Source organism: Girardinichthys multiradiatus, chromosome 14, assembly GCF_021462225.1.
Source record: "Girardinichthys multiradiatus isolate DD_20200921_A chromosome 14, DD_fGirMul_XY1, whole genome shotgun sequence".
Taxonomy (NCBI): domain Eukaryota; kingdom Metazoa; phylum Chordata; class Actinopteri; order Cyprinodontiformes; family Goodeidae; genus Girardinichthys; species Girardinichthys multiradiatus.
The window spans coordinates 45,569,070-45,621,795 of NC_061807.1; the positions used below are offsets into that span (position 1 = coordinate 45,569,070).

At 42.5% G+C, this 52,726-nt stretch overlaps 1 protein-coding gene across 1 annotated transcript; it reads left to right on the forward strand.

The window, feature by feature from the left end:
• Window positions 1–23,978: 23,978 nt before the first annotated feature.
• cd248a (CD248 molecule, endosialin a) lies at window positions 23,979–28,126 on the forward strand. The gene has a single exon (XM_047384904.1). It carries the CDS (start codon window positions 24,122–24,124, stop codon window positions 26,399–26,401), a length of 2,280 nt encoding a protein of 759 aa, XP_047240860.1. The 5' UTR covers window positions 23,979–24,121; the 3' UTR covers window positions 26,402–28,126.
• The last annotated feature ends 24,600 nt before the right edge of the window (window positions 28,127–52,726 follow it).

Genomic DNA, 52,726 nt, shown 5'->3' on the forward strand with positions numbered 1-52,726 from the left:
TTCGAAAGAAAAATTAGGAACTTTCTATCCGGATGGTCACCAATATGTACTCGTTGTAAGGCTGCTAAGGGCAACTTGTTTCACTCCTTTTGGTCATGTGTGCAGCTTCACACATTCTGGAAGAAAGTTTTTCATTTCCTTTCCACAGCTTTTGGGAAACAGTGGGACCCGGATCCACTTGTTGCCATTTTTGGAACACCTAAGGTTTTGGCCTCAGCCAATAAATACGAAAAAGTTGCCATTTTGTTTGGTATGGTGATCGCTAAAAGGTTGATTTTGAAAGTTTGGAAGAAGGACTTTGTACCCACATTCGATCTGTGGCTGGGAGAACTGGCAAACACTTTACATCTGGAAAGACTGAGATATTGCAGTGAGGACAGAGTAAACGTGTTTGAGAAAATATGGAACACTGTACTAAAATCCCTCCAGTGATGTGATTGTAAATGATCAAAGAAAAATGCCTGGTATTGTGTGTGCCCTTGTTTCTTTGTGTGCTTTTGGAATGTTTTGTTTCAAACTGTGGTGAATTTATCTCATATTACTTTGACTGTGTAGCTTTTGTTATACGATGTGCGGTTTTTGTATAGGTGGGTAGGTAAGGGAGATGAATGATGTTGTGGAAGTCTATTATAGTACTAAAAAGCCAATAAATATATATATATAAAAAAAAATTGCATTAGTCCATTAATCTAATACTTAACTTCATACAAGACAAATCAGGATGATATGTGACTAATTTCAAAGTGAAATATTGATGAACTGAATAACCAAAGTTTGTGTTTTGTTGTTAATGGAACTGAGTTACAGTTAAAAACATCTGGATTTTATTTATGTTGCTTTCGTTAAATTCATAGACACATAGTTATGTCAGAATTCATTTCTTTGGTTCTATGTAATGTGATCTTGGGTACTAGAACATTCTTGTTCAAACTTTTTGCTGGATTGTCGCATGGGTTGGACCCTGCGCCAGGAGAGGGGAACGTCAGAATAAAGTAACATGGGGATATTGCCAAGATAAATTTTTTTCCGTGAAGATAGGATGTTGTTTTACTGTCAAAACCTGTCCACTGTGTTTTCTCAAGTTTCAGAGACGGTGAAGGCTGCATTACCAGGAACAGCCACTTGCACCCTCCAGTCCTTTATTCCTGGCGACTGGATTCTGCTCAGAGAATCTAGGAGGAAACACTGGAAGTCCAGGCGCGAATAGCCCATATCAGATCCTACTAGACACCCAGGAAAGCTCCTCCAGCTTCATCTGGCTTCCAGGACACAAGTCATCTTCCAACTGGATCATCCACGGCCTGAAAGGTGTGAGGACAGCGGACCACCACAAGACAAAGAACTGTAAGCTGATCACTGGCGAGTGATTGAAGAGGTGGTTGAAGAACACTGTTCTTACAAGGGCACAATAATCCCTTGGGCAGTGCAACGTTATTTCATAATCTACTTAAGGCCATCGCATTGCCTGAAAGTTAGAAATCATAAGGTCATTTGCCTCACTGCACACACACCACAGTGAGAGACACATTAGGGAAACATACAGGGAAGACCTCTATACATTGCACATAACCTTTCTCTGGATGATGGACTGGCGACGTCTGCAACAGAGAGACAGTCAAACATGCGCCATGATGCTTATTCTCCTTAATTTCTTAACATTTGGTGGCTACTAGGCGCTCCTTTGCCTGGTCAGCAAGGGTCAGCCAAATTCTTTTCTCCCACTTTGACAGCAAAACTGACTCTGAGGAGGAAATCTTGGCTGTTTTTATCTAACTTTCATGTTTATTGCTTGATATCTATCATTATTACAAATTTGAAATGTGTTCATTTCCGCCCTTGTTATAATTTGTTTTCAGTACCAGAAGAAAGGAGTTGTAATGGAAATTATTGTATTAAGTGTTGTATTAAGTGTTCCAAAGTGTATGACCTTTAGGTTACCTCTCTTTCTTCAAAACATCTGTATTAGAGGAGGAAGCTGTAAAACCAGTATCAGACGTTTAATGGCTATATCCCATTCCTTTTGGGTGATGTCTCAGGAACCAGCAGATGGTCTGTTATCCCTGACCTGAGGAGGGTTTAGGGTCGTAAAGCACAAACACTTTTTAGTTTAGATAACACCCACATACTCTTTAAATACTGTGTGTAAATGTTGACACCACACTGAATCCAAAGATAGATGACTATGAAGAGACAGAAAAGGTTTATTTCAGCGAGCTACAAAATAAAGACCACTACTCCTATGATGACATGTTGTAAATGAAAATATCTTTGACACCTGAGTATACTCATAATTGTACCTCATAAATTGACTTTATAGCAGAAAATCGAAAGAAGTTGCTATTTAAGTGAAATGAGACAGAGTACACTGATGACATGAACAAGGCTTGTTTTAATTATTTTACTTTTATTACATTTTGTTTTCTTTGATTTATTATATTGTTTTATTATTGTTATACTCTACCATGCCCCTTAGGGGGAGGGCCGTGTGAGTATTTTTCCCACAATATAATGTGCTCTCCGTCTGTGGGTTTGTGCTCACACAGAGTGTTTTCTTTTATTTGTATTTAATCATGACTATATTCGTGATAAAAGAAAAAGGGGGGACTGTTAGGGGTTTGAAAACGTTTGTATTGTTTATCACTCATGTCCTGCTCTGCCTCAGCTCCTGCTCACATCACTGAGGGTCTCGCCGACGCCTCAGCTCTTGCACACGTCACTGAGGGTCCGGTCGACGCCTCAGCTCCTGCTCACGTTACTGAGGGTCCGGTCGACGCCTCAGCTCCTGCTCACGTCACGGAGGGTCCTGTCGACGCCTCAGCTCCTGCTCACGTCACGGAGGATCCCGTTGACGCCTCAGCTCCTGTTCCTAGTCTGCAGGAGTTTAAGGAACGTTTTGTCCTCGTTCTGGCTTTTGAACCCAGAGCTGAGGGTTCGGCAGGCTCTGCTTCAGCCTCTGAGGGTTCGCAGGCTCTGCTTCAGCCTCTGAGGGTTCGCCAGGCTCCACGCCTCTGGAGTTCCACAGAGTGTCTGGGAAGTCCTCTACTCTGCTCAGTCGGCTTCCACGCCTTTGGTGCAGGCCTGGTCGCCCGCCTAAACTCTGTGCCTGCTCGGGACGACCTCCTGGTCGCCCGCCTGAACTCTGTTTGTTTTGTTCCTGCCTCCTGTAGTGAGTGAGTTTTCGTTATTAAATATTTTTTACTTACCATCACGCTGCCTGCTCGTCTGCATTGTGGGGTCCAATTCCAAGTTAACTATGACAGAAACGTGACAAGTGCTTTTTCCTCCTTACATGTCACAGAAAGGGAGATAGGTCAGAAGAGTGAGTTATGCTTTTATCAGCAACATCTAGGGACTGGTACGAGTCCTCACTCACTCTCTCGCTCTGCTTAAAATCAAGACACATGAACCCTAACCTTTCTGACCCCACACACACACCCTGAATGTTTGTTGAGCTGTGTGTGAACCGGCATGTATAAATAAAGAGACAGGGGTGCCAACACTTTGTAGTCTGTACTGCAGAGCTACCCTTGCAAGTAAATTGACTGTATCGTTCTTGCCTCTGAGTTGACTAAATAATACCTAACACACGGCCAGGACGAAAACCACACTGCTCCTCCTGAAACCGAGGTTCAACTATCGGCTGGACTCTCCAACTCACCACCAGGTGGTGATCAGTGGACAGCCCCTCTCTCAGCCCCTCTCTTCACCTGAGTGTCCAAAACATGCGGCTGAAGATCTGACAACATGACAACAAAGTCGATCATCGACCTCCTGCCTAGGGTGTCCTGGTGCCAAGTGCACTGATGGACACCCTCATGGTGTTCATTTTGGAGATGGCGTGACTAGCACAGAAGTCCAATAACGAAACACCACTCGGATTCAGGTTGGGGAGGCCATTCCTCCCATTCACGCCTCTCCAGGTGTCACTGTCTTTTCCCACGTGGGCGTTGAAGGCCCCCAGCAGAATAATGGGGGAGATCCGCCCTGAGTACCTCGAGTCTCTGGATGTTGTGGGGCTGTCATGGTTGAGACACCTCTTCAACATTGCGTGGCGGTCGGGGACAGTGCCTCTAGACTGGCACACTGGGGTGGTGGTCCCCCTTTATAAGAAGGGTGACCGGAGTGTGTGTTTCAACTACAGGGGGATCACACTCCCCCTGGCTTCAGGAGGAGAAGTGTGGTTTTCAGCCCAGCCGTGGAACACTGGACCAGCTCGATACCCTCTTCAGGGTACTCGAGGTTTCATGGGAGTTTGCCCAACCAGTCCACATGTGTTTTGTGGACCTGGAGAAGGCATTCGACTGTGTCCCTCATGGTGCCCTGTGGGGGGTGCTCCAGGAGTATGGAATCGGGGGCCCTTTATTAGGGGCTATCCGGTCTCTGTACAAGTGGAGCAGGAGTTTGGTCTGCAATGCAGGCACTAAGTCTGACCTGTTTCTGGTGCATGTTGGACTCCGGCAGGGCTGCCCTTTGTCACCGGTCCTGTTAATAACTTTTATGGACAGGATTTCTAGGCATAGCCAAGTTCCAGTGGGGGTCTGGTTTGGGGACCAGTGTATTTCGTCTCTTCTTTTTGCAGATGATGTGGTCCTGCTGGCCCCTCTAGCCAATACCTAAAGCATGCGCTGGGGCGGTTTGCAGCCAAGGTTGCAGTGGCTGGGATGAAGATCAGCTCCTCCAAGTCCGAGGCCATGGTTCTCGACCGGAAAAGGGTGGCTTGCCCTCTTCAGGTTGGAGGGGAGTTCCTGCCTCAAGTGGAGGAGTTCAAGAATCTCTGGGTCTTGTTCACGAGTGACGGAAGAATTGAGTGTGAGATCGACAGATGGAGCGGTGTGGCTGTCGCAGTAACGGGGGCACTGTGCTGGTCCATTGTGGTGAAGAGAGAGCTGAGCCAAAAAGCGAAGCTCTCGATTTACCGGTCGGTGTACGTTCCTACCCTCACCTATGGCCATGAACTTTGGGTCAAAGATCGAGATCCCGGATACAAGCGGCTGAAATGAGCTTCCTTCATAGGGTGGCCGGGCACTCCCTTAGAGATAGGGTGAGGAGCTCGGCCATCCGGGAAGGGTTCGGAGTAGAGCCGCTGCTCCTCCACATTGAGAGGAGCCAGTTGACGTGGCACGGACATCTATACCAGATGTCTCCTGCACCCCTTCTTCTGGAGCTATTCCAGGCACATCCCACCGGGAGGAGGCCCAGGACACAGCCCATGTCTCTCGGCTGGCCTGGGAACACCTTGGGCTCCCCCCATAGGAGCTGGAGGAGGTGTCTGGGGACAGGGACTCTGCTGAGTCTGCTGCCCCCGTAACCAGATAAAGCGGAAGACGACGACAACGACGGGTTGTCCTGTGAATACCAGCCTACTAAGATGATGTTATTAGGACAAAATGCAAAACACTGTACACACAGAGAATTAATTCACAATTTCTTAAAATACAAGAATTTATTAACAAAAATAAGTCAACTCAAAGTTAAACATATTTCAATCAACAAACTCTTTGCTATGCTAACACAACCCAACTAAACTACCAAGCAAGATGAAAGAATAAGGAAGACCAATGGGCTATGTACAATATAATCAAGTGAATCAAAATGGTTGAAAACCATGACTGAAACAGTGATGCAATATTACCAGACAATATTTATGTTTTAGAACCAAGGATTATCCTGAAGAATCTGAAAGTTAAGTTAAATTAGTCTTGGAACCAACTTAGGCAACAACTCTTATACCTTCAAACAACCATTCACAATGCAAGATCAAATAAAAGAACATTTTAAAGAATGATTTGCTTCTAGATGACTAATTGTTAACGGTGGTTAATTAGCTGCCTTTATTTATTAATATAATATTTAAGGAAATGTTATTTTGAATAACCACCAAACCTTTTAGATAAATGGATATTAATGGTTTTAACTAGTTATCAAGTTTAGTAAAATAATATTTAGGGAAATATTTTTTCCTAAATTGGAAACTAACAACCTTTCTGGGTAAATGATCTTCAGCTGACTCAGAGGTTGGAGCTAACAAAAGAAACTTATCGTTGGTTACCGGAATCAAAAACATACTTTTAAATTACCACTAACAAAAGGGTTAAAATGCAAAATGGTGGACGGCGCGTTATGGCCAATCTTCTGTGTTTAAAAACCACTCTTTAAATAAAGTTTGTCTTAACTTTAAAAACACAACACAGAGCACATCCTTAGCTGAGTGCTACTCTGCTAGCACTTACTGAAGCTGGGTTTCTCAACACAAACAAAAACAAACATCATTAAATGAACATTATATAGCTTGAACTAATCTTCTCTGCCCAAACACTACCTCTTACGTGAACCGTGCTGAGGAGAAGTTGCCCGGGGCGACGAAGTTGAGGAAAGCATCCATGGTGAACAAAGGGTTAACTTGCAGCTGTCCTCCGTAGCTGTGGGGTGGGTGGCTAGTTCTGCTTGCCCGGGCCGAACTGCATGCAGAGCGGTGTGCTGTGTTGCGGTACCTTTGTACTTCCTTCAGACTGGGAAAACTGCTCCTTTCGAAGTTGTAGAGACAGTGTTTCTGCTGGGAATTCTCTGGAACACAGTTTGCTTCTGTAGACCTCAGAAAGAAAACTCAAGCCATACTTGCACCTTAATTACCTCCGTTCATGAATGAATACCGGGTACACAAACAGCAATTCATTCCTACCTAACTTAGTGCATATGATCGCGTGATCGTATGACACTCTTGGATCCAGTTTAAAGAGTTAAGTCTGTTTGCCAGCAAAGAGACATTAGCACGCTGTGTCCCTCCGTCCAGTTCCGCTGGGGACCTGCGTGGAAGAGGTCTGTTTGTTGGCTGGGTTATTATTCAAACAATGACATCACTCCCATACACATCATCAAAGGAAGACATGAATGCTGAGAATGACAGGAGCTTGAATGAATGTCTTAGGCTTAGAATTAGATGAGTCCCCTTGGGATCCGATACTGGTGGTGGAGTGAAGGCCTAAGAAGGTAAGGGAGCCGGGAGGAATGCGGAACGGAGATGGTGGAAGTGGGGCGGAGGAGGGTCGAAGCTCAGCTGAAGAGCGGGGAATCCATGACTGGAAGTCCTTAAAAGCGAAGCCTCGGAGGATGATTGATTGAAGACACATGAGGATCTGACGCTGATTGGATGGAGGAGAGATGCACAGTCATAGGACGGTCGGGGGTGGAGGTGATTCTTTCAGCTTGAATTTTCATCAAAACTCCATTTTAGAAAATGAATGAAATAAATTTAACTTGGATTTTTTCGAAAACAGCATTAACAGAGATGTGGTGTTATCTAAATCCTCACTGTTTTCAACCCATAATTTGTGTTTCAATACAGATTCTTAAATGATCTCTTGAGGAGCATTCAGGATTCTTCTGAAAGCCTACATGCTACCATTGCCATTTATCACAGTGCTGTAATCAAGATCAATCACACCACACCCATGCCAAGTCTTCAAAATAGAAAAAATATATAGCTGTAGTATTGTGAAAAATGGCAATTTCTCCTTATATTACTTTGGGAATCATTCTCGGAATATTTGTTTGTTTTTGTTTGGATGTTAGCTGCTTTGAGTCTTGTTGCCAGTCCAGTACTTTACATACAACACATTCAAACATAAATTGGCTCACAAACTCAGGGGCTGGGACAGTGTTTCATCTAGGCAAAAAATGCAACTTGGCATAACCAATTTTAAATGTAATCTAAAACTTTATATGTGGTTAAAAAAACAGAGTTTGTTTACATTTCATACCTTTTTTTCTGATTTTGCTTTTCTTAGAGATGTTAATATTTAGTTCTAAAAAAATCTAACCTAAAGAACTAATAATCAGGACCACTATAAAATAGTACAACAAAGAATGACTCTTTGTAAACAACACATTTATGAGTTAGAAGTACAATATGTTAGCACTTTATGTGTGCTCCTCTTTGTTGAACCAAGTGTTCCCATGCTCCAACCATGCCCTTCCCCAAATAAAACAGGATGTTTGGGGTTAGACTACCAGATAGAAGCCAGAGAGAAAAGGGAAAAGGAGGAGTGGCCGAGCAAGTGAGTCCAACAAGAAGAATTTTAGGTGACATAATACAACTATGTCACCTAAAACATAACATTTGCAACAATTATATACAATAATATAACAATTATGTAACAATTGTTTGTATCAAACAACATGGGAGATGTCATTTCTCAGAACCAGTTTATCTTTAGGATTCTTTGACTGCAGCTGAGTTTTACTGTATGTACTACATATATAAATAACACCTAAATTAAACTTAATCTTAAACCTCTATACGTCGATCTACCAGAACAAAAAAGAAATCCTAAAAAAGTCAAAACTGTGAGCAGCCACATCTGGAGAAGCTCACACAGTTCAAATGTTAAATAACAGTTAAAGCAATAGACAGTGATTTATTAAACAAAGACCAAGCAAAACCAAATCTAGTCCAAACCAGTTTCTTGTCTGTTTATTTTTTGTTGGGGGTAATGGGTCTTTGGAGGTGTGTTTAAAAATGGCTTGGGTGGAAAGAAAGAGTGTTAAGCTTTCTTATTTTCCAGTGGTAAAGTGTCAGTTCCAAAAATTACAATATGGAACAAACCTGTATTTTACCTGCAACTTTTTTTTAAAACATAGAATCAAGTATTCTGAAACCTATAATTCACTATTTATATCTTTTACTTACGTTTTAGTTGTAGCCAAGTAAAAAAAAGGGATGGGGGAGATTAGGGTGGTAGAGGGGGCTTTGTGGCCCTATTTTGCTCCTGGGCACTGGCACCTCCGCCTGCTATGCCTTAAGGGGGTAAGACTAAGGCCATAGCCTTTTGCTGCTGGTGGTGCTAAGTGATCTGTGGTTTTTACTCTTCTCACCATTCTAACAACCCCTCACCTCCAAGTAACACATTAGAACACATTCCTACTGCTCACACACACATTCACTTATTATATAGATAAAGGCCCACCCAAATACCTACTCCCCCACTCACATTCACACTCCCATACATATCATCAAAATGGCTGCAAATACAGCTAGCTTCCTATTTCATTGATTTGTCTGGTCTTTGATGCCAGATGAAGTCGAAAATTAATAAGGTCAGTTGCACAATTATGATAAGATCAGGATGTGTCTTTTGTACGACAAAACACTTCTGGCAGATGTAGAAAACCTATCCTGACAGACACATGAAGAAAAAAAAAATTGCTGCAGACCAGATGAACTGAGGTTGTTGTGTATTGTATTAGCTTAAGGTTGGCGTTTATGGGTTTCCGCTCACACACGCAATTCGATTTGCATGTGATTTGTAGTTCAGCTTTGCGCACACAATCCAGTTTACTTCTGTTTTTGTCCATGCAGGTATTTTGAAGATCAGGACCTGTAATCCCCCTGCCCCAGCTACAGATAATAGCTGTAACGTTTCTTTGTTCCTGCCCATCATGTGGCAAGACCATGCCAACATCACTACCCAAACAAGCGCACATTGGCCCTCCCGTCCTCCTTCTTCAGAACGGTTCATGATTGAGGTAGTGTTTGGGCAGAGAAAATTAGTTTAGGATGAAATAATCTAAATGTAACTGCCACATCTCTATTTCTACAAGTTTCTGTGTATTTTAAGTTAATTTTGTGAAGCGGCACTAGAGGGCGCTGTGGTGTCAGAGTATACGTGTGTTGTATAGAGATATGTCAAGAAGAAAACAGTGATCTCAGGAAGAAAAGGGGAAAGAAAGCAGAAAGAAAAGAGCATGGACAGAATGGTTTAAGAAAGGAAGCAAAACCAAGAAGAAAATAGGTTTTTCCTAATTCCTTACTCGGTACTCAGCCAACGAGGTATTTTGTCTGTTTTTATGCTGTAAAGTAGTTTATTTGCTAATTGTTTTTATTTTTAATCAAGCTAATTATTGTCTTGTCTGTGTTTTAGTTTTCACGGTGTGTTTTGAATCTATACCAAGATGGCTTCAATAAATTCATCAGTTAAGAAAACCACTTGCGTCTGTCTGTACCTCGAGGAATTACAGTGAAAACTCGGACTGATCTGCGCGGGTGGAGAGCACGAGTGGGTCGGCATGATCAAAGGGGCAGCTGCCTCATCAGAGCGTGATCAGCAGTGGTCAGTGTGGAGCCGTGAAGGGACACTTGAGCCAGGAGCGCATGGGACCGAAGGCATGCGGTTGAGGAGCAACATTTAAGATAAGGCCATAAGTAACTTGGACGCTCAGAAGTTAAGAATTTGTCTAAGTAAAGGGTACAAGTTTAAAGGTTGACTAATTGAACAGTAAGTAAAGAAGGTACCTGTTTTCTGCTTTCAAGCTAATCCCAAGTTTTACGTTTAAAGGCACATACTGTAAGTTTATGTACTAATATTATTTTATTTCATATTTAGACTTTGCTAAGAGTCGAATTAATGCTGTATACTGTTAGAACGTTTTGAAATCTGATTAAGTAACATTTGGAAATATTTTGGGAATATTTAAGTTGACATAATAGTTCTTTAAGTTACTCTACTAAGCTACTCTTAAAGTTTATTCTTTATTAAGCTAATATGGTATTGTAGTTTATATTCTACTTCTATTACAAACCTTTATAAGATATTTACCTTATTTGTAGTTTGAAGATAACTTTCAGTTTACATTAGACGTAATTCACTTTATTGACAAGTTAAGTTAAAAGCCATTACTATGACTGAGCCAGGCGACTTCTCTGTTGAGCCTGAAGTTAGTGCAGACCCTCAGTTGCACTCTGAAGAAGAACAAGCTACTTTTCCTAATGAACAGCAAGAGCACAGACAACTAAGAAGAAGTCAGAGAGTGAAAACGCTCACAGAGAAAGGAAGAGAAATGCAGGATGAGACGGTTCAAGGACTCCAGCAAAGATTTAACTATAACTATGAAAGGTGGAGAACACGTGCCAAATCATCCAAGCAATCCCTGTCTCAATCAGACACATTAAGTGAAGACTTACTTAGGGACATTATTGGTGATGTTACAAGTCTTCGCGCAGATGTTACAAAGGTATATGAAGAATTACGTAAGCTTACTCCACCGGATCAAGCAACACGCCGCAGAGTAGACCTGTGCATGGAGATTTCAAACCTCATTGTCGAGAAAGCGACTGATCGATTAGACAGGAAGAAAGAAAAGGATCAAGATTGGCCAGATGCAGGCTCCTTCTTTCAGACAACAAACAGCAAGTTGAGCTTCTTTAACACAAGTAGGAAACAGTCTGAGCATTCAAGCAGATCCTCTGTTAAACTTCAAGAAGCAGCAGCAGAAGCAGCTGCAAGTCAAGCCGTTCTTACAGTGTTACAAGAACAAGAAAGGGAACAGCAAGAAATTGCTAAACCTGAAGCAGAGGTTAGGAAAAAGGCCGTAGAACGAGAAGCACTGGTCAAACAAATGCGCTTAGAGAGAGAAGCAGAAGAAGTTATGCTGAGGATGCAAAGAGAAGCAGATGAAGTTAAGTTAAAGGCTCAGCAAGAAGAAGAGTATACAGAGCTGCAGAGAGCTTTAGAAGAAAAGAAAAGAAAGATTCAGCACTTAGAAACGGTTAAAGATCTTAAAGCAGCACAAGCGAGAATGCAGGTGTTTGACCAGAGAACTGTTAAAGAAGAACACAGGGTAGATGTAACAAAAATCAATACAGAAGTTATAGGTGATACACATGTAGGTTTCCCATCTCTGCTTGAACAAGTTGCACCACAAGCTATGGCCACACCGTTAAGTGATGGTACGTCAGCTCTTGTTAAAGTGCTAGCAAGTGCACTAAGCGCAAGCCGCATTCCTGTTCCTGAGCCTGCAGTGTTCAGTGGGGATCCCATAAGATACAGCGACTGGAAACATTCATTTGAAACCTTGATTGATCAAAAGAACATCCCGGATAAGGAGAAGATATTCTACCTTAGGAGATATGTGAGTGGACAAGTTAAGAACGCACTTGAAGGATACTTCCTGCTTGGAACAGAATCCACATATGCTGCAGCATGGAAGATTCTTGACGAAAGATATGGAAACTGTTGTGGAATTTTCTTATCAAAGTGGGTAGAAGTTGACTCATAACAAGAGAAAATCCGGACTTTGTCTTTATAAGTTTTATTCAAAGGCATTCAGCGTTTGAAGACCCTGACACTGAGGTTAGTCAGTGAAACAGAGCCCCGAACGCTATTTACACACAGTATTTATACCAGAACTAGACAGTGTTATCTCAACTGCAAAGAGTCTGTGTTTTACGACCCTAGACCCTTCTCGGGTTCAAAGGTGACAAGGTTACCTAGGAACAACCATCTACCCTCCCAAAGGCATCACCCTGAAAAATGGCCTTAACCATTAAACTTCTGATAATGACTTTTACAGCTTTCTCCAATAACACAGAGGTTCAGGGGAGTGAGGTAACCCAAAGGTCATACACTGTGGAATGCTTACTGCAAGAATTTCCATCACACTCCTTTCTTCTGATTACAAGATAATCACAACTAAAGGAAAATTCTTCAAAACCATCACCCCTCTCAGCTAACAGATAATCCAAAGCCATTCTAGTTTGCAAACTCATCGTTCTAATAGCTTAGGCTGATTGAAGTTTAAGTTGTGACTGTAGGTAGTAAGTGAGCTAGATAACATACTCCAGACCAAGTAGCAGGCAGATACAAATATGATCTATTTCCACACATCCAACCCATGTTCTTAGGACACGAAAACCCATCTCTACTAGGAAAAGTAACAAGAATCCTGGTTAATTTACATGCCATGCCATACAATTAACCTCCATCCGGTAAGGCTGTAAGATTAAGAGTTAACACAAAGGGATCTGGAGCCAAAGATTCTGAAATAGTATAAGGATCAGTCCTGACAGGACAAGGTCTAGATGTATTAATGTGGGTCAAGGCACATGAAACTGGTATAATAGTTTTACAACCCTCCGTCTTTCCAAGGAAATAAGGTGTACTTTCCTCCTGTGTAATACAAATATCTGGATCTTTAATCGGATTTCTAATACCCCGAATTCTATAAAGAGTTCCTGTAGAAGCACACGTTAAATTAATCTCAGTAGAAAATCTACTAACATTTCTGCTTTTTCTTACAGTATAATTCCTCACAGTTTTGATGCATCAGTTGCCACCATACATTATCAGTATGATCATAGTAGTCAGAAAAGTGATGAATCTCTCTTCGAATCCGCTGATGAATATTATTAGTCAGATTAACCACACATTGTCTTTGTTGTACCTTTTCCCAAAATGAACACAAGAGTTATAAAAATACTTGCAATACCAATCATTAGCATCAGAACAAACCATCTTCCATATAGCTGCATTGTGACCTTGAAGTGGAATGTCCTTTCTTCTGGTACTGAAAGCAAACAGTTTTTTTTCAAAGAAACCAAATTATAAACACAACTTAAAAAACAAAAAATCCTGCTGACTCTCCTGAGTGGCTTCAAGCTGCCCTGTTACCAGTCTGGTACAGGGGGGCGGTCGTAGGAAGTTCCTCTAGAAATATATTTAGAAACAGGAACTCTAACCTGCTGGAAGTTAGGCTTCCATAGTCCAACTAAACAACAGTGGAAATGAACACATTCAAATTTGTAATAATACCATAATGATAAATATCAAGCAATAAACATAAAAGTTAGATAAAAGCATCCGAGATATCCTCCTCAGAGTCAGTCTCGCTGTCAAAGTGGGAGGAAAGAATCTCTCACTATGGTGTGTGTGCAGTGAGGCAAATTACCTTATGATTTCTAACTTTCAGGCAATGCGATGGCCTTAAGTAGATTCTGAAATATCGTTGCACTGCCCAAGGGATTATTGTGCCCTTGTAAGAACAGTGTTCTTCAACCACCTCTTCAATCACTCGCCAGTGATCAGCTTACAGTTCTTTGTCTTGTGGTGGTCTGCTGTCCTCACACCTTTCAGCCGTGGATGATCCAGTTAGAAGATGACTTGTGTCCTGGAAGCCAGATGAAGCTGGAGGTGCTGGAGCTTTCCTGCAGCTTTCCTGCAGCTTTCCTGGGTGTCTAGTAGGATCTGATATGGGCCATTCCAGCGCCTGGACTTCCTGTGTTTTCTCCTAGATTCTCTGACCAGAATCCAGTCCCCAGGAATAAAGGACTGGAGGGTGGAAGTGGCTGTTTCTGGTAATGCAGCCTTCACCATCTGTGAAACTTGAGAAAACACAGTGGACAGGTTTTGACAGTAAAACAACATCCTATCTTCACACAAAGATGTGGAAGAAAATTATCTTGGCAATATCCCCATGTCCAAATTAGGAGACCTGCCACACAGCACTTCAAAAGGACTGAGATTTGCCTGTGTCCTTTGTCTCAATCTCATATAAGTGAGAACAATAGGTAGAGCCTTCACAACACTTGGCTAATTTTCAATTCAAAGTCCCATTCTCAAACCTAAGTGCTTAACTACATGAACTTCATCAAAACATCCAACAAAATCAAAAGAATTGATCGTCCGACTTCACCTGATACACTAGCAGTCTTGAGTTTGAGTCGACCATCCTCTTACTGTTAAGAGAGCCTTTATTTCTTTTCTTTTCCTAAAATGAAGGATTTTACTTGTCTGGATTCTGTTATAAAGAATCCTAGCCTTGGTTCCAAAACTAAACTCTTCAACCCCAATCTGTGTTCTCCAGAGTAGAAATCTTTGAGTATTATTGCATTTCAAAGCCACCAAATGACTGGAACTCATCATTGGCTTAGATCTGTTTTGATAAGTAGTCGGTCTACCTTTAATTAAGTATTATAATTTTATAGACCCAAAATCTATGGCTTACAGGCTTCAGGAGTCCAGGAACCACAAGTTGAGTACTACTGCATTGAACAATGGTGTTAACTTTCTGCAGAGATTGAAGGATTGGCTAAATATATTGTTTCTGCTTGGACCATAATCAGATTTAAAATTATTAGTTCACAGCTCCTAATTTACCTCAGATCATATTTGCTTCTAACCCAGTTCATAAGAAGCTTCAGACAAACATTATGCTAAAAAACCAAAAACAAAAACCAGATCTGTTTTAAAATAAAGAAAAAGCATGCTTCAAAAAACTTGTTACTGTGGTGGAAAATAACTCCACGGTTCTGAAGGCCTTTTCATGCAGAGTCTTTTAGGAAACATGAGATTAGTTTAATTTTTGTGTGGTACCACTGTCCAATCAGATTCTTTCTAAATAACCCAATTTTTCATACTCATTTTAAAGGTTTGTTTTACCAAGGGAAATGTGTTGAACAACACCAATTACTCTCAAACGTTTTAAAAGTTTTAGCTGGTGATATCTTAGAAAACAACAAGTGTTTTAATATTTCTGTGCAACACAGAACTGATCAGGTGTCCTTTCCTTCTCCAAAGGGAGAAAAAAGAACCTGCAGAACCAAACCTTTCATAGTTTTTGTCAGGACCTGATATAAGGTACAGTGTAAATAAACACGCTGCATGAATCAGAAGAGGGAAGAAAAAAACCTAATATAACCTCTTCGCAGCAGCTGCTGTGAAAAACAATGAATTTGTACTTTCCATAAGCGTTAGTTAACACTTGCGGACAAAAACTGCACCAAACTGTAAGTACTGTGTCAGAAACTGTATGAAGACCATCTGCAGTAAAAACTACGCCTGTTTTAATGAGGTCTCTACCCATTAGATTTATGGAATACAAACTCTGACAACAGAAAATAATATCTGAAGGAGAAGCCCATCAGGTTTTACGCATTCGCTGGGTTTTAAAAATGCTCCTTCATGAGATCTGTCCTGAAAATAACATAGAAACACATGGTTACTGCTGAGTTTTGGAGATGTTGTAACTTCCTCTGCATTTTCATAACGTTTAATAACTAGAATAATTGACCCCGAATATTCCACGACAAAAGAGAACTTGCTTCCCTGAAAGAATTAACCGGAAAGTATCAAATGAACTAAGTTATCACCCTTTTAAAGATACTTTTCTAACCCTAAAATAATATTTTAACCCGCTATATCTGTCCACGTCAAGCAAGCGTCACATGAGCAGTGGTTAATAAGCGTTCTTCATTGCAGAAAATAGGAAAAGATTTATGCAAATGTGTGTGTGTTTGTACGTTACCCCCATCAGTTTCTTAATCGCTCCAGAGTCAGACTGTCAGGCACACAATCCTCTATCAGTCCAAAAAACAACCAGGCCTTTCAGGTCTGTTGGTGAGACATTCACTCATTCTTTGTCCACTTTAACTTCTTCAGGAGGGAGAAAGAAGAAACTTTGCTCCGGTTTCTCTTCTGCCCGCATAAGATGCTTTCAAAATAAATCCAGTGTATCACTCTTCTGGCTCTTGCAAACAGCATGGATTGTTGTCCATCTCAGTGGGTCCAGAGTTCTTCTGAGTTTTTTTTTTTTTTTTTCTTGTAGAAAGTCACACTGCGATTTTCAACATGCAGGAAGGCAGATCTCTCTCTTTCAGGCCGTGCTGGAGAAGCGTCTCTGGCGGAGTAGCCATGGAGAAGGGCAGGTTTCTAAAATCCAGACTCAAAAACGCAGATGTTGAACTCAAATCCCATATATGTGTGTATTTGTGTGTGAGAGAGGCAGAAGAAAAGTTTAGTATAGGTTCAGATTTTTGCACAAAAAAATATTATCAGTTAGTCAGTCAGTTGTCCACCTGCCTGTCACTTCCTTCCACAACATGCACTATACTCCTTTCTAAAACAACTTTCTTTTCGCATCTCTAATGTCCCTTTTCACTTTTACCTTCTTTCCCGACTGATCGCAATATTTAAGACAAACAAAACTTCCTTCAGGAAAGTTTTAACTCTTTAACCCCTTAATTGATGCACTCTGTGCTTTTTAATCTTTTCTTATGTTTTTTAAAAAAATTTTTTCCATCAACTGTTTTACTTGAAACTTTTTAAACTATTTAACTTATTTACACTCAAACTTCCACGCTGTGAAAAACCAAACTTATCTTCCAAATTAAAGCACATTTAACACAATCATCCCCACGTTTTCCTGTCATTATTTTATAAATCAGAGTATGAAGAAGGAGACACCCCTGATGCCTCAAGGTTCCGGAACCATTTTGTTTTTACCTGTTCAGCGGCACGTCTGCCCACTGGCTTTTCTCCTTTATGAGGTGTAGAAAATTGCTAAAAACCACGCGCAAAACCCTGTGTTTTGCTTTATCCCATTGTTACCAATGAGAACCTCCCTGCCATTCCTTTTGCAGGGTAACTGGGGCCTCAGCTGATGTCCTCCCTCTTGCAACTCTGGAACCTAATTAATTAGTCAGGAGATGATGGTTAATGTGTAATAAAAATAATAATATACATTATATCATACAGAGCAACTTCTCACCCAGATATATTTGACGACAAATTGTTCGGATCTAATCAGCCAGAAGCCGCAGGCGGACACCCGGACTCCACTACCGTAATATGGAGGTGGACTGAGGACAACGTCTCCAGGCTGGCCAGGCGTCCGTGTCCCCCTCCTGCGGTCTCCTCTGGCACGTCAGATCCTGTTCGTGACGCCAAAATTGTTGTGGAATTTTCTTATCAAAGTGGGTAGAAGTTGACTCATAACAAGAGAAAATCCGGACTTTGTCTTTATAAGTTTTATTCAAAGGCATTCAGCGTTTGAAGACCCTGACACTGAGGTTAGTCAGTGAAACAGAGCCCCGAACGCTATTTACACACAGTATTTATACCAGAACAAGACAGTGTTATCTCAACTGCAAAGAGTCTGTGTTTTACGACCCTAGACCCTTCTCGGGTTCAAAGGTGACAAGGTTACCTAGGAACAACCATCTACCCTCCCAAAGGCATCACCCTGAAAAAATGGCCTTAACCATTAAACTTCTGATAATGACTTTTACAGCTTTCTCCAATAACACAGAGGTTCAGGGGAGTGAGGTAACCCAAAGGTCATACACTGTGGAATGCTTACTGCAGGAATTTCCATCACAAAACCCATTCACAATTGCAAAGGCTTACAGAGATAAGTTACAAGCATGGCCAAAGATGACCTCAAAGAACAGTTTTGAGCTCCGAGACTTTGCGGATTTCTTGCGTAGTTGTGAAGCGGCAATGGTTCATCTGAAGTCCTTGGAGATTCTTAATGACTGCAATGAGAACAGAAAGATTCTTTCCAAGCTTCCAGATTGGTTCGCTGCTAGCTGGAACCGTAAGGTCATGGAAATAGAAGAACAAACAAGTCAGTTTCCCACCTTTAGCCAATTTGTTGCATTTCTAACAAGAGAAACTAAGATTGCATGTAACCCGGTTACATCACTGCAGTCACTGAAGCAAGGTGAGTCTGATAAAGCAGAAAAGCCGAAGCCCACAAGACAGAGACAAATTGGAGCTAAAACACTGATGACAATTTCCCAAGAAAGGATATCACTAACGTGCATATTCTGTAAAAAGCCCAAGCACAGTCTACACAAATGCAGAAGTTTTCTGGAGAAAGCTGTGGCAGACAGAGTTAAGTTCATTCAGTCTGAAAAGTTGTGTTTTGGTTGTCTTAAATTAGGTCACTATTCGAAGAACTGCACCAACCGCAACATTTGTGAGGAGTGCAGCAAAAGGCATCCTACTTGTCTTCATGAAGATAGAGTCAAAACTAAGGAAGGAAATTAACAAACAGATAAGTCGAACATAAATACTGAACCAAGTCAGAACAGTGAAGTTCAAGAGCAAGCTATAGCCTCGGCTACGACAAACAGAGTTGTAAGCACAGAAAACAACACACAAACAGCTGCAATCATTCCTGTGTGGCTGTCATCTTCAGCAAAGCCTAAAGAAGTCCTTGTATATGCCTTACTGGACTCACAAAGTGATACTACCTTTGTACTAAGTGAAGTTGCAGATTCACTTGGAATAAACCAAGAACCTGTCAGATTAGAGTTGTCTACTATGTCTTCTAAGACCACAGTTGTTCAGTCTTGCAGACTTCAAGATCTCCAAGTTTGTGGGTTTAACTTGAGTAAGAAGATAACTTTACCTCCAACGTATACACGAGAGTTTATTCCAGCTAACAAAGCTCACATTCCAACTAACGAAACAGCCAAAGCTTGGTCACATTTGGAACACTTACAATCAGAAATCGCACCTTTGCAAGATTGTGAAGTGGGATTGTTGATTGGATACAACTGCTCACAAGCTTTACTTCCAAGGGAGATTATCTCATGCAAAGAAGATGAACCGTACGCTCAGCCCACAGATCTTGGTTGGAGTATCGTCAGACAAAGTAACCCCTGTTTGAACTACGGAGATGCAATTGGAATCAGTAACCGCATTATCGTCAAGAGTGTCATTCCAGAACTCAAGCCTTCTGTTACGCTTCAGAAAAGTGTTCATTATGTGAACAGAACAAAGGTAAGAGATGTTACTCCTTCAGACATTGTCAAGGCGCTAGAGGCAGATTTCTCTGAAAAGGCAGTTGATGATAACCCTATCTCTCAAGAGAAATGAAAGAGGTCACTATGAGATGACATTACCATTTCGAGATGACAGACCCAAGTTACCTGACAACAAAATATGTGCATTTCATCATCTGAAGTGTCTGGAAAAGAGACTTAAGAAAGACAAAACATACTACATTGACTACACTAATTTTATGAACGACATAATCTCAAGAGGTGACGCAGAAAAGGTCCGTGACGAAGAAATAGACAAAAGCCCTGCCTGGTATATTCCACACCATGGGGTTTATCACCCACATAAACCAGGGAAGATCAGAGTTGTATTTGATGCCTCTGCCAAATACCAAGACACCTCTCTCAACGACCATCTGTTAACCAGTCCTGACCTGACGAATACTTTGGTGGGTGTTCTTTGTCGTTTTCGTAAAAGTTCTGTCGCATTCATGTGTGATATAGAACGAATGTTTCACCAATTCCATGTCACAAAGAAAGATCAGGATTATTTAAGGTTTCTTTGGTGGGACAAGGGAGACTTGGAAGTGACACCATCAGTCTACCGAATGAAAGTTCATCTTTTTGGAGCAGCGTCTTCTCCAGGCTGTGCCAACTTCGGTTTGAAACACCTTGCGGCCCAAGGTGTAGATAGCTTTCCAGAGAACGCAATACGCTTCATACAGAGAGACCTTTAAGTTGATGTTGGCTTAGCAAGTGTTTCTACTGAGAGTGAAGCCATTCAACTTATCAAAGACTCAAGAGAGCTGTGCTCTACAGGGAAGTTAAGACATCACAAGTTTGTCTCCAATAGTGAGAGTGTTATGTCCACTATTCCAGTTGAAGAGCGTGCCACAGTTAAGGACCTGGATATGTCTCTTAGTTTGCCACGCATCGAAAGAGCCTTGGGAGTGGATTGGTGCATCACATCAGACACTTTCAAATTCAGAGTTCAAGTCAAGTCAAACTCATTGACAAGGAGAGGAGTACTTTCTATTGTAGCCCCTATTTATGGTCCCCTTGGTTTTATTGCACCGTTTGCCCTCGTAGGCAAGCAGATTCTCCAGCAAATGTGTCGGAATAAGATCGGTTGGGATCTAGAGCTTCCTGAACATTTAAGATTCCAGTGGGAGTCTTGGATCAAAGATCTTTCTGGTTTAGCTGACATACAGGTCCAAAGATGTTTTGTTCCATGTGATTTTGGACAAGTCAAAAGCTATGAGTTACACCACTTTGCAGACGCCAGCGTCAATGGATATGGTGCATGTACGTACCTGCGAGTCATTAGCCAAACAGATCAAGTCCATTGACACACCTTCTAGTGTCACAACTATCCCTCAACTCGAGCTTTCAGCAGCAGTTGTTGCTGTTAGAGTTAGTGATTTACTCAAAACAGAGCTTGAAATCCCAGACATGCAAGAGTTCTTCTGGACAGACTCAACCGTCGTTCTTAGCTACATTAATAATGACGCCAGAAGATTTCAAGTGTTTGTAGCTAATCGCATTCAAAGAATAAAATCAAGCACACAACCAGAGCAATGGGCATATGTTACGTCAGAGCATAACCCTGCAGACTATGCCTCTAGAGGTTTAACAGCAGAACAGCTTAAGTCCTCTGATTCGTTCACAAGACCAGCCTTTCTCTGGGAAAGGAACCTACCTGATAGAGATGTCAAGGTGGGAGAGACCAAGGGAAATGACCCGGAACTTCGCAAAGTCTTTGTGTGTACCACAGAGGCTAAAGAAGAGTTAACTATTCTTGAACACTTTCCAAGGCTCCACTCTCTCGGGTCAAACCCATTCCAGGGCGCTCTGCCGTTCACAAAGAAAATCGAACGCTCCCGCCAGCTTCTCCAGGTTCGTTTGCATTACCGCACTGGACGCCTCACAGCGCCTATGTCTGCAACTCCAGGTTTGGGGATCTGAACCAGACCCCTTTCAATTGGCCGGGGGCGACGTTGGCCATTACCCCGCACTTCCGAATGGCGTTCGCCCATCCCTTAGGACTGACTGACCCATGTTCAACAGCTGTTCACATGTTCACCTGTTCACATGTTCAGCCTTTAGAGTTCTTGTTTTAATATACTAATATACTACCACCAAATTCTGCACCCACGGCGGCTCCACCCGGCTCCCGCCCTAGGCTCCAGACACCGAACCACCACCATCCCCAGAAGGCCTGCTGGTGACCCCAACATACCTTACACTGCCTCTCCACGGGCGCACCCTCTGCCTCACACACACTGGAGCACCCACCTCCAGGACCAGGCCTACCTCCAGGACTGGGGGATCCCTCTCACTTAAGCACTCCCCCCGGATAAACTGAATAATCTGCAGCCCACACATAATCGTACCCCTGGTCAGGAAACAGGAGTTACGTGCCTCTGGTGAGACAATGACAGCTCCGTGCCTTTGGTAAGGTAGACATCCACCACTCGATGGGAGCGTGCCAGGACTCCCACCCGAGCCTGGCTGCCTCCCCATGGGCACAGCAGCCCTACTCCCACCCCAGCCTGGCTGCCTCCCCGTGGGCACAGCAGCCCTACACCAGCCTCCCTGTCAGGCTGGAGCTCTGCACTTCAAAATGTTTTCGGGTTTTGCGCTCCTAGTAAGGTATACAAACAATACTGGATCAGGAGCGTGCCAGAACCCCCATGCCGGCCTGAGTGCCTCGCCGTGGGCACAACAGCCCGACAGCAGCCTCCCTGTCAGGCTGGAGCTCTGCACTTTGAAATTGTCTTGGCACGGATTATTGATAAGGATGTTGATAAGGATGTGGCTTTACTTTGTAGGAGGGGCTGGCCGGATGTTGTACACTCACTCACACTCCCCATACATACTCTATACTCGGTGTGTGCCGTGCCGGAGTGTGGGTTGCTGGCATGCTGGGACACCTCTGGGGTTTGGGTGTGGGGTTGGCAGGGTGCCCGGTCCTTGGTGTGCTGTGGTGGCCTTCCTCCGATGACGGTGGGGTGGGTGGCAGGCTCGTTTGGAGTATATAGGCCTCTTTTGTACATGGCCCCCTCTCCGGATAGGGATGGAGGTTGTTGGGGACTGGGGTCTTTCAGGTTCGGGCAGTGCTGGCACTAGTAAGGGTCGGTGCTGGGGCAGTCTGCCTGTCTCCACCTCCAGAGGGAAGAGGACCACCTCCTGGGTGTGGGGGCTGGTTGCCTCTATGGGGTATCGACACCTGGACCTGGGAGTATAGAGTATGTATGGGGAGTGTGAGTGAGTCTACAACATCCATTGTTGTTTGTCTTTACGATAGGTGTGTGGGTGTGAGGCTTTTGATGTGAACACATGATGTATGTGGTTCTCGGTGTGAAACTTCCAGCAGAACCTACTTCAGTGTGAACTGCCTTTGCTGTGACAAAATACACAGGTGAGGGTCAATTAAACTCCAATCCTTAATTTAGCTCAGAAGATTACAAAGCTATGACTGGAACATCTGCGGTTTTCCAAATTGTTAAAAAGCAGAGTGGTTGTATAGAAATATCAGAATGCCAAAAAAGTATGCCAAATAATATTTGTCACTTGTTTCAGAAAGTGAACTCATATAATATATATATTCATTACACATAGAGTGAAATATTTCAAGCCTTTATTTCTCATCATTTTGATGATTATGGCTTACATTTAATAAGAAAGAAGGGTTGCTATGTCCACAGTTGGATGACAAACATGGTGTCACTGGTAAAATCAGAGAGGGTATCCGAGAAAATTACGTAGAGTGGCATTTATTTGGCAAACATACACAACAAAGCAACATTGACATTAATGACCTTGGATTTGTATATTTGGGTGTATTACTTCCAGCACAAATGGTTTTATTGTATTAATGCTTATCCTTAGCAAGCAGTTTCGGATACAATTTGATATTGCCCATTTAGGCCTCTTGAATACATTTGACTATACCCCCTAGTGTCTCTAAAGCCACTTTTATGGATTATGGAGCTGCAAATTATCCGGGCTCAACTTTACACCATGAATATTGCTGAGAAACGTGGACAGGTTGGCAGAGAAATGTGGGCTGGGATCTAGTATGCATCCTGTATGCCACAGTGATGTGATGGTTAGCCATGTACCAACACAGAAACTTCTCTCTTTTTCTTTTTTTCACAGTTCTAGTTTAAATAATGAGGTGTTTATGGTGCAGCATCTGCTCTAAAATAGTCACAGTACTGTACGTCTTACTTGAAGGTGTGTGTGTGTGTGTGTGTGTGTGTGTGTGTGTGTGTGTGTGTGTGTGTGTGTGTGTGCGTGTGTGTGTGTGTGTGTGTGTGTGTGTGTGTGTGTGTGTGTGTGTGTGTGTGTGTGCTTGTACAGGCAAATAGTTTAGCAGCAAACTGTTTCCATAAACAGAAATTATGAAAACCAAGAATTCCACAGTTTGCTGCTCCTCCCCCTATTCTGACATGCATTCACACAGTGTGTCACAACCCCACACACACACTCACACACACATACACACCCCACACACACACAACTTGGAGTTCTTTCATAAATAAACGATTTTTCTTTCTAAATTTCTCTTCTCTATTGCCCAGCCTCTCTGTCTCAATTGGTTCCAGACCCCTTCCCCATTATGCCCTCCCTTTATGTTTTCTGGAATCGTGGGACAGTTTGCATGATTTCAGTGCCTGTGAAGTTTAAGCAGCGCAGAGTGAAGGCTATTTACAAACTGAAAAAAAATCAACAGTCAGAGACTGAGATAGCCTGCAAGCAGATATCCATAAGATAAAAATAATGGGGTTTCTGTTCAACAGTTCTACTATTTTGATTGTATGCTCTGTGTTTGGATTTTCTCCAGTCCTAAGCCAGGACCTAAAAGAAAGAGATGCTTTTTGTAATTCAGAGGGCTGCTTTGTGATCTACTTTGAACGTAAAATCTTTCTAGACTCATGGAGGTCCTGCAAAAAATATGGTGGAAATTTGGCTACTGTCAAGCGCAAAGAGGAGGCAAGCGCTATAGCCACACTCTTCTCTACCCTAGACGTTCGGGGGTCCCGCACCGAGGTCAGTGTATGGATTGGCTTGCAGCGTCAACCTCGTCAGTGCAGCTCACATCCACTGAGAGGCTTCTCTTGGACAACTGGTGATCAAGACACAGAGTATACTAACTGGCAAAGAGAGGACTCTCCTAGCATGTGTTTGGTACCTCGCTGTGTGGCTATGGGCTATAGCACTCAAGAACACAGTGATAACTTCATGTGGATTGATGGTTCATGCTCTGTCCCTGTCGATGGATATCTTTGCCACTTTGCTTACAAAGGAATGTGTTTGGCCTTGAGGAATGAGGGTTCAGCAAATATCCTTTATGCAACACCTTTTAACCTTCTGAGCACAATCCTAACTCATGTACCAGTTGGATCAATTGCCAATATACCCTGCCACTCAAATATTGATGAAAACAAGCCAGTTTTGTGTATCCTGAGAAAAAATGGGTCAGTAGCATGGTCTCATGAACCCCCATTTTGCTCAATTCCCTCTATTTCACACCATTTGTGTGAGCAGGATCATGGTGGATGTGAACATTTCTGCAGACAAGCTGGTGGTAAAATCTTCTGTGACTGTGCTGAGGGTTTTCATCTCAGATATGATGGACAGACTTGTGAGCCTGATGTTTGTCAAGGGGACCCCTGTGAGTTTGAGTGCCTCCCTCTTTCAGATGGCTATCGCTGTGCCTGCCCTGATGGATACATGCTTGCACCAGATAAACACATTTGTCTAGATGTAGATGAGTGTATTCAGGGTAATTGTCAACATCTCTGTGAGAATTTGCCAGGGACATTTAAATGTCAGTGCAGGGAAGGTTATTTTCTCAATGACAAGGGGGTATGTGAGGATATAGATGAGTGCGTGAATAACTCATGTGACCATTCTTGTGAAAACATTCCAGGCTCCTATACCTGCCACTGTCATCTGGATTTTTCAGTTGACAGTGAAGAGCCCAGGCGATGCCAAGATAGTGATGAGTGTCAGATTGTTGGGATCTGTGAGCAGATGTGTGTGAATTATTTAGGAGGTTTTGAGTGCATCTGTAAGGAAGGCTATGAACTTTCATCTGATCATTCCACATGTCAGAAAATAGAAGATCAGACTAGATCTGTCACACCTCCCCTTTTGCACTCTCCCCAGCCTGAACCTGGACGGGATCCTGTTATGTATCCCTGGAACCCAGAGCCAAGCACCGACCACTGGCCAGTAAATCTGGACCAACATTTGGACTGGCTGGCCAATCCATCAACAGTTTCTAATCCTGATGTAATCTGGCTCACCACTGCCTTACAGGATAAACCTTCCCACAATTCTGTGACACAAGGATCTGAGGAAGATAAGGAAAAAGTAGATGTCCTTGAGCAGGAGGAGAGATCTCAGTTTGAAGTAAATGTTTTATCTACCCAAACTATACTTTTTCCCACCTCTATCTTAAGCACTATGTCAGACTGGTATGTAGATGAAGAAGAAGCTACAACAACTATAACATTCCATTCCACATCTACAATCTCAGAGGGAGCTTGGAATTGGTCGCCAGGGTTTTCTACTTCCACTCATAGTTTAGAAAATCCAATAGTACCAGATACAGATTCAGCTATAATAAAGGAAATAGAGCAGGAACAGTACTCTCCACGTGACTACTCCCAGTTCCCAGGACAAGAGTCTGGAAAAGAGGAAAACAATTATGTGGATATTACACACTCTCAAGGCGCTGCTGTTCCCACAGAATTTAGTACACCCAAGCCACTTCCCCCATTCCTGGATGAGGATGGGGGAAGTGGAGACAACATGGATTCTGTCCAAGAAGACAGGGAGCTTAAACAGAGCAACATCGGACTGCTAGTTGGCTTGTCTGTGTTCATCTGCTTCTTCATTTTTATGATGGTGGCATTGGGTATTTTCTACTGCACTCATTGTGGTGTGAAGCCAAGAAACAAGAATGCCACTGAATGCTACCACTGGATCTCATGTGCACATGATAAACAAGGTGCACCTAGTCCATCAACAGGGGACAAGACTGCTGTTTAAATAATGAAGACTGTTTGAATAATGAAGAGAGAAACTGATATTTGAACTGAGAAACTGTTTTAGTCCTAGACAAAAGAGAAGTAAAGAAGGCACAATTTTTTAGGTTAATAAATTCTGACTGAAAAAGCAACTTTTTGATCACATTGCATTTCTGATGTTACAAATCCATTCATTATTGTATAAGGTGATGAAAAATCATTGACAATTTAATATTGAGATTTCTAAATGCCACAAACTGACTGTTATATATACTAAGATTTTCACTATAACAGCTAGAATCAATAATGCAGAGTTGAAATTTTTGAGTTCTCGTTTTTATTTTAATTGTCCACAAAATATTTTACAGCAACTATCTTGATGTTTTTCAAATGTTTATATTGACTGTAAACAAATGTATCTTGAGGAGTAAAACAACTTCTCAGAGCAATGATGATGTGAGGACATAAGCTTACCAGTTGGAGTTTAACAACTTTTGTTGACTTCTTCACAGAACATTGCCAGTATTATGGTTTTTGAAATGTTTCAGTTATGGAGTTTTGATGAAAATTCAATCTGGAAGACTCACCTCCACCACCAGCTCCGTCCTATGACTCCATAATGTGTCTCCGCTCCAACCAATCAGCATCAAGTCTGCATTCCTCCTCAGCCAATCACCCTTCAAGGCTTCGCTTTTAATGACCTCCAACCATGGATCTTTAAGATGTTAAGGTTCAAATGAGGTGGTATAGTGTTTGTATTTTACTAGGTTTAGGAATACTTGTTAAGCTCTTGTAATTGTTATTAATTTTTACATCTCCCCAAAATTGTTTTGTGAAAATTTAGAAATAATTGTGCCTGTATGCAAGCTTTCTTAAATGCCATCTTCTGGTGTGGTTTTATATGCTCAGTAAGAGACAGATCATGTTAGAAATCTAAAATGCATTGTAGAGTTAAATGTCTTTCTGATATTACATTTGAATATTGCTTAAACTGTTGTCGATGCGGATAAATTGCGAGAAATATTAAAATCCACTGTATGTGTATATTTAGTACAAACAGAATATGAAGATTTGTTGAAAATCTAGATTTTTTTTACAGTGGAAATATACCTACCAACTCATTGCCTTTACCTTTGTACTAAAAATTACAAACCAGATTTTACTGGTTATCATGGAGACTGCATGGTATACCACAAACTAAAGGCAAACCTTATCTTAAAATTTTTACATTTTAAAGTAAACATAAATATAAGTAAAATTAATTCATTATGTGGTCAAATTTAGCTTGGTTTTGTCTGTTTGATAGCAGACTCTCTTATGTAAAGCAGTGTGTTAATTATTGTCATTCACTTTGAGGCAGTGATGGATTGCTGGAGGTCTCTTCCTGTTAAAAGAGAGTTTTTCATTCCACTGTCGCTATATGCATGCTCAGTATGAGGGATTGCTGTAAAGTCAATGCAACCGACTGCCCACTGTCACTACATGCTCATCCAGGCGGAGTGAATGCTGCAAGTCACCGACTCGTTGCAATCTGCTGAGTTCTCTTAGATAGAAAATTTTTTTATCAATTTGAATAATTAACTGAATCTGACTTGACAGTTTGATAGTTAGAATTATTTGGAATGTATGTACCCAACTTGAAATCTGTAAGTTTCGACTGAACTAACTTTGTAGAGTCCCTTTAGACGACATGTGTTGTGAATTGTCCCTATATAAATAAAACTTAATTGAATTGAATTAATTTTAATAGATTGAAAGCCTCGAGTTATTTTATGTGATCTGATCCTAAATTGGTCTAATATAATCTTTTGACATCTATCAGTCTGGAGAGTGTTACAAAGGCATTACCAAGATTTTGGGACACCAGCGAAGCAGATTGAGAGCCATAATCCCCATCTGGAGAAAACATGCAGCAGTGGTGAATCTTCCCAAAAGAGGCCGGTCAACCAAAAGCTTTGTAAAAATCTCTGAAAGTGCTGTGTAGTCTGTCAGGATCATATACTAGATTCCCAGTCAAGTCTGTAACAGCAAATATAGTTGTTTTTATATTTAGTTATTTTTGCTGGTTAGCTAAAAAGCTTTTGCTATGTTCAAAGTTTGCTATTCCAAGTCCTTGTAATAAGAATTATTTTGTCAATAATTTCCTTTAATTCTAGTTTTGCCTTATGAATTTTGCCCAGCATTTCCCCTTCCAGGGAACCTTTTAAAATTTAATGGTTTCCTTTAATTCCTGAATATGTTTGTTTTCTTTTTCGTTTTATGCAAGAATGAGATTATTTTACCTCTCAATAATGCTTTTCCTGCCTCTCAGAGAACAGATGTTAATGTCTCAGGAGGTCATTATACTCCACATATGAAGCCCTCTCTTCTTTAAAATATTTGATAAAATCTTCATCCTTAAGAAGTGATGAATTAAATATCCTGCCTTTACTTTGTACTTTGGGTTTTCTTTCTTATTTACTAGAGTTAAAGACACATGAGCATAATCGCTGACAGCTATAGGGTGTATCTCAGTGTCTTACGTAAATGTCAGTCAACAATGAGCTGCTGACTAAGAAATAATCCAGACAGGAGTAAGAGATGGACATGTGAGAACAAAGTATATTCCCTACTAACCGTAGGGAATATGCTTTGTTCCCTACGGTTAGTAGTTATCAATTTACTAGAATTGATAACTAAGTAAACACCATTAAGCCCATTTCTCCAGAAAGATTTGGTTCGTTTCCAAAATATCCCCTTAATAATATTTCTTCAAATATTATTTGAATAAATGAAGACAGCTAATTAGACACCGTTGAGAATTAGTCATCCAGAAGGTCGGTTTTATTCAACAGATCATTCATTAAAATATTATTTAATTAAAATAATATTTTATCTGATCTTGCATTGTGAAGGGTTGTCTAAATGTTGCTGATTACTTCCCAAGTTGGTTCCAAGACTAACTTAACTTCACTTCCAGATTCTTCAAGATAATCCTTGGTTCTCAAACATAAACATTGCATGGTAATGTTGCATCACTCTTTTGGTCATGATTTTCAATCATTTTTAATCAACCTGTTTATATTGTACATAGCCCATTAATCCTCCCTATTCTTTAATTCTGCTTGGTAGTTTAGTTAGATTGTTTTAGCATAGCAAAGAGTTTGTTGATTGACTTTGAGTTGACTTATTTTTGTTAATAAATTCTTGTATTTTAAGAAATTGTGTGAATTCATTCCATGTGTGTGCAGAGTTTATGCTGTGCAATAATGTCAGAGCTCGTCTCACACCTTTCCATTTTGTCCTAATACCATCGCCTTACTGGGCTGGTATTCACAGGACAACCCTTAACAGACCGAAATATTATTTGATAAAATATTAAAATATTAATATTAAATAATATTCTCAGATTCATAATCACAACAACTGCTTAATTATATTTATTGATTGACAATAGCGCTGGGTCCCTGTTGTGCTCAGCCTGTCTATTTCATCATTTAGTCCAGAGTTGAGATCACATCCAAGAACAGGTGAGCAATCCAAGTGTTCAGGCAGTGCAGAAACAAAATATGAAAAAATGGGGGGTCATCAAATATTTAGGGGATATATGCTGATAATACATAACATTTATGTATAGATATTTTAATTACAATACATCTACCCTCTGGATCTGTAACTGTGTCTAATGGTGTGAAAGTAACATTTTTGCAAATTAAAATTGCTACTCTCCTTTGCCCAGAGTTATAGCAGGCAAAAAACATATTAGGAAATTTAAGATCATTTAAGATCATTTACTGTGGCAGATTTATGTATGTCTTCTAATAAGATGTCTACCTGCAGTCTTTTCAGCTGGTTAAACATTTTTACCTTTTTCTCTCTGGTGCCGGGTCCATGCACATTCCATGTGGCAAACCTTAATGTGCCCATAGTTATGCACGTGTAGCTAAAGTTGGAAAGTTCATGTCACCATAAAACCAGATTGAGCCAAGTGAAATCATAGTTAGTGCTTGGATACAAGAGAAAAGATTGTTTCTACACCTGCAGAAACATATATAACAACAGCAATGTTACCAAAACGTGCATGGTACTAATGAATACAAAATGTATTTGGTATTAACTGCAGCTCAATATAGAACATCTGTGTATCTGTTAACACCTGAATCCAAACATCTTCGGGTGTAAGTGACCTGGCCCCCGGACCTGAGACAGACACAGAGGAGATCTGAGCCATAGACATCCAAAGGCCTCACACAGCATGGGAACCCCAGGAGAAGCATTGCTGGGACTACGACAACCTCCCCCCAGTGCCGATACCCAAGAGGGGCAACCAGCTACCGGACCCAGGAGGCGGTCCCCTTCCCGCCCCAGCACCAGCCCATACTAGTGACGGCACCGCCCGAACCCACGTGACCCCAGCCCAGAACCCGACCCCCTGCAATGACCCCAGTCCCCTACATCCCCCTTCCCCATCCAGAGAGGGGCTATGTACAAAAGAGGGGGTTACCTGGTCCAAACCAGCCCGACAACCAGAGCTGCCACAGGATGAAACGATCCCAACTCCCCAATGCATTATGATCTCAACCCCATGAGCCCCCCACATGAACCCCAACATAAATTTCCACAAAGGGCCAACCCCAATCAGGATACAGATATCGAACACATGCTCCTGGACCCAAACGCCATGCACCCCCACCCCACAGGGGCACACCCCCACAGGTGAGCTTCGTCCTTGAAAAGCCAACGCAGACACACCCACACCGTGCAAGCTCCACACACAGCCCCATTCCAAGCTCCCCCGCCGCATCCGGCCCCCCACGACACAGCGCACCAGGCACTGCACTACAAGGCTGAAAAGCCAGATGAAACCAATGAGCCCGGCGATGCCACCTCACAGCACACACACTCAGCGGCCAGAGCCACCGCACACAGGACCGCCACCCCAACACCACAGCACTCCATACATGCACCCACATCAACCTCCCAAAAATAAAGTTCCCTGTGAAAGTGCAACCTTCAGGCAAACGTGGCCCAAATCTCATTTTTTGGGAGTCAAGGGACCAGGTCAAACTTTTTAGAACAAGTTTGAATGCTCATATCTTGCCTATATCTGACTATAAAACTTTATTCAAGCTTAATTGAAAGGCTCATAGGAACCGTCTGGATGTGGGATGTAGTTTATATTGTAAAATTCATATACAACCCTGACAATAAATTGCTTCTGTTGTGCACTTAAAATATGTTAGGATTTATGATTATTGATTATAAATATTTATCAAACTTTATTATAAAAATCATAATTTGAAGAAATAAATTCCAACCAAAGATAATTTCCTACACACAAAGATACACTCTGGTGGTGTGATTATTGGGCTCAGAGATCTTAATAATTACCAATAGTTAATTATCATTAATAAATAACTATTAAACAAAACCACGCCAAATTTCAACCGTTTCACTGAATTGTGGGGTTCGAACCTCCTCTTGACAAATTACTCTTACACAAAATAAACACAAACACTATCTCTTTATCCTTGTGAAAATTTATTAAACCAATAGTGCCTATTACCATCAAACTATTCTGGTCCAACAACGTTCAAATAAGCATGCACTATTCTACAAGAAGGGGTACACTAATAATCAAAATTAAGGATATGTGTTGGAGGGTAAATGGGGATCAAACCAGCAGTTTATGGACAAATGATGATAACACGACAATTTGGATTAACTTGAAAAGATGAACTAAGGCGATAGAACTCAACATGATCCACATGGACAGTGCATTCGGGTGCGTCTTATCTCCTTATCAGCATGCAGTCACAACCCACCCCCCCCCCCCCCAAAGTGGGAACTTCGTAAAACACAAAGGGCCATAAACTGTAACACAATGAGCTACACACGAGGCTCAGTTCATATCCTCAATCTGCCTTAAGAATGTACTTTAACCTTAACTGAGTTGGCGCTCAGTTGTTAAAAGCACAGTAAACACTGCAGGGTTCAAAAGTGTTAAACAGCAATCAGAAAGTTCCGCAGAACTGCAATGAAGCATTGCATGGAACATACAACTTAAAGCACATTGAGTTAAATGAATGGTGACTCTAAAATCAACCTAACTATCCAATTTCATCCTGTCCAGGCAATTTCTATAGCACTAATAAAAGGAACGGGATTACTTGGTGTCATCTTCTCTGAGCAGCAAGTAGAAGAGGGGCTTCGTTCTCCAATTTCAGCAGAAAAGAGAAAAATTATGGATCGACAACAAAACAAAACAGGAAAATGTGTCTCCTTTGGAAAAGCTTTGTGGGTTTTCTAGATTTGCGGGTTACAGACACTTCAATTGGGATATGAATAAACCAAAATTTAACACCGGTTTAAGTCTTTACACATTAGCTCTTTCAATTCAATTTAATTCAGTTTATTTATATAGCGCCAATTCACAACACATGTTGTCTCAAGGCACTTCACAAAAGGCAGATACATACATTTCAATTAATCCTAACCATTGAACAGTTCAGTCAGATTCAGTTATTTATGCAAATTGGATACAAAGTTTTTCTATCTAAGGAAACCCAGCAGATTGCATCGAGTCAGATTTGTAACATTCACTCCTCCTGGATGACCATGTAGCGACAGTGGACAGTCACTGGCGTTGACTTTGCAGCAATCCCTCATGCTAAGCATGCATGTAGCGACAGTGGAGAGGAAAAACTCCCTTTTAACAGGAAGAAACCTCCAGCAGAACCAGGCTCAGTGTGAGCGGCCATCTGCCACGACCGACTGGGGGTTTGAGAGAACAGAGCAGAGACACAAAAAGAACACAGAAGCACTGATCCAGGAGTACTTTCTATGGGAAGGAAAAGTAAATGTTAGTGGATGTAGCTCCTTTAGTCGTTTCATCTAGAAAGAAAGAACAGATAAACTTTGAGCTTTCAAGGATAGAGTCTGAAAGAGAGCAGATATAATTAGTTACAGTAAAAGCTCAGTCAATTGCTATATCTAGGAGAGAGACAGGGTTAAACACTGAAAGACAAGGCCAAGTGGATCATCTGTAGAAGGTAAGCATTAAGTTGTTGCCAGCAGAAGCTTGGACAATGCCCCCCTCCAGAAAGGTGTCACAGGTAGACACAGAGTCAGGCCATGTGTAGCTTCTAGGAAGAGAAAAGAGAGAGAACATAAAGTTAAAAACTGAAATAACAGCAAATAATGCAAAATTGGAGAGTAATATGAGAATGTAGCGAAGAGGGTGAAAGTGGTCATTATGTCCTCCAGCAGCCTAAGTCTATAGCAGAATAACTACAGAGATAGTTTCAGTTTATTTATTTATATAGCGCTTATTTACAACAATGTCGTCTCAAGGCACCCCACAAAGGGTCCGGAATGGCGCGGGGCCGCCGGGGAGGCCAGACCAAACCACCGAGTGCCAGAGCCCGGCCACCCCAGAACGGGCCACATGTAGGGGCACTAAGTAAAATAATAAACTGATAAAGTTTGTCCATCTAGAGCCCACTGATGGCCATTGTTATACTAAAAACGACAAGTATCGGGATACCTCGCTCCGTCTGACTGATTGTAACCACTGGAAAAGAGAAGGGGTCATACATGTAGCAGAAATGGAGGGTGTGTTTGCACCTCAACCATAACTGAGCCGTTTTAGGCTAAACCTGACTCCCCCTTACTCCATCCAACAGGAAGGCGGAGGTAAAAAATTAAGGTAGATAGCCTAAGCCACTCTAACTATAAGCTTTATCAAACAGAAAAGTTTTAAGGCTAGCCTTAAAAGTAGACAGGGTGTCTGCCTCACGGACCAAAACCGGGAGCTGGTTGCACAGGAGAGGAGCTCGATAAATAAAGGATCTGCCTCCCATTCTACTTCTAGAGATTCTAGGAACCACCAGTAAACCTGCAGTCTGAGAACAAAGTGCTCTGTTAGGAACATATGGAGCAATCAGATGTTTGATGTATGATGGAGCTAGATCATTAAGGGCTTTATATGCAAGGAGGAGAATTTAAAATTCTATTCTGGATTTAACAGGGAGCCAATGAAGGGAAGCTAAAATAGGAGAAATATGATCTCTCTTTTTAATTTTCATCAGAACTCTTGCTGCAGCATTTTGAAACAGCTGAAGGCTTTTAACTGCATTTTGTGGACATCCTGATAGTAAAGAATAACAATTGTCCAGCCTTGAAGTAACAAATGCATGGACTAGTTTTTCAGCATCACTCCTGGATAGGATATTTCTAATTTTGGCAATGTTCCGGAGGTGAAACAAGGAAATCCTAGAAACCTGTTTAATATGGGATTTAAATTACATGTCCTGGTCAAAAATAACACCAAGGTTTTCTACTTTATTACCGGAGGACAATTTAATGCCATCCAGGTTAAGTGATTGACTAAGCAGTTTCTTTTTTAAAGATTCCAGTCCAAAGACGACAACTTCTGTCTTGTCTGAATTTAGAAGCAAAAAATGTAAAGTCGTCCACGTTTTTATGTCTTCAAGACATGCTTGTAGTCTATATAACTGGTTGGGCTCATCAGGATTCATGGATAAGTAAAGCTGAGTATCATCAGCGTAACAGAAAAAATTTATCCAATCCTGCCTGATAATTTGACCTATTGGAAGCATATATATAGTAAAAAGAATTGGCCCAAGTACTGAACCCTGTGGTACTCCACAATTAACCCTGGAGTTTAAAGATGATTTATCATTTACATGAACAAACTGGAATCTGTCAGAAAAATAAGATTTAAACCAGCCTAGCACTGTTCCCCTGATCCCTACAGCATATTCCAGCCTGTCTAAGAGAATATTATGATTGACTGTATCAAATGCAGCACTGAGATCTAAGAGGAGAAGTACAGACACAAGTCCATTATCTGATGCAGGAGCTGTTTCAGTGCTATGATGAGCTCTGAAGCCTGACTGAAACTCTTCAAACAGGTCATTGCTGTGTAAATGCTCACATTAGCAACTATTTTCTCAAGAATGTTAGGTAAGAATGGAAGATTGGATATAGGTCTGTAATTTTTCAAGTCATCTCAATCAAGTGAAGGTTTCTTAAGTAAAGGTTTAATTACAGCTACCTTAAAAGCCTGTGGTACATATCCATTTACTAAGGATAGGTTAATCATACCTAAAATGGGTCTGGTAATCAAAGGGAACACTTCCTTAAATAATATGGTTGGGATTGGGTCTAACATACAAGTTGAAGGTTTAGATGAAGCTAATATTTCTGATAACTCAGGAAGCTCCACAGGATCAAAACAGTCCAAACACAAATCAGGTTCTGCAGTTATTTCCAATGTTGTCTCACTTGCATAGGATGAAGTAATCATCTTCGGGAGTATGTCAAAGATTAAATTTTTTATAGAATCAATTTTATTTAAGAAGAATCCCATAAAGTCATAACTGCTGAGAGCTAAGGGAATGGATGGCTCAACAGAGCTATGACTCTGTGTAAGTTTAGCAACTGTACTAAAGAGAAACCTAGGATTATTCTTGTTCTCTTCTATTAAGGATGAGAAATAAGCTGTTCTGGCTTGGCAAAGTGTCTTTTTATATAACAGTAGGCTATTTTTCCAGATTAAGTAGGAATCTTCTAGGTGTGTAGAGCGCCATTTTCTCTCCAATTTTCCAACATTGTGCTTTAAAGTACACAGATCTAAGTTAAACCAAGGAGCCTGCCTCTGTGAAAAATTACCTTCTTTTTCAAGAGGGCTGCATTGTCTAATGCACCGCGCAATGATGAAGTAACACTATGAACAACAGAGTCAATTTGTGAAGGGGCAGAAACAAAATTATTGCCCTCCACTGTGCTTTTCTGTGATAATGAGGAAATTAAAAGTAGAACAGATTCTTTAAAGGTTGTTACAGCATTGTCTGATAATGATCTACTATAATGAAATTTTCTTTCAGGTGTGGAGTACTCGGTTAAATTAAAGTCAAAGGTTATTAAGAAATGGTCAGACAGGACAGGGTTATGAGGAAATATTGTTATTTCTTTACACTCAATGCCATATGTCAGCACAAGCTCCAGAAAATGAAGACAAAGGTGGATAGGTTTGCTAATGTTTTGAGCAAAGCCAGTTGAGTCGAAGATAGCATTATACGCTATATTTAGGCTATCACCTCCAGTGTTGGGCTGCACGGTAGCACAGTTGGTAGTACTGTTGCCGCGCAGCAAGAAGGTTCTGGGTTAGATTCTTGGCCGGGGGTGTTTTTGCATGGAGTTTGCATGTTCTCCCCGTGCATGCGTGGGTTTTCACCGGGTACTCCAGCTTCCTCCCACAGTCCAAAGACATGCCTATTAGGTTAATTGGTCACTCTAAATTGCCCATAGGTGTATGAATGAGTGTGTCCATGGTTTTTTGTGTGTTGCCCTGTGATGGACTGGCGACCTGTCCAGGGTGTACCCCGCCTCTCGCCCATAGACTGCTTGAGATAGGCACCAGCTTCCCCGCGACCCACTATGGAATAAGTGGTGGAAAATGACTGACTAACTGACTTTCAGTGTCAACATGAATGTTAAACTCCCCCACTATAATAACCTTACCTGTATTTAACACTAATTCAGATAAAAGGTCTGAAAACTAATCTAAAAATTGAGAGTAAGGACCTGGTGGATGTTACAAGACAACAAACAGAAGTGGTTTTAGTGCTTTGCAATTTGGATGAGGAAAACTAAGGATTAAATATTCAAAAGAGTTGTAGCTATTGATTGGTCTGGGACTAATCAATAAATCAGACTGAAAGATGGTTGTTACTCCTCCTCGCCCAGTATTTCGAGGAATGTGAATAAATAAATAATTAGTAGGAGTTGAGTCATTTATAGTAACACAATCCTCTTGCTGCAGCCAGGTTTCTGTTAGGCAAAATAATCACAAATCAGGTCACTAACTAGCAAAGTCTTTGAAGAGAGATATATTATGTTCAATAAGCCACATTTAATTGTTTTATTTTTCTTTTTAGTCTGAGTTGTGTTTATTTTTGAGATTTTCCTGATTTCCTCCTTTTAGATTATTTTTTATCTATTTAATTTTGGCCGTGGGCGAGACACTATCTTTCGAACGATTGTGGGATTTAGCATAAATCCTGTCGCTAAATTATCGAGATTCAGGGAAAATATTGGAATTGCACTACCTGGGCTATAAGTTAGGTGTGTTGTGGATGTTACAAAGTGTCTGTTGCGGTTGACTTTAGGATTTCCTTACTTTAGGAACAGGGTAATTAGAAATCCATCCCTTGGTGAGGCTATCTACAGATTAATCAACTTCTCTCATAAGATTTTGCATAAATGTTTGGTCACTTGTGTGTCCATTAAATCATTCTTAATCACTTCTGTGAGGGTCTGCAGTGCATGCAAAGTGTTAATAGAAAAGTGCAAAGATACAGTAAACACTGTGCTCTGGAGGTAGTATTATTTTTAACTGTTTCTGTTATAGGGAAGTTGTTAGTGGTGACACATGCACCTATCTGAACGGGTCCCACTCATTGGTCTCTCCTTTCCCCGGTATGGAGACAAGCTCTGTTCTTGGGGTGGAGAGTTCAATATAGAACTTCATCTGGTTTAGCAAAAAAAGCAGCAGCTGGGATAGCGGTGTCTTTTGGTGCTAAAAAGCATCCAACCCACTTAATGAAACAGTTATGAGGAATTTGTTACCTCCAGATGATTTTGGGACAGGTCCGACCCAGTTGCTCTGTAGGTGGGACCAAAGGAATGTAACTCCCCTTCGCTGAAGCAGAGGTTGACTGAGTAGCTGGGATGGCTGGAACTGGCAGCAGGTTAAGCATCTTTGGATGTATACCTGAGTGTCATGAGACTTTGGAGGCCAGTACGCCATCTATTGGAAGTTGTGGCATGTGGTTTTGTAGCCCCTAGGTCCCCTAGAGGAGAGTAATGGGCGTAAGCTAAAGTGCCCCCCTCTTTGGCATTAAAACAATGCTGAAAGCATGGAACAGCTGTTTTATGCCAATCTGCACACTTGAGGCGCACACTCTAGCTGTCTTAAGGAGAGGGCGGAGCCCAGCTGAAACAGTGTGTGGCTACGTTGTTCCTCAGTTAAAACAGGATTTTCTTGGCACAGGTGGTCATACAGCTTTCTACTGATTACTGGTTTTTCCCTCCAGAAGGCTAGGAGCACTTTGAGAATGAAAGTTGTTTCCAGGTGCACTCCTTCCACCACTTTGGGTTTGTAAGGTTTCACACCTGTGTTCTTCAAAGAGCTAAGAAATGAGGTATGACTGCGGGGAGTAGTTTCCTGGCTCGCCGGGGGCAGCTGTGCACCAAAGGTGCCTGCGACTGGCTCTGACGCCAGAGGTTCTTTGGGCTCCTCCAAGCTGGCAACCTGATTGGTCACAAGGCATGGTTTGCTGCTTGCACCCAGGGGTTTTGGCACCTCCACTTGGACCCAGAGTTGGTCCTAGTTGTAGTCAGTGAGCTGGGCCAGCCTGTTCAGCAGGTTCTGACCACCTAGGAGGGGCTCTGTGTCTAATGTGCGCCTGTAGATGGGGTTGTGATTATGAATATGAATATATTATTTAATATTAACACTTTAATATTTCATTAAATAAAATATAGGTCTATTAAGGGTTCTCTTGTGAATACCAGCCCAATAAGGCAGTGATATTAGGACAAGATTGAAAGGGATGACCCAAGCTCTGACATTACTGAACAGCAAAACTCTGCACACACATGGAATGAATTCACACAATTTCTTAAAATACAAGAATTTATTAACAAAAATAAGTCAGTGACCTGTTTGTCTTTTGTTGGGTTCTTAATGACTTTCAGACAACTCCTGAATCCTTGCTTCACATTTCTCAATGTTATACAGGTCCTTCTCAAAATATTAGCATATTGTGATAAAGTTCATTATTTTCCGTAATGTCATGATGAAAATTTAACATTCATATGTTTTAGATTCATTGCACACTAACTGAAATATTTCAGGTCTTGTATTGTCTTAATACGGATGATTTTGGCATACAGCTCATGAAAACCCAAAATTCCTATCTCACAAAATTAGCATATAATTAAAAGGGTCTCTAAACGAGCTATGAACCTAATCATCTGAATCAACGAGTTAACTCTAAACACCTGCAAAAGATTCTTGAGGCCTTTAAAACTCCCAGCCTGGTTCATCACTCAAAACCCCAATCATGGGTAAGACTGCCGACCTGACTGCTGTCCAGAAGGCCACTATTGACACCCTCAAGCAAGAGGGTAAGACACAGAAAGAAATTTCTGAACAAATAGGCTGTTCCCACAGTGCTGTATCAAGGCACCTCAGTGGGAAGTCTGTGGGAAGGAAAAAGTGTGGCTGAAAACGCTGCACAACGAGAAGAGGTGACCGGACCCTGAGGAAGATTGTGGAGAAGGGCTGATTCCAGACCTTGGGGGACCTGCGGAAGCAGTGGACTGAGTCTGGAGTAGAAACATCCAGAGCCACCGTGCACAGGCGTGTGCAGGAAATGGGATACAGGTGCCGCATTCCCCAGGTCAAGCCACTTTTGAACCAGAAACAGCGGCAGAAGCGCCTGACCTGGGCTACAGAGAAGCAGCACTGGACTGTTGCTCAGTGGTCCAAAGTACTTTTTCCGGATGAAAGCAAATTCTGCATGTCATTCGGAAATCAAGGTGCCAGAGTCTGGAGGAAGACTGGGGAGAAGGAAATGCCAAAATGCCAGAAGTCCAGTGTCAAGTACCCACAGTCAGTGATGGTCTGGGGTGCCGTGTCAGCTGCTGGTGTTGGTCCACTGTGTTTTATCAAGGGCAGGGTCAGTGCAGCTAGCTATCAGGAGATTTTGGAGCACTTCATGCTTCCATCTGCTGAAAAGCTTTATGGAGATGAAGATTTCATTTTTCAGCACGACCTGGCACCTGCTCACAGTGCCAAAACCACTGGTAAATGGTTTACTGACCATGGTATCACTGTGCTCAATTGGCCTGCCAACTCTCCTAACCTGAACCCCATAGAGAATCTGTGGGATATTGTGAAGAGAACGTTGAGAGACTCAAGACCCAACACTCTGGATGAGCTAAAGGCCGCTATCGAAGCATCCTGGGCCTCCATAAGACCTCAGCAGTGCCACAGGCTGATTGCTTCCATGCCACGCCGAATTGAAGCAGTCATTTCTGCAAAAGGATTCCCGACCAAGTATTGAGTGCATAACTGTACATGATTATTTGAAGGTTGACGTTTTTTGTATTAAAAACACTTTTCTTTTATTGGTCGGATGAAATATGCTAATTTTGTGAGATAGGAATTTTGGGTTTTCATGAGCTGTATGCCACAATCATCCGTATTAAGACAATAAAAGACCTGAAATATTACAGTTAGTGTACAATGAATCTAAAATATATGAATGTTAAATTTTCATCATGACATTATGGAAAATAATGAACTTTATCACAATATGCTAATATTTTGAGAAGGACCTGTATTCATTAAGACGTTTACACTCTTCTGGGGATAACAGAATCAATGCCCCAATCTCTTCTTGTTCCAGCATTCCTGTGGAGTCTTCCTGACTCGCAGCTCCAGCAGTCTGGGGTATTTTATCCATATCAGCTAACATACACAATGACAAAATAATGAAAATACAAAACGAACAAGCTGTTGTTCACCTATAAGTCTATGCTTGAAAGGAAATAAAAAACATAAAATAAAGTACAAAAATTAAAAAAGGATTGAATGTGGTATAAATGAATTTACATTTTCTTTTTCAAATGCTGGGTTGCACGCACGGTGGCACAGTTGGTAGCACTGTTACCTTGCATAAGGAAGGTCCTGGGTTTGACTCCCGGCCGGGGGTCTTTCTGCATGGAGTTTGCATGTTGCATGGGTTCTCACCGGGTTCTCCGGCTTTCTTCCACAGTCCAAAAACATGACTGTTAGGTAATTTGGTCTCTCTAAATTGCCCTTAGGTGTGAATGAGTGTGTGCATGGATTGGTGACCTGTCCAGGGTGTACCCTGCCTCTCGCCTGTAGACCGCTGGAGATAGGCACCCCGTGACCCACTATAAAAAAGCGATATAGATAATGAATGAATGTTCAAATGCTATTCTTAGCTTCCAATGATTGTTTGTGCTACAGCACAATGGGTCACTTACCTTCTAGCAGGACCTACAAAGTTAGAGAACTACAGTTAGTTGTATCAGTCTGACCAAACATGCTTCAAACACAAGGAAACCCAGCAAAATGTTTAAAATTTAAAGCAGAAGTGGTAATGAATGATGAATAACTTCAAATTTTAGTTATTTCCTCTGATCACAGGTGTTGGGATTATCTGCCTGTGAAATAGAAAAACAATAATATCTATTTCTCCATGTTTACAATGGGTTGCGCTGGACGACGCTCGTAGAGAGCCCAGACAGATTGATCTGATGTGGAGGCAGAGGCTGTCTCAAGACTTATATAATCCAACAAAAGGTTTCTATACTGGTTAACAAGGGCATAACTTTGGGTCTAGATTTGGGGGGGGGGGGGGGGGGTTAAGTTATCTGCCTAGTTGTTTATTTATTGAATCTTTTACTTTTGTAAAAGGAGTCAGGCTAATTTTCCGTTCCTGTTTTAGAAATTCATTCTAATGCTTTTACTGTGATTTACCAAACTTTCCTGCTTTCTTTGTTTACTCTGCAGTTTTCCTGTTCCATATCAATTCAGCAATTAATAAAAAGCTTACTTTTACTTAATCTTTTTTCTAACAGAACCAAATATTAAAAATTTTTAGAGCCTCTTTATATTCATGAATGCTGCAGTGTGGTGTTTCAAACGTTTCACAATAATTTGACTTGGTTTTAATTTTTCGTTAGTAGTTTAAGTGAAGGACGAAGAGTAACAGTTTATAACTGATAAAAAAAAAAAAACATTTGGCTGAAGCAGATAATGACACATTTTGTAATATTTAGAAAAAACGTTCTGCTCTGTCTATCTGACTAAAGTTGTTATTAAACTCAAAGAAACTATGTTCACTGGGGCTCAAATAAATGTGCTTCTTTTCTCTTCTATGTAAATTTTACTCTGTTACTCTCTCCCACATCTGAGGCTCCATTGTCATAATTTTTTACATTTCTAAAAAGAAAACTGCTATCAAATAAATTTTCTTAGATTTTAATGGAATGGTAACCCCTAAAAACACATTTGCTTATTTTAATAATGCTGTGAGCTATCCCAACATTTCATTAAAATATGTTCCTCCTTGCGTCAACCTGTTGACTAAAGATTACATATTTTTCACATTGTGATGCAGATCCAGCTAGAAGCTTACAGAGAGGGTTCCTAGTGTTTTCTATCATGGCCAGGCCATTTAACTTCAGCTGTAGCTCAGGTGAAAGTCCCTCATCATGAGCCTGATGTTCATTAGTGAACCTCCACCTCATGCCTTGCTGGGTGAATAAGGGATTAGCGCTTGCTTACAATTAGCCCATTCTAAGCCAACTCTCAGGTTTAACGCTAACTTCAGTCTGGGTGCTTCCACCTGTTCCTTGGCGCACACACCTACCAGGCTCCCACTCTCTGGTTGGCTCCGCGGCTGCTCTGAAATGAGCCGTCTCCCCTATTGTAGCCCTGTTTGATGCGCTCAGTGTAACTTTTTGGGTGATTAATGAGGCAGGCCGATGCTGCTGGACTGAACAGCCGTTCTGGACTTGTCCAGAATGGACAAATTGCCAGTCCGCCTAAGCCTGTGCACGTAGTTGCGCAGTCGCGGTACCGTGTGTGCACAAATAACCACTTTTTGCCTTCTTTTCCTTTAGACTCCTTGTCAGGTTGGGTAGAGAGGGCAGTGATTAAATGGAACACAATAGAAACAAATGTAGAATATATAAACTATCTATGTGTGTAACCTGTGTGCAGATGGAGGAGAGGGGAGTGAAGCATAGAAAAGGCAAGGCCCTTAGGGAGTGAAAACATAGAGAGTGCAAAGTCATAAATTGGTGAATGACAAGGGAGTAGGGGATAGAGAGAGTCCAAGGTCGTAAACAGGTGGAGGACAGGGAGACCGGAGACAGGACAGGATAAGCTTGCTAGGAGAAAATAACCAGAACCACTCCTTATTTGGACCCAAGGAAACTGTTATTCTATATATGAGTGACATGATATATGTATATGTTGAACACACCCTTGGAACTGAATAAAACGAGCCTGAAAGCGGAGAGTTGATCAGAGTTGGGCTTGCAGGTGCGTGACTGGAGTCCATCTCTCACTCTGTGCAGAGGCGAACTCAAAGTTGATTGTACTTGTGTTTATTTCACTCTTTTGAAACCTATACCCAAATCAACGAACCCGGGGAAGCAGAGACAGCTTCGACACAAATCTGATTGTTTTTAAATAAAAATGTGAAGTGTTTCATTTTGGGGCTTAATGCATCTTTTGAACAGACATACACTCCTAAATGTCTTTTTTCATGAGATTCGGGGCTGTTCTGAAAACATCTGGAGCTTCTGCCCCAGAAGTCCAGGTGGCAGGTCTAACAAAGCACCAGGGTGCCACTGTATTTCGAAGCTAGCCTACATTCACCGCCATTCAGTGTGTCTGCATGTACAGGCGTGTATGAGAGAAAATAAACTCACCAACACATATATATTTACCTCATTTAGATTTTCTGTCCATTTTTTGAAAGTACAATCACTCTAACCAGAGACTGCATCAAAAGTACATCAAACAGTGAATGCTTGGTGGAGAAAGCGCTTTGAAATAAAAGTAATAAATGAAACTTTTGTCTGTAAGCCTGTTGCCTCAAAATTTTCACTTTATCGTCCTGTACAATGATTTTCCCTTCCAGTTCATAGAAGAGTTGTCACACAACTGATGCTGCAAAGTTTAGAGAACACAGATGTTATTTTATGGCAATACTAATCTTCATCCTCTGAATTCTTTATATCTTAGTCTTTGTAGATGTATTTTGTGTGGTGTCCATATAGGACTCATCACTGTCTTATGTACAGGTCATTGGACTGGTTATTAGAAGAAAATTTCATTGGTTGGTATTTACGTTTAGGTGTATCTGTTTCCTAATTTTGACCATACTTAAAACAATCCTTAATCCCATTTTGTTCAGAATGTGGCCTGAGAAATACTGATCAGTTATCTTTTTGTTTCCTGCAACAATATTTTAGGAAAGAAATTGGGACCTGTACTTCAGTTCAAAGCTCCATCAGCGTGGAATAATTTGCCTCCCTCTTTCAGGTACCCCTTCTCGTAAACCGAAATTGTCTTTACTTGCTTATTGTAAAACATCTTGATCTTGCTTTTAATAAGAATAAAGATTCATTTATTCTGTACTTAATTGTTACGGCTTGAGCAATGGACGAACCCAGAATGCAGACTAGCAGGCAGCATGATGTTAAGTGGAAAAATATTTAATAACAAAAAAACTCACTCACAGGAGGTGACGGCAAAAACAGACATGGGCAGGCTTGGCAAGACAGGCTTCGTGTGAACAGCAGGACATGAGCATGAAAATGAAAAATGTTTCCGCGCCGACTAACTGAACAAGGTGTGTTTAAATGGAGCATGATACAGGTGGAACACAAAACTGATTAACATGGTGCAGGTGAACCGAATAAACTTAATTGACAGAACAAAACGTGACTGGAGCAAAACATGGCTTGAACAGAACGCAAATCCAAGGAAACAAACTAATAGAAACATAACTGGAAAAACATGAAACGAAAGCATAACCAGATCCAAAAACTTAACTTGACCGCACATGAACTAGAAGACAAAATCTAAAGCATGACTAGGAAAATAATAAACAGAGACATAAGGAAAAAACCAGAAACCAAAAACCAAACAACCCCAAATCTGCGACGTGTGTCTGGCCTGGAGTCAGGCTGTGGTGGTGTGTCTGGCCTGGAGTCAGGCTGTGGTGTGTCAGGCTGAGGCTGTGGTGTGTCAGGCTGAGGCTGTGGTGTGTCAGGCTGTAAACCTGGCTGTGGACCTGGCGTGGGCTGCTCTGCAGCAGCTTCCTAGAGACCTGAAGTGGGCTGCTCTGCAGCAGCTTTCTCGAGACCTGAAGTGGGCTGCTCTGCAGCAGCTTCCTGGAGACCTGAAGTGGGCTGCTCTGCAGCAGCAGCAGCAGCTCCCTGGAGTCCTGGCGTGGAAGGAGGTGGACGGCAGTAAAACTGCCTTACTGCAGCCTCATTATCCCTCTCCATCTGCTTGATTCTGTCCATCAACTCAGGAGAGGAATACATGAGGCTGGTCTTCCTGAAGCTCTTTATCTGTCGTGCGTAGAACCTCAAACGCTGCTCCAGCTCGTTAGGTGTTGCCTCAGAACACCGGGCTGGAGCGAGCGCAGACGGCATGGGCGGAGGTGCAGCGAGCCTGGGAGACAGTGCTGTGGCAGACGAAGATGCGGGCTTACTTGCCGCAGCGAGCCTGGGAGACAGTGCTGTGGCAGGCGAAGATGCGGGCTTACTTGCCGCAGCGCTCACGTAGGCTGGCTGGGAAACCACTTCCTCCCCAGCTGAACCACAGGAAGGTGCTCCACGCCGGCGTTTCTTGCGGCGAGAGAAGGGCGAGGGCTTCACTGCCGGACCAGAGTGCGCAGCCAGGGGAGCAAGCGGAGAAAGGCGACGAAGGGGACTTGTCCCTGGAACTGGAATCGCCAACCTGGATCCATCATGAGCCGACTGCGGCACTGACAGCCCCGCAGAACGGCGCAACGACTTCTCCGCCTCCCGAGACAGGAAGGTAAAGAGGTCCACCGCATCGTGGCCAGACCCAGGACCAGAAGGTGCAAGTTCCATCTCCTCCAAGAGAAGTGGAGAGGGCACAACCTCCAGGTTGGTCAGCAGATTCCTCATAGCCTCCTCCTTCTGCCGTTCAACCCAGCGATCCAAGATATCTGCCTTGTGCGTGTCCGCGGGGTTCGTGGTTGGCGGAAACATTCCGTTACGGCTTGAGCAATGGACGAACCCAGAATGCAGACTAGCAGGCAGCATGATGTTAAGTGGAAAAATATTTAATAACAAAAAAACTCACTCACAGGAGGTGACGGCAAAAACAGACATGGGCAGGCTTGGCAAGACAGGCTTCGTGTGAACAGCAGGACATGAGCATGAAAATGAAAAATGTTTCCGCGCCGACTAACTGAACAAGGTGTGTTTAAATGGAGCATGATACAGGTGAAACACAAAACTGATTAACATGATGCAGGTGAACCAAATAAACTTAATTGACAGAACAAAACATGACTGGAGCAAAACATGGCTTGAACAGAACGCAAATCCAAGGAAACAAAACTAGAAAAACATGAAACGAAAGCATAACCAGATCCAAAAACTTAACTTGACCGCACATGAACTAGAAGACAAAATCTAAAGCATGATTAGGAAAATAATAAACAGAGACATGATTAAAGACTGGAGCAGTGAAAAACATAAGAAAAAACCAGAAACCAAAAACCAAACAACCCCAAATCATAACACTTAATGCTTACAGGGATATGCACAGTTCTTTGTATCAGTATGTATTGACTTATTTTGTGTCTTAAAGTACCATGCAGTTGATGCGTGGTTTGTTGAGTGTGTTGAGTGTGTTCTGTATGTTTGTGTGAAAAGAAAGTCAGGCTTTTGGCTTGGGTTTTCAATGCAAATGTAGGGGTACAGACTGGAATTGGACACGGTGGCGACACAGTGACGTCCCATGGGTCCCTTTGCATGCGTCCCTTTGGTACCGTTCGGGAACGCGATGCGCCGCTGCGGCCGATCCTGAGGGGGGTGGCCACGCCGTGCCCGGGTGCTTTGTGAACGTTGCGGGCGATTCCAGTCATTTGGGGGCAGCCGTTGGGGACGATTCCGGCCATTCGGGGCCAACCCTTGGGGACGATTCCCGCCATTCAGGGGCGGCCATTGAGGGCGATTCCAGAACAAGGCCTCCCGCTCCCTCGAACGACATATGAAAGGATCAGAGCTCCAGCACCAGCACAAGAAAAAAGTTGTAGATGGATCAAATGTTGCTCAAAAGGCTATTGGGCACATCAGTCTGCACACCATAGTATGAACTGATTTGAGAAAAGAGGATTTTTTTTCTTCCACAGCACAGATATATGTGATCAGACAACCAGAATATCAGAGTACAAACCATCATCTGTATAGAGTTTGGAAACGGGGGCTGCACGACCCTCCCATCCCAAGTGATGTGCCAAAACATGCATCCACCCCAACCAAATTCACACAGGACTACTCAATAAATTGACAAGGAGCTCAAAACCAGTGGGAATAGGGGTTTTTTGTGAAAACTGAGGAAAAAGGGGTCAAAAGGTAGGGTAATGTTCCCAAATGGCCAGCGGGACATTTGCCCTACATGTTGACCTTTAAAGCCAGAGGGTAAAGAGGCATCAAAAGATAGGGTAATGTTCCCAAATGGGCAGCGGGACATTTGCCCTACATGTAGACCTTTCAACTGAGTGGTCAAAGTTAGACCCCTTAGCAAACTCCCATCTGAGTCCACTTTATGTATTTTATCTGTATGACCGCAAGAGGCCGGTGTGTGAAAACGGCATCCTTCTACACGGAGCGGAACCTGAGATACATGCTTAATAAGCTTGAACTTTTGACTTGGCCAGAAGTTACAGTGGGGGATGTGTGCCATTGTTCAACGTTCCAGCCAGCTGGGGACACTAAGGAACGGTTTGGGCCATTTGGAAAACATGATGGAACGTAGGCCAAGTGGTCGGAATGTTCCTAAAAGTCTCTATTGACTTTAGCCTGACACTTTCCCCAATGTTAATATATGCCGAGTGTCCTGAAAGTAGGGAATTTTGGGACACTCGGCACATGTTAACATTGGGCAAAGGGTCAAGCAAAAGTCAATGGGACACTTGTCCAGCATAATGGCCCATTGGCCCAATGGGACTTTTGCCTGACACTTTCCCATACATTATCAGTGGGGAAAGTGTCAGGCAAAGTCAAAGGGCCATTTGGGAAATGGGACTTTTGCCTGACACTTTCCCCAGTGTTAATGTATGACAAGTGTCCCGAAAGTAGGGAGGTTTGGGACACAAAAGTGGATAAATGTTGATTAAAACTTCCACTTTCTCACTGGTTTTAAGCATGCCTTTCACCACCTCTTTCAATCCAAACTCCTCTTAGAAGTGAAATAGAAGCGAGGGGTCAAAAGAATATGATTATCCATGGTATAAGGAAACCTGTCCAAAAATCAAACTGATCAGTCCACAGAAAGTGTTTGATTTTTTCGAAAAGCAATTGCTCAATTCAGGTCACAAGGGTCACTGTCCAAAATGGGACACTTGGCATTCGTTATCATTAAAGAAAGTTTAAGGCAAAAGTCAAGGGAACACGTAGAACAATTGGACGTGCCCAAGGGGTTGTCTGGCCGAGTGTAACTCGGTTTCAGGCACATGCCCTGGGAAAATCCGGGCCATTTGCCTGACACTTTCCATAATGATAATGTATGCCATGTGTCCCAAAACACAACTGGTCATGCCCAAGGGGTTGTCCGGCCAAGTATACCCAGGTTTCAGGCACCTGCCCCTGGGTAAATTCGGGCCATTTGCCTGACACTTTCCATAATGATAAGGTATGCCAAATGTCCCAAAACATGAGATTTGGTTAATTTCACCACATGCGATGCAGTGTTGGTTGAGATTTGGTTGATGTCACTACATGTGATGCACCCTGCTTTTGGGACATTTGGCACACATTATCATAGAGGCAAAAGTGTAAGGCAAAAGTCAATGGGGCACTTTGAACACTTGTTGACCATGTCCCATTGACCTTTGCCTGACACCTTCCCTAATGTTAATGTATGCCAAATGTACCAAAATTCATGTAGATAGGATAGGATAGGGCATGAGGATGACCTGCCCAAGGGGCTGTCCGGCCAAGTGTACCTAGGATTCAGGCACCTGCCCCTGGGTAAATTCGGGTCATTTGCCTGACCCTTTCCATAATGATAAATGTATGCCAAATGACCCAAAACACCCTAATTGTGGGACATTTGCCATACATTAAAATTAGGGAAAGTGTCATGGAAAGGTCCCGTTGGGCCAATTGTTGACAAGTGTCCCATTGACTTTTGTCTGACACTTTCCTCAATGTTAATGTATGCCAGTTGGTCCCATTGGGCCAAATGGCCCATTTACTAACACTTTGGCCAATGATAAAGTAATCCAAGGGTCCAAAAACACCCAAAACCCTGTGCTTGTGGGCCATTTCTCATACATTTGACCACCTTTAAACTTGAGGCAAAAGTCCCCATACCCCTGCCTTTTTGGGCCATTCTTCATACATTTGACCTCCTTTAAACCTGAGACAAAAGTCCCCAGAGCCCTGCAGCTTTGGGCCATTTCATACCTTTGACCTCCCTTAAACCTAAGGCAAAAGTCCCCATAGCCCTGCAGTTTTGGGCCATTGCTCTTACATTCAACCTCCTTTAAATGTAAGGCAAAAGTCACCAGAGCCCTGCTGCTTAGGGCCATTCCTCATACATTCGACCTCCATATAAACGTAAGGCGAAAGTCCCCGTAGCCCTGCGGATTCGGGCCACTCCTCATACATTCGACCTCATTTAAACGTAAGACGAAAGTCCCGGGGAGCCCCTTAACTTCATTCTGGGCCGTTCGTCAGACGGCGGCGTTTGGGTTACATGGGCTCTCCCTGCCCTTCGGGAACGTTCTGGCCACAAGGGCCATCTCTTCGGGAACAATCTGGCCATTCGCAATGCAAGGGTGTGCCAAATGGCCCACCTGACGAATGTTCCCAAAGGGATGGTTGTTTGGGAACATTCTGGCCATTTGGGATAAGCTCCTTGCTCCACCCGGTGGCGGTTTTCGGTACTGAGACAATCGGGAACACACATCGAAAACTTTGGAATTTCGCCGCGTGGAGCCCGAAGGGCGGGGGTTCCGGTGGGCTGCACGGAGTGCAGGCGTCCCCGGGCGCCGGGGATAGTGGGAAAAAAATCGTAAATCGGGACTTTGAGTTCCCTAACGTCACAATGGGGCGTAGGGCAAAGGGCCGGGAGTTCCCTAGGGGGATATAAAATGCATGATTTGTTTTACTGTAGTGTATGTTTAAGGGGTTGCCCTTGAAGTTTGCTTCCTACAAATATTTCTGTCTGGCCTTGATACAACTGTTATCTTTTAATCATCTGGTTTCATAATAATTTTAGTTGTATCCATCTCCAAGATTATAATGACTCCGGATGCCTTATTTAGTTGCATCTGCGTTTTCCTAATGCAGTGTTAGGAATAATTTTGCTTACTATTACTTATAGATGAGCTTTCACACACAGACCAGAATGATAAAGTATAAATGCTGATGTTTTCACTCTACTTAGAAAAGGATAATAATCCTCACTGACACACAGTTTTACATGAAGTTTAGTGCACTGGGTTGATTGTGGTACAAACTGTAACAGGAGCACTTAGATAGCATCAGCCACACTTAGATTCAGGATTCGACAACTGCCATTACACTCTATCAGATAGACACCAGGATGGTGACACATATTCTACTGATAAACACTGAGGGAGTGAATATCCATTGCATTTCAGTGCCCGAAATAAAACTACTTGTGACCTTCTTCTTCCCTTTGTCATCCTTCTATAGACAGTGATGGTCTGAGACGGAAGCCTCAGTGCTGATTTCTGTAATGATTCCTCGGTCTAATTTAGATTAAATGTGCTAAAAGATAGAAACTGCTTAAGAGTCGTTCCTTTCTCCAAGTGTTAAATGGAATGTGATCGCTTCTGGGGATCAAGGACTGGAGAGACTCTGAGCCGTCTAACCGCCAGGAGGGTGCGATACTCGGACAGCAGTTAGTTCTTATTTTTAAGAATGGGATAGCTAGTTCTATTAGTTGCTATTATTTTAATGTCTTTCATATCTCGATTAGTCTCTTTTTAGGTGCAGGAATCAAAAAGGGTCAAAGTATTATATTTATTAAATTGTGAATGTAAGTAAGTGGGGGGTGTTAGAGGTACAACACCAACACTGTTTACAGTGGGGAGGGTGTGCTGTTGACCTCGAACTCCTCCTATGCCCGAGTTTTTGCATCAGCAACCACCCGAGCCACATGCCGCTTGGACTGCCAGTACCAATCAGCTGCTTCTGGAGTCCCACAGGCCAAAAAGACCCGGTAGGATTCCTTCTTCAGCCTGACAGCATGCCTCACCGCCGGTGTGCACCAGCGGATTCGAGGATTCCCGCCGCGCCAACAACCTTGCGACCACAGCTCCGGTAAGCCACCTCGGAACATGTTTAAAGCTCTCCTGGAGGTGGGAGTTGAAGCTCTGCCTCACGGGAGACTCTGCCAGGTGTTCCCAGCAGACCCTCAAGATTCGTTTTGGTCTGCCAGGTCTGACCAGCATCCTCCCCCACCATTGGAGCCAGCTCACCACCAGGTAGTGGTCAGTGGAAAGCCCCTCTCCCCTCTTCACCCGAGTGTCCAAAACATGTGGCCGCAGATCAAATGACACGACAACAAAGTTGATCATCGAACTGCAGCCTAGGGTGTCCTGGTGCCAAGAGCACATATGGACACCCTTATGCTTGAACCTGTTGGTAGTTATGGACAATCCACGATGAGCACAGAAGTCCAATAACAAAACACTGCTCAGGTTCAGAAAAGGAGGGCCATTCCTCCCATACACACCCCTCTAGATCTCACTGTCATTGCCAACGTGAGCGTTGAAGTCCTGCGGCAGAACAACGGAGTCCACCAGAGGGGCGCTCTCCAACACCCAATCCAAGGACTCCAAAAAGGGTGAGTAGTCTGAACTGCTGTTCGGTTCATCAGCACAAACAACAGTCAGAACCCTTCCCCCCACCTGTAGGCGGAGAGAGGCTACCCACTTGTTCACCGGGGTGAACACCAATGCACAGGCGCTGAGATGGGGGGCAACAGTGGCAGCTCCAAGGTGGAAGAGTGTCCAACCCCTCTCAAGGAGACTGGTTCCAAAGCCAGAGCCGTGCGTCGAGGTGAGCCCGACTATTTCTAGCCGGAACCTCTCTACCTCACACACCAACTCAGGCTCCTTCCAAACCAGAAGTGACATTCCACATCCCAAGAGCCAGCTGCTGCAGCCGAGGATCAGGCTGCCAAGGTCTCCACCTTCGGCTGCCACCCATACCACATTGCACACGACCGTTTTGGCCCCTCCCACAGATAGTGAGCCTATCAGAAGGGGGACCCACGTTTCCTCTTCAGGCTGTGCTTGGCCGGGCTCCATGGGTAAAAGATGGCCACCAGGTGGGGCACGCTCGCCAGCGTGCCCCACCTCGTGCCCCACCTCCCGGCCTGGCTCCAGAGTGGGGCCCTGGTGACCCGTGTCCGGGCGAGGGAACACAGTTGTAGGAAACAATGTAAAATTAAATTAATCACGCCACATATACCCTAATT

Coding starts and splice junctions, on each gene's coding strand:
- cd248a (XM_047384904.1), top strand. CDS start 24,122: ATGGGGTTTCTGTTCAACAGTTCTACTATTTTGATTGTATGCTCTGTG.